Here is a 72,089-nt window from a genome sequence, read left to right on the forward strand (position 1 = left end):
GTAGGGTAGATCAGGAAATGTTGATTTAAATAGAATTTTACTGAAAATGGCACTTTAAATCTGGAATGAGCTGCAGAAAATGACTATGTAAATGACCATCTTTCATTCAAGACCACGCAGCAGGAAGTGGCACCTTTGCTGTGTTTTATTTCTCACTGGAGTTTTAGAAGCTGCATCTTGGAGAAAGCGAGACCTATGTGCTGCTGTCTCACCTCCTGCCCTCTCTCTGGATGGTGACAGAAAAGTTCCTGCACATGCAGTGCAGCCTGTTTATTTCTTAGGTGTTTGGTGCTGTCAGCATCTCTACTTGTATACTTACAATGGAAGGTGATGTGATGGAAGGAAAAAGGGAAAAAAAATTATAATCACGGGGCTTCCCTGGTGGCGCAGTGGTTGAGAGTCCACCTGCCGACGCAGGGGACACGGGTTCGTGCCCCGGTCCGGGAAGATCCCACATGCCGCGGAGCAGCTGGGCCTGTGAGCCATGGCCGCTGAGCCTGTGCTCCGCAACGGGAGAGGCCACAGCAGTGAGAGGCCCGCGTACCGCAAAAAAATAAATAAATAAAAATAAAAAAAATAAAAGAGTGTGAGCTTTGATGGGATGATACAAAGAAGTCTTGTCAGGCCCCATTACGCTGAACTGGAAATGCAGGGACAGTCAGAAGGTTTGTTTTCTGTATGTATTAGTACCCATCAGTGTTGATAGAGGTGGCTCAAACCCCCTCACGGAAACTGATTGTTAAATTTTCAGGAAGTTTTTTAAATTACAGTTACCATATGATCCAGAAATCCCAGTCCTGGGCATGTGTCCAGAGAAAACCATAATTCGAAAAGATACATGCTCCCCAATGTTCATTGCAGCACTATTTACAATAGCTTGGACATGGAAGCAACCTAAATGTCCATCAACAGAGAAATGGACAAAGAAGATGTGATACATATATACAATGGAATATTACTCAGCCATAAAAAAGAACAAAATAATGCCATTTTCAGCAACGTGGATGGACTTAGAAATTGTCAAACTGAGTGAAGAAAGCCAGACAGAGAAAGATAGCTATCATATGATATCACTTATATGAGGAATCTAAAAAAAGGGTACAAAGGAACTTATCTACAAAACAGAGTTACAGATGTAGAAAATAAACTTATGGTTACAAGGGGGTGAGGGATAAATTGGAAGATTGGGATTGACATATATACACAACTATATATAAAACAGATAACTAATTAGGATCTACTATACAGCACAGGGAACTCTACCTAATACTCTGTAATGGCCTCTATGGGAAAAGAATATTAAAAAGAATGGTTATATGTATATGTATAACAGATTCACTTTGCTGTATACCTGAAACTAGCATAACATTGTAAAACAACTATACCCCAACAAAACTTTTTTTAAAAAGTAAAAATTAAAAAAAAAATCTACCAGAGGGGTAGATAATCGAATTAGTAGAACCTGAATTCACCAAAGAACCTGCACGACGTGTTCAACCCTTGGCCAAATATTATAATCAACTGAGAAGTATTTTAAATGAGGAAGCCAGCCTACTCCCAGAGATTCTGATTTAATTGGTTTGGAGTGAGGCCTGGACTTCAATATTCTATAAAAGCTCCCCGGGTCATTCTTAAGGTCAGGACTTAGAACCACTGCACTATTCCCCGGGACTCTAAGCTAGGCAGTCAGTCGGGCTGTGCCCATGTCTGCTTGTGGCTGAGTCCAGACTACAAAAGGTCATTTCTCTCATTCAATTTGCAAACAGAATAAAGTATAATCTTACCGCAAAAAAAAAAAAAGTTTTTTTCCAGGAAGCTTTGAGCTGTTACACATAGCCAGAATTAAAATTAAAATGTATAAGTTTGCAATTAAATAAGTTCTATTAAAACAATGTAATATATATTCAAAACGTATCACTTCCTACTTGTTTTACTATATTTTCTTAACTTCTCTGTTGTTTGATTTATTTCTGTCTGTAGCATCTGTATGGTGGAAACATGATACTCCACGTGCCACTCTTAATTCCTTGTCCACTAACATCATGTTGGTTGCTTGGAATTAGCCACGGTGGAAACACAGCATGGGAACTGGAAAATGCCGTAAATCAGGGCTTGATTGACTTTCTGATTTATTGTTTAGATGGAACGTGATGGAGAAAATGTTAGGAATGTAGGACAAACTTAAAAATATGTAGCGTCTATAACTGCTACATTGTGAATAGCACAAAAAAAGAGAGATCACTCCTCCAGTGTTTGAAACTGTTAAGTGTCAGCCAAGACGTTGCTCACATCATTGATAAACGTGAAATCCCAACAAATGCAGAGCTGAAGGCAGTTTCATTCAATGAATAAACTCTGCACTGGGGAAGGGATCGCTTAACAGTAGGTTCTCCGTCAAATTTAATGACAAATACATTGGAAAAAGAGTTCATGAAGTGGGAAGTAACTGCATTTGTCAAATAATGATTTAATTGCAAACCAGTTTGGCTGTGAATATAAGGACTTCGTCGAAATCAACAAAAGCATACTCTGAGACTCCATTTGGGTATCTGAAATTTATAATAAATAGTATTTCACATTTTATTATTCTCGTTAAATTAGGTGATATAGATATCCTTTATATCAGTAAAATTTACAATAAATATATATGCCTGTGCGAATATATTTTTGCAGAGAGGAGGCTATGAATCATTTTCCAGCTTACCATTAGACATGTATTTTTCTTCTTTTATCCCCGTATACCAATCTATTTCCCTTTCTTCAGCCATAGGTAGTGGACTATATAACTCATTGTCCGAACTAGGATACATTTCTGAGAAGGCTAGTGGCAAGTTAAGAAACGGGCTGAAAATTTGCCTTACCCGTACTTAACGTTCTAATATGTTTAACGCATATATTTGGTTTGCACTTACTCTTGCTAAAGTATTGCATGTAGCCGTTTTGGGGGTATGGTCATCTTTTATCATTTCTATATCCTTCACTGACTTTGCTTTAATCATACTCATCAACTTTTGCCATATGCTTTGTGACTTTAAAGGTTTAAGATGTTATTTCCCCCACTAGGCTCAAAAAGATATTTTCTTCAATTTTTTTCTATTACATTTACAAGTTCATCTTTCACATTTTGGTTTTAAACACATGGAGACTCCACCCATGCAGTCAGGATTAGACAGGGAATGATTTCCATCCTTCTCCATCTACCACTCTGCGTTTTCCCCATTGATTTATGGAACTAAATGCATTGCACATTAAATTTCCAAGTATTTATGTTTTCTCCCTGACTTCTACTCAGTCCTTTCATCTATTTGTTTGTACTCATGCCAATACTAATCTTCTTATTACTGTGGATTGGCGATATATCTTCCTACCTGTCAGAGAAAACTTTTCTTGTTTTATCTTTGTTTGTCAAAAGTATTGCTAGACGCATATGGACTTGGGCAGAGTATGCCAACAACAAGGCAGCAAGAAAGGGGGAGGCCGGGGTCTTTCAAAGTTATTACCTTCTTTTCTCAATGTTTGGTCAATTCTCAAGCCAATGTTGCTGTTTTTATGAACTTCACATTATTCCTCATATGGTCCACAAAGCAATGGACAACATGAGCCCCTAGTGGTTTATAAAGGTCAAAGAGAATGTGTGGGGAAAAAAAAGAAGTCATTGCTTAGTAAGTTAAATGTGGATTTTATACACACCATATACTACACACCACACACACAGACACACACACATATAACTAATTTATACCTAACTATACGTAACGAATTATAATCTAACAATTGATATACATTTTTAACCAATTTATATTTTGAAAGAATTTTCTATACTCTTCTATAACACAACGCTCTTATAATCAGTATGTTTTATTTCTTGTCTAAAGTGTCTCAGCATCTTTTGTTGCTCACCTCCCTGAAATCGAAGACCCAGGTTTCCTCTTTCTTTTCATCCTGTAATAACTTCCAATGAACTAGTTCAGTTCAACTAGTTCAGTTGCCAAATACTGGTGGATGGTTCACCACTCTATCTCTAGAGACCATCTTTCTCTGGGATTCAGACTCATTGATGAAACTATGTAGAATTTCCAGTGGCATCCAGTACAGACACACACTCCTTCTGCATTTGCTGTATCCAGGAAACATATTCCAAGTCTAGAGCTGGACAAGGTAGAATAAAAGCTTGACTACGGCACTGCTTTAACTTTCATGTAAAACTTGTCACAAAGTCCTAGTAATTTTATATCGGTAATGTGTCTCTACCCCTATTACAGAGAACAAGTTACTATTATCTCACTGGAACTATTGGAAACCTCTCCTCGCTGCTCTATCCTCAATCAGCTTTTAATCCCGTATCTACACTGCAGCTGGGATGATCTTTAGAACATACAAACGTGGCCAAATCATTCTTCAGTGATTTGAATTTTTCTTTGGCCCTGCATTATTTGGCAACTGCCTTCTCCTTTTACCTCATTTAATACCCCTATAACCTTTGTTTTGTTGATTGCATGTTTCACATCTCTTTCCATTCCTTGAAAGTAATGTGGTCATTCTACCTTCAAAGACTTTGCACATGCAGCTCCCTTCGCCTGGAAAAGCATCATCCCCAGCCCAGTGAAGTCTTCCATATCCTTTAGATCACAGCTCAATAACCACTTTGTCAGGGAAGCATTCCCTGAACCTAGGAACCAAATAATATCGCCCTGCTATATTTTTTCCCATCTCTCTTCACTTGCTGCAGTGTGTAATCATGGTAAGTGTGAAAGTGGAAGAGACCCTCCCTTTCCAGAGACTGTAAATCCCACACGGACAGAGGTGCATTCTGTTTTCCTCACCTTGGTGTTTCTACTGCGTGACAGGGTTAAGCTTTGATAATAAATATTTGTAAATTTAATAACCACAATCTTTACTGAGGTAGATGAAGAAAAAACAATTATTTTCATGACTAGATATAGAAACACACAGAAAATGAAAATTAAATTACAATACCACTTACACTTACTAAACGAGAAGTAAATAGATGTAAATCTCACATTGTTTTGTTCCTGATCTTAGGAGAAAGAATTGCTTTTCACCACGAAGTATAATGGGGTTTTTTTTGGTTGGTTTTTGGGGTTTTTTTTTTGCAGTATGCGGACCTCTCACTGTTGCGGCCTCTCCCGTTGCGGAGCACAGGCTCCGGACGCGCAGGCTCAGCAGCCATGGCTCACGGGCCCAACCGCTCCGCGGCACGTGGGATCTTCCCGGACCGGGGCACGAACCCGTGTCCCCTGCATCAGCAGGCGGACTCTCAACCACTGCGCCACCAGGGAAGCCCACGAAGTGTAATGTTAACTGTAGAATTTTGGGGTGAGCACTACTTATCCAGTAGAGAAAGTGCTCCTGTACCCTATTTTTTCTGAGAGTTTTCATCCTGAAGGTGTTGAACACATCAGTCTGCAGTTTCTTTGTATGTCCCTATACAATGGTAAATATTACATTCCCATATAATTGGACCTTGCATAGATTTCACTCTTGCTTTCTCTCATTTTCCCTCTGTACCCCATCCCACGGGTCTTTTCTCCTTAGGAAGCACTATCCTTTCTGGCCGCCTTCTCCAGCCTCCTAAAATTTACTCACCACTTTCTCTTTCCTATCTCCTAAGCATGTATTACAATTTCATCTTACACATGGATGGCTTTTCCTCTGTGAAGCCACTCTGACTGAATGCTTGTATTTCAAGAGCAATTTCTACAGATATAAAATATTTTCTACACATGAGAGCATAGTCAACATTATACTTTGATTAGTGTTTATATCTCTATATTCACTTTAAGCTCATAAACGCTAAAACTTTAGTAACTGTAATTTTTCTTCCCAGTTTTAGCTTCACTGGCCATCATGGCACTTGAGCCCTGGTGGACACTCTATATATATTAGTTAAATAAATGATGGAAAAATTTGGAGCATATTTATAAGACTGAGTGGAGATAATTCTATAAATGTGCTTGCAAATATCATTCAAAATGTTAAGAAGTGGAGTGAACAAAATACGGTTTAATAAAGTAACAATTTTAAAAGTAAACTGTCATTTTTTTTTTCGCACATCACTTTGGCTTATGAAACTATGGAGCCTACCTAGCACGGTCTACTTGTCCCATTAGTGATCAAATGTTACTTAGAAAGCATTGTGACTGATTGGTACTATTGCCCTAAGAGTAAAATTCTGTAGAGACTTATGAACAATAACAGGGAGAAAAAAAGGATTGTCCCATTTATTCTTCCATTATGACTATGCCTGTGTAGCCTAAAACTGCCAACTCTCTTGTTTTATTTAAAGCACAAAAGGTACACAGACACAAAAATAAAGGATGAGCTGTGAATTTCCATGACAGAATCTAGTCAAGAATTTCAGAAACTGCAGGGACTAAAAGATGTGGATAAATATTTATAAATGTGAACTCAAAGAACTATAGTCAACAGAATACTCAGGAAGAATTTTCTGCCCAATGTTTTCTTCCTTGTATAGTCAGACTGCTCCTTGAACTTCAGATCTAAGAATGAAAATGACTTTCACTCTAGCATCCTTCCTAGTTTACCTGTACTTTCTGGAAACAGACGTTAAAATATTGCCAAATTGGATTTTCAGCAAGTTTTCTTCCTACTAATGATGTACTCTTTCTTTCAATCCAAGTTCTAGTCTCTTTATATTTCCAGACTTGTATGATAAGTTCAAAGATTAAAAGTATAAATTGACTTTCATTTAAGTATTAATAATATCTGTGTCTTTAATAGAATTGGCAATATCACTAACATTTCCTGACTTAAAACATATCGTATGTGTTTTAAATAATTTATGCAATGTTTTACATTATCCACACATCTCTCATTGCAATGTTATTTGCTATTAATAAACATCATGAGTTAAAACTCTGGGTTTGAGTTAGACACCTAACAGACACACCCAGAGACAGTTTTACCAACTATTTGGACATTTACCATCCCAATAAGTTGACACACAAAATTAACCATCACAGTACATAAACTTTGCCACGTTTTCCTGGTGGAATTTCAGATTTGCTCTGGACCAGTGACTGGTATGTGTCTGCTACTTTCCATATGTTCTCATGTCAGAGATCATTTCAGTTGTCCTGTTTATGTTGGACGACTGTATGCTGGGTGCCTAATGAACAGAGCTGCTTTTAAATTGTGCCACGTGGAGTAAGAAAATAAATGGTGCTTCGTATATGATATGCATACAAGTTTAAATTTTATAAACTGAGCTAATTGCTAGAAAACATTTGTCTGATCTGTCAGTGTATCTTTCACTGCTTCAGTGTTGTCATTAGGAGCAACTGTCACTTTTATATATAGTACTTTAGACATACTAGGGCTGTTTATGGTATTTTCTACACGTTGCTTTCCTACAAAATAAATTCCCAATGTCAGGTTGAAAGAAAATACTTGTGTGTGTGTGTATATATATATATATATATATATATATATATATACACATATGTATACATATATATACATGTATATATACATATATATACACATATATATAGATATATACATATATATATATATATATATATATCATAATGACCTAGAAAGAGAAGTCAGCATTGTTAATTTCTTAAAGACCCTCCCCAATGGGCTGATGGAGTTGAAATCCCTTTGTTCTTGCTTTACCCCCTTCTTTCTAACTCCAGACCTGTCCTACACCAGGAGACTCCTTGGGTACATACCTATGGACACCGCAGCCAACAATCTGTACGTGTACTTCTTCATAAACACTGTTGTCACTTGGCTACCCTTTGGATCTAGGGAGGGACATGCTGACGGGACAGGAGATTCTCAATAGGGTAGATGAGGGAAGGGCCATGTAGGATATATCCTCAAGGCCATGTGTATAGGGAATTCAAAGGTCCTAGTAACTCAAGTGTGGACTAGAAGGGAGAGCATAGGTTCCAGGCATGCACATCCCTTGACTACATGATCTCTTGTCCTTAGAGAAAAGTTACAGCCAGAGGAAGGTCAGAACATGTTCCTCAAAAGAGCAAGATCCAGTGCAATGGCCCTTTTGAAAAGATCTAAGGGGATCTCTGATAAGCAAGTTGTCTTTCATTCAGATTTTTTTAAAAGGCTGTATCATGACATAATTTGGATTACAGAATCCTGGAATTCAAGTCTTTTGTCACCTTTGCATGAAATTCTTGGAAAGACTTGGGGACTTCATACTGTGTGCAGATGAAAGCAAATGTTCATGACAAAGAAGGTAGGCTATAGACAACTGCATTATTGATACCAATTATTTGCCCCTCCTTGTAATACTATTATATATCATCCCCTCTGCTTGTCATGTGACTTGTCTGATCATCTGGTAGGAAAAGCACATTACACAGCCTCTTTGATTTGGGACCTGGCGATGTGATGTTCCTTGGCCATATCCTAAACGCAGGACAGCCCCTTCAGCCAATGATCTACAAACAGAAAACATTCGAGGCCAAGCTGGGTAAGCACAGAAGACGCAAACAGAGCGGCAGCCGACTTGCAGCCTCTGATAATATGAGCAAGAAATAAATACTTGCTTTTGAGAGCCATTTAGACAATGGGTTTGCTATTAGCCACTGCTTTCTAATATACCATATTACACAAGGGGAAACAGTTCAAAAAACACAATGAGCTTAAGTGTTATGAAACTGAATTGAAACTATTAATATAGATTCACAATTTTAAAAACTTTCACTGAAATGGCCTACAAACAAATATTACCCCAGTAGCAATGATAACTTCAATAACTCAGATTACAGCTTCTAATATTCCCCTGTGTTAAGAACTTGAGTCTGAATAAACTGTTGAATTCTGGTCTGCAGCATGGAAAGAACAAGATGAGCCTGGGACAAGGTGGTGCAAAACAGTAGGAAGGAGTTTGCACGTTCATCTTGCCTTACTGGGAGGAAATGGGTTGGGGAGGATGTGGACAAAAGGACCTGTGTCTCGTTGGTGGGAATGTAAAGTGGTACAACCATTTGGGAAAACAGTATAGAGTTTTCTCAAAAAATTAAAAATAGCACTACCTCGTGATCCAGCAGTGCCACTTCTGCTCATATAACCAAAGGAAATGAAATCATGATTGCCAAGAGTTATCTGTGATCCCAAGTTCATCGCAACATTATTCACAATAGACGAGATATGAAAACAGCCTAAGTGTCCACAGAGAGAAGAATGGATAAAGAAAATGTGGTGTATATATTTTTATACATTGGAATATTACTCAGCATTAAAAAAGGGAAATCCTGCCCTTTATGACATCGTGGATGAATCTGGAAGGCTTTATGCCAAGGGAAATAAGTCAGGCACAGAAAGACAAATACTTCATGATCTCAATTAGATGTGCAATCTAAAACAATTTGAATGCATAAAAGCAGAGGGTAGAATACCAGTTTCTAGGAGCTGGAGATTGGGGTTAATGGCGGGATGTTGTTCTAAGGACACAAAGTTTCAGTTATGCAGGATGAATAAGTTCTGGAGATCTAAGGTACATCATGGTGACTACAGTTAATAATACTGTGTTGTATACTTGAAATTTGCAAAGAGAGTAGATCTTAAGTGTTCTTATCACACATACACACAACAAAATGCCAATTATATGAGGTGCTAAATATGTTAAACAGCATGACTGTTAATCGTTTCGCAATTAATACATATGTCAAACCATCATGTTGTGCATCTTAAATACATACAATTGTTATTTGTCAACTATACCTTAATAAAGCTGGAAAAAATACACGGGATAAGTTGTGTAGTAAAAAAAAAAAAAGGCTGGTGCCAAAAATATAAATCTTTGATAAATTAAGAGACAAAAATTAAATAAAATATAAGTGTAGAGTAGATAAACCATCTGTTAAGAACACATTTAAGTCGATTAGGAAACTGTGAAAAAGAATGGGTATTGGGGCTCCCCTGGTGGCGCAGTGGTCGAGAGTCCGCCTGCCGATGCAGGGGACGCGGGTTCGTGCCCCGGTCCGGGAAGATCCCACGTGCCGCGGAGCGGCTGGGCCCGTGAGCCATGGCCGCTGAGCCTGCGCGTCCGGAGCCTGTGCTCCGCAACGGGAGAGGCCGCAACAGTGAGAGGCCCGCGTACCGCAAAAACAACAACAACAAAAAAGAATGGGTATTGGATGAAAATGTACTGAAGTGAAAAGGTAGATAATAGTGCCTAGAAAGAAGAGCACATTAATAAGGAAGATGAACAGTATCATTTCTTTTTTTTTTTATCTTTTTACAGTATGGATTGATTGTTTTATTTGGTTTTATGTGTGCTCATTTGATCACACAAAGTATGAATCTTTTGCTTATACAAAGTATCTATTATAGAATACTTTGTATAATAATTTGGTTTTAACAACAGTAGATGCTAGATGTGAGAGACAGGACGACTTCATTGTTTCTTGTTTCGCCTATTTGTTTTACTCTTATTTTCTGAGATGATACAAAGTCATTAGAACAAAATAAATGAGTTGGTCCAAGTAAAATATTTTGCTCAGGGAAGGGTTAAGTTTAGAACCTTGATTTCCACTGCTGGTTGCCTGTCCTTTTCCCTATAACTCCACTCCAGTTTATGTTTCATTTAAACTCCCAAGGAAATAATTAACATATTTTAACATGGGAAGGAGCATGCATTTATTTAATTTGCAACATAAAAGGGGTGCATCAGTAACACTTAGTCTGAAAAGAAAACAATTGGCTGCCGGCTGCTGAAATTGAGAAATATCAATTAGGATTGACTAAAGTAACCTCTCTTATGGGTTTAGTTTGTTTTCTAGAATGATTACATTACAAAAATCACTGTGTTCTGTTTCCCAGGGAGGTCTCTATTTCACAACAAAGCTTTCTTCTTCTAGGGCTGTAGTTTATTCTCCAAACAGCCTCAAGAAAATTAAATATACTAGGAATTCCTATAATGACCATAGGATGGAATAAAAATACAATCAATGAAACCAAATTAAATTTCTGTTTGCAAACAACTTGGCTCACAGACTGGACATTTGTTCATTGGTTGGCGAAATTCTGCTTCCATCTGCATCTCTTTCAGTTGAGTGTCTCTGCGTAAGGTTTATGCTTAATGACAGACCAGCTGATGACCTTTTTATGCATAACAATAAGGCCTCAGTTGAATATCTTATTGTTAACCATTACTCACACAATAGCTTTCGTTGTGGATGAAAAATATTTAATCCATTCACATATCTATTATAGTTTCTTCGCTACAGCATCTCAGATGTGGAATAGCTAATTAGGCTTTCTGAGTATTTCCTGCTCTCTGAAATTTCTCAAGGGCCTCTGTTTTCAAGTTTTTACTTCATATTAGAATTTGATAATATTTCCACCCTAAGCAACCAATTAAGCTCTACCACTTTTATGGGCCTATTGATTTACTCAAGAAAACAATGGCAACAACAATAAAGTGTTAAATCCTTCATTCTCCCAGATGTCTAAACAAATAAAACATTTTCTTACATTGGTCAATGAAAGAGTTTCCTCTACTTAGGGTCACTGTGACATTTTAGAAAAACTACTGGTTTTCTTTATATGACTGTTAATGTGCTTTTCCCTGCGTTCAAATTTTACTAGAAAATTTGTGATTGAGGGAACACTAGTCTTAGCACACATGCATTCTGTGACCTGGATATATTGAGAACCCCCTTTTGACTCTTAGATACTCTGAACTTTATCTGAGTAAAATCAGAATATCTTCCTCATAAACACCCATATTTTATGCTACATACTACGTATTGGACTGCCTTCCCCTTCTACTTCAGTATTTATAAAAGACTTTATTCTGAAATTCGGAGAACAAATCTAGACCCTGGTTTTCTATATTAAATCGAGCTTGCTCTTGGCTTGGTGCTCTCAGTCTAATTCAGGATTGCTTCCTGGGCTTGTGAGCTGTGCAATCACACAGGGCCCCATACTCAAAAGGGCCCCTGACTTGGTATAATGTTCTGCTATCCCCATCTTAAAATTCTTAATAATTTTTGAACAAGGACCTCTCGGAGCTCCATGATTTAGCTGGCCTTGGTCTAACCCCTTATAATTCCTTACTCATTAAAGAAGTCATTTGATTATACCTTTCAGTACCTTTTTATCTCAGTCACTCTGGTCCATCTTTTCTCTCCATAGGTACAGTATGTCTAATTTTGTCACATCAAATCTACTAATTCTGATGTTAAGGTGAGAATTTGGGTAACATGCGCATGCTTACACACTGAGTAACGCAGAACAAAATGGAGACTTTTTTCTTATCCAGAGCAGGTACCTTGTCAGAAGATGCCATTTGCCTCCGAAGAGAATAGATCTCATCCGATGCTAAACTGGGAAAGATGGTTATTTTGCATGCTCTTTCTGTTCTTATCTTTCGATAGTCCTTAGACTACAAATCACGGGCTACAACATGTATCTGTAATCCCTCTTAAGATTCTGGGAGCCATAAGGCTTCTCAATATTAAGCTAGATCTGTAAGTGACCTCGGTATTCAAATGGCATAATAGTGGTGGCAGTGATGATGGTACGGTGGTGGTGACAGAATAACAGCGGTCTGGATGGTGGTTTCTGGGGCTAGCGCATGTCAAATATCGTCTAGATTTCAAAGACTCAGCCCAAATACTACACTAACATTGGAGTCCGGTGTTATTTTAAACCAAATAATCATCTCCCGTTGGGATTCATGTAATATTGTTTTCTGTGGCTCTATTATAAATCCATATTATACCATATACCGTGTCCTATATTATTTTATAGACTAAGGTTGAAGGCTTCACAGATTATTCAGTAAACACTGGGATACATACACAGCACATGAATGAAAACATCCTCGCTGATGGTCATTACTGAATTACTGAAATAGGTTTCCATACCTCATCAAAGTCTCCAAGAAGGAGGTATTAGCCATGGGGAAAGAACTAAAAAGAGTCGTGTAAGTTAATTAGCACCAGAATTCCAATTTATCATTATTCCAAAGAGAACTAGACCTGTGATACATGAGAAAATTTTCTAGTAGTACCCTCATATAGATAATTAGTGCTGGGAAACAGGCCACGATTTAAGAATGGGCCTAATCTGAAAGGAACCCCTGAAGGCGGAGCAGGAGTTGAGGGATTCATTAGTCCAGTTTACTGTTATTGAAACCATTCTGATCATTTATCTGATCCAGGCTCTCCCCAAGACCTCAACTCCACAACTGAAAATTTACAAAAGAAATGAAGAAAAGTTTTAGGCTTCCTATAAAGGTTTTTGAAATTTCATTTCATTGTAACTCAGTGAAACTTCGGTAGTTCGTTTTACTTTTAATTAAAGTGCATTATTACGATTAACGCAGTAATAATTTAAAAAGCTATTATCTATTAATTGTAGATTCCACTGAATTCATTTAATTCAATTCATTTAATAGAACTTGTTGGGATATGAGTATGTAAGATAGGGACATAGTCTTTTTAGAGTAATTTCAATAATTAGGTAAATGGATGGGTGGATGGGTGGCTGCAAAGAAAGATGGTTAGATATACACACAAATGTTCAACTGTTGTGTTAAATAAAAATAACTATATCTAATGTAAATTATAATCAATTTATTTCACTTATTCACATATTCAGTAAGCCATATTAGTGATTTTTTTCTAATAAAATATTGGGGAATAAATGATATATTTAACTCCTTAAACTTAATAATTTCATAACATAAGAGCTCAAGTCTCTTATGAATAAACACAGGAATCATAAATGACTTTAATACATTGGGTGACCATCATATTGCACATAACAAGTGAATTCAATTGCATTGGAGTCTTGGTTACATTCATTAAAGTTGCATTTTGCAACTTTTCTTTGCCAGTATTAAATGCAAAGTACTTTATCAACAACATGTAATGTGCAAGATTAAAGGAGGACAAGTTTGCTCCTCAGGGTGCTGGCAGTGCTGTAGAAGGATCATATACATAAAGAAACACATCATGTTGAAGAAAGCGGTTAATAAACTATAAGATACACATTTTGCTCAGATGCACAGAGATCTTGGTGTTGGTTCGCTAAATAACACGTTAAATGTGCATGCACACCAGTGTATAAAAGAATCACAGCATTCGAGGCATGACTGAAATCCCAAAACCCTGTGCTCTGTGAACCTACCAGTCTTGCTGTGCCAGCATAACTGTTAGGACACATACAGCGTGTCTTCAAGTTTGTACCCCTATGACAGAGGACATTTTGACGGGCATCCTTCTTAAAATGTATTGAATAAATTTTGATAATTGACATGATGAATATATAAAGGTCAAGAGTTGTAAAATATTTCTACTGACTAGGAATCTAGAGAATCTAGGCCTGAGTTTATATTATATTTATGAACTACGAATGCAATTATCCCATTTGAAAAATGTTACCTACTTTACTACCTCTTTGCAGATTTTAGACAGTCTTTTGATATTAATTATCTAATTCAGTTAAAAAGCTACAACTGTCTTGCTGAATCTTACACTATTTTGTACTAAATAAATTTTATTTTTTAGTGTTTTTTTGTTGCGGTATGCGGGCCTCTCACTGCTGTGGCCTCTCCCGTTGCGGAGCACAGGCTCTGGACACGCAGGCTCAGCAGCCATGGCTCATGGGCCCAGCCGCTCCGCAGCTATGTGGGATCTTCCCGGATTCCCGAACCGGGGCATGAACCCGTGTCCCCTGCATCAGCAGGCGGACTCTCAACCACTGCGCCACCAGGGAAGCCCTATTTTTTTAGTGTTTTAAAACACCAATTTTTTTTACTGGAAGGAAGAAACAGATTATTTAAACACTATGTAAAATGGAAAATGCCATCTAGAATTTGAATCAAAAGACATGACACTTGTTAGAGTGACAGACACAGTCAAAACTCCAGCAATTTCCTTCTGGGAGAAGAAATGAGTTCTCTCTCATTTTTGCATGCACATAATTTCTTTACAAATGATTATGCCAGTTAGACATGTAAACCTCCTATCAAAGCTACTGAATGATAATGATTTCTAATTGTTCTAGTTTTCCCTAAGTTGGAGCATTGATATTTTTTTACAATGACAACAATGAAGAGGCACAAGAGTATGACACTTGTGTTGCTATCTCTTTGTGTTGCCCAAGGGAGGACTGCTCATTTATCATGATTGATAATTAAGATGAGATATAAATAAATAAGTTGCTTAAATTTACATCACAAGAAAGGAAGAGTAGTATGGAGAATGTTATGTTTGAGAATGTAAAATTTCCTGTTTGATGTTAAATAATGGTTGAAAGAATATGAAATAGATTTAAAAAGTAAAAAGGAAGTAGAAAAATAAATTTTCCTTATAACAGAAACTTAAACCAGAATTGAAAAGTGAATACTAAACCAACATATAAATATGCATTTCTTTTGATTCACACCACGCGACAAAGGCATATTCTGTAGTATATTGTTTGCTATATATTTTCTTTGAAGTCTGTCTTATTTTATCAAGGAATAGAAATGTGACTATGAGGTATAAAATTTCATGAAGCTAAGATATGTGGTTCAGAATAATTCAAGTTGTAACTTAAGCGATAATGATATTGAAAGACAAGAGCTTTTCCACCTTGTTTTGTATAATTTTATTAAGTGCCGTTGAAAATGAATTTATGTCACATTGTTCAGGAAATAATTATCGTGAAGCATTAGAATTTAAAGGAAATGCTTTGCTAAACATTTTAAAATGTAACCTTTCCTTGTAATGTCAAAGTAAAATCAAAACTTCCATTTTAAAGGAGTCACACCATCTACAGAAGAAAACTGCACTCCAAAGCCATTTAGAATAAGTCTATTCCTTTAATATTTTGAGTAAGTGATCTAATAATTTCTGGCACTTCACAACAAATGCTAAAAAAGTTACCTTAAAAAACCCTAGGGCTTCCCTGGTGGCGCAGTGGTTGAGAGTCCGCCTGACGATGCAGCGGACACGGGTTCGTGCCCCGGTCCGGGAAGATCTCACATGCCGCGGAGCGGCTGGGCCCGTGAGCCATGGCCGCTGAGCCTGCGCGTGCGGAGCCTGTGCTCCGCAACGGGAGAGGCCACAGCAGTGAGAAGCCCTCGTACCACAAAACAAAAACCCAAACGACAACAAAAAAACCACCCTATTTTATAAGCAATATTTGTAAAGTTACATAGCTAATCAATGGAAGGAAGGAAGGAAGCTAACAGAGATCTCATTCACAGCGGATACTAAAATATTTTTTGTAGTTATTCTTACATTTCGTTATGTTCAGTTTTTCCAATAATAAATTTTTATCATCATTGTCTACCTGCAATTTAAAATAATACACCTGTTTTGTCTCTCAACAACCCTGTGAATTAGGTAGGATATGAGAAGTTAAGTTACTTGCTAATGCCTATACAACTAATTGAACAAAATCAAGAGATTTGTTCCTTTGACAGTAAATAACAGCAAACTCAAAGGTCTGATGTGATTTTTTCAAATTGTTTTCTCATCAAAATATAATTCTTCTATTATTTCTCAAGTACCAAAGAATATTTTGTCTGAAAAACGTAATGCAATCATGCAGAATGTTTAACTCAGTCCAGCATATGTTTCACACAGACTCTAAGATATTAATTTTGTATTTTAGAACAACATATTGACAAAAAGATGTGAATTCTAATAAATAAAAGAACTGAAAAGGTTAAAATATTCTTGTTCTCTGTTGGACTCTTCTGGTTTGGGGCCATTTATAGAAAAGTCTCCCTTAAATATAACCGAACATAGTATGTTAAGGAAAATACAGGGAGAAGGCTGATTTCGATCTATCCAACCGAATATTTGCAAAAGAACATACCAAGAGTGAATATGGATGGAGATATTTTTAATGGCAAGATGTGTTTTTGAGATGATGCCATTTGGGAGAATTAGGACAGGAGACTAGTTAAAAAAGTCAATTATTACTTGCGTTAAAAAAAGCATCATGAGTGAGGAAGAATTAACTCTATTTCTCCTTAATGTAAAACGTCACAAAAATCACACATCTTTAATAGCCCAGTTCAAATAGATAAATTAATATTACTATATAATAACAAGATCACAAGCCATAGATTATGTTACTTGTAATCTTAGGCTAATACCTTCAAAGCTGAATCCACAAAATAAATATGTGTTAGGTAATAAAACACTTTTATTTTCAATATTGTTAAATACTAAATTCCACCCTTGAAATCACTTCAGTTAAGGTGTTGAGTTTTAGATCTGTGTCTATTGTTTATAACCAATTCATAGATGTAGAAGCAGATAGATGAATCACACTATATTATTACTACTGGTAAACTGGAGAATTTGACCCTGTCTACATTCAGTCTTCCTACTACTTTCCTCCACTATTAAATTCATCTACTCTGTTTACAGGAGAAATGACTACGAATGCAAGAATAACCTATCAAAAGGGAAAATAAGGAAGCAGAGAGATAGGAAAAGAGAAGGAAAGAGAACAGAGGGACACACATTCAGTTCCCATCCTGGGCCTCAGATAAGTAAAGTCATCGTACATCACAAGGGAAGAAGAAGGGAAGGGAATTAGAGATTGTTTCTCAATAACGTGTTAGAATGATTACTTTACAGCCAAGGTTTGAAATCTGAAGGCAAGAGAATGGTATCCCCACTGAAGAGGATATAAAAACTACACACTCGGCAAGGGTCAAGGGAAAAATAACTAAATCAAATGATAATCCTTTAATTCAAATTTCATGACCAAAACATGTCTAAACACCAAGTGTCCTACCTTCTATATTTTGTAGATACTATAATGAGAAGGTGGAAAGTAACATTATAAAATATTGGTGACTGATCAGCCAAAGTCAGAGGGTATTCAAACAGGAAGCAATGCACTTAGGTAAAGCTTTTCTTTATATATATAAATAAATCTATAGCCATTAACCTTAATTCTAAACTGAATAACTTTCCATACTGATTTATTATTTTTTACTGAAGTATAACTGACATATAACATTATATTAATTTCAGGTGTACAACATAATGATTTGATATTTGTATATACCACAATAATCTAGTTAACATCTATCATTATTCATTTGTTTCCTCAGATTACTGTATTATATTGTATTTTTTCAACATTTTCCCCAATTTTGAAAATTATTTTGTACTTGTACAGGCAGGCCTCATTTTATTGCACTTCACTTTATTGTAGTTCACAAATATTGCATTTTTTTACAAATTGAAGGTCTGTGGCAACCCTGTGTCAAGCAAGTCTATTGGCACCATTTTTTCCAACAACATTTGCCCAATCCTTGTATCTGTGTCACACGTTGGTAATTCTCACGACATTTCAAGCCATATTTACTATGGTGATCTGCGATCAGTGGTCTCTGATGTTACTTTTCTAATTGTTTGGGGGTGCCACAAATCACTCCCACGGGAGACGGTGAACTTAATTGATAAATATTGTGTGTGTTCTGACTGCTCCAACAACCTGTCTTTTCCCAGTCTCTCCACATCTCCTCTGGACTCCCTATTCCCTGAGACACAACAATATTGAGATTAGCCCAATTAATAACCCTACAATGGCCCCTAAGTGAAAGACACATTTGCACATCTCTCATTTTAAATCAAAAGCTAGAAATGATTAAGCTTATTGAGGAAGGCATGTCTGAAGCTGAGATCAGCCGAAAGCTAGGCCCCTTATGCCAAATATTTAGCCACATTGTGGATGCAAAGGAAAAGTTCTTAAAGGAAATCAAGTGTGACTCCAGTGAACACACAAATGATAAGACAGGAAAACAGCATATTGCCAATATAGAGAAAGTTTTAGTGGTCTGGATGGAAGCCACAACATTTCCTTAAGCTAAAGTCTGATCCAGAGCAAGGTCCTAACTCTCTTCAATTCAGTGAAGGTTGAGAGAAGTTAGGAAGCTGCAGAAGAAATGTTTGAAGCCAGCAGAGGAACCAGTAGGTTCATGAGGTTTAAGGAAAGAAACCGTCGCCATAACATCGAAGTGCAAGGTAAGGCAGCAAGTGATGAGGTGGAAGCTGCAGCAAGTTATCTAGAAGATATAGTTAATTCATGAAGGTGGCTACACTAAACAACAGATTTTCAATGTAGATGAAATAGCCTTCTCTTGGAAGAAGACACCATCTAGGACTTTCATAGCTAGAGAGGAGAAGTCAATGCCTGGCTTCAGAGCTTCAAAGGATAGGCTGACTCTCTTGTTAGGGACTAATGCAGCTGGTGACTTTACGTTGAACCCAGGGCTCATTTCCTATTTCAAAAACTCCTAGAGCCCTTAAACATTATGCTAAATCTACTCTGCCTGTGCTCTATCAATGGAAAAGCAAAGCCTGAATGACAGCACATCTATTTACAACATGGTTTACTGAATATTTTCAGCCCAATGTTGAGACCTACTGCTTAGGAAACGGATTCTTTTCAAAATATTACTGCTCAATAACAATGCATCTGGTCTCCCAAGAGCTCTGATGGAGATGGACAGTGAGATTAATGTTGAAAACAAGCCTGTTAACAGCATCCATTCTGCAGCCCACAGATCAAGGAGTAATTTTGACTTTCAAGAAATACATTTCTTGGGGCTTCCCTGGTGGCGCAGTGGTTGAGAGTCCGCCTGCCGATGCAGGGGACACGGGCTCGTGTCCCGGTCCGGGAGGATCCCATGTGCCGCGGAGCGGCTGGGCCCGTGAGCCATGGCCGCTGAGCCTGCGCTCCGCAACGGGAGAGGCCACAGCAGTGAGAGGCCCGCGTACCGCAAAAAAAAAAAAAAAAAAAAAAAAAAAAGGAAATACATTTCTTAAGGCTATAGCTGCCGTAAGTGTTGATTCATCTTATGGATGTGGGCAAAGTAAATTGAAAATCTTCTGGAAAGGATTTATAATTCTAGATGCCATTAAGAACTATCATGATTCATGGGAAGAGGTCAACATATCAACACAAACAGGAGTTTGGAAGAAGTTGATTCCAACCCTCATGGATGACTCTGAGGGGTTCAAGACTTCAGCAGAGGAAGAAACTGCAGATGTGGTGGAAACAGCAAGAGAATGAATACTGGAAGTGGAGCCTGAAGATGGGACTGAGTTGCGGCAATCTCACGATAAAACTTGAATGGATAAGAAATTGCATCTTATGCATAAGCAAAGAAAGTGGTTTCGTCAGGTGGAATCTATTCCTGGTGAAGATACTGTGCAGACTGTTAAAATGACAACAAAGGGTTTAGAATATTACATAAATGTAGTGAATAAAGCAGCAGCAGGGTTTGAGAGGATTGGCTCCGATCTTGAAAGAAGTTCTACCACGGATTTCAAACATCACATTGTTCATGAAAGGTAGAGTCAATCGATGTGGCAAACTTCATCGTTGTCTTGTTTAAAGAAAAAGCCACGGCCACCCTGACCTTTAGCAGCCCCCCCCGCCCTGATCAGTCAGCAGCCACCAACGGCAGTCAAGGCAGGACACTCCACCAGCAAAAAGATTATGACTTGCTAAAGGCTAAGTTGATGATTAGCATTTTTTTTTTAGCAATAAAGTATTTTTTAAATTAAGGGATGTACACTCTTTTAGACACAAGGCTATTAAACACTTAATGCACTGTAGTGTTAATATTCACTTTTACATGTACTGGGAACCAAAAAAAAAAAAAAAGTGTGACTTGCTTTACTGTGACATTTGCTTTATTGTGGTGGTCTGGAACTGAACAGGCAGTATTTCAGAGGTATGGCTGTAATATCCTCATTCTCTGTTGCATCTAAAGTATCTAAAAGGGGAACAGGGCATCTAAAAGAAAAAGCCAGACAGCATTTCCTCCAAAGCACAGATCTTCAAATTTTCACAAATAATTTAATTCATAGATCTTCCAGGGAAAAGCAGCAATGTAAATTTAAAAATAAAAACAAAGTGGATATTATCCTTTTGTCTTCCAGGTGATATTCATGCTCCCTATTCAAATCAGTGGTGTTCGACCAGAGTAGGTTTTGTCCCCAAGAGGAATTTTGGCAACATCTGAAGACATCTGCAGTTGTCACAACTGGTAAAGGTGTTGCTACTGGCATCTAGAGGCCAGGGATACTGCTAAACATCTTACAACACACATGACAGCACCTGCAACAATGAATTACTCAGCTCAAAATGTCAACAGAATCGGGGCTGAGAAACCCAGATCTGGATGAGGCTGTCCTGTCAGTTCAAGCACTGGGTTAATTGTAATTTACTAAAATAATTGATGAATATCATCTGTCTTTCGTGGCGTGCTTGGAGTTCTCAAAATAAAACACAATATTTGCTAAATGGACACAAAAGAATCATATCCTACAAAAGCATTATCATATAAAAGTTCTTATAACATGGATTTAATAAATGAGGATGTAACAATGGAAACTTCTGTTACTGTGACCCCTATCTTAAAAATGACAGCTTGGGGCTTCCCTGGTGGCGCAGTGGTTAAGAGTCCGCCTGCCAATGCAGGGGACACGGGTTCGTGCCCCAGTCCAGGAGGATCCCACATGCCCCGGAGCAGCTGGGCCCGTGAGCCATGGCCGATGAGCCTGTGCGTCCGGAGCCTGTGCTCCGCAATGGGAGAGGCCACAACAGTGAGAGGCCCGCGTACGGCAAAAAAAAAAAAAAAAAAAAAAAAAATGACAGCTTGATTGTTAACCAGGATTACAACAGACAATGCTAGATGGCTATTAAAAAATAGCTACAAACAGAAATTATGTGTCAGATTTTAATGGTTATGTTTGTACAATGTTTAATTCAGTGTTGGGGGCAAAATATAACCTCTAAGATAAAAAATTATTTGTAATCAATCCACCTGGTTTTGCAAACATAAAGCAATTTCAAATATAGGCAAATGTAAACCAATTTGTATGCTTTTTCCTCATATAAATATACTTTTAATATTGTAAGGATATATTTTGCAAACTAATTTGTAAAAAATTATTTCATACAATTTTTAAAATACATGATAGCAAAAATTTCCGTCAGTAGCTGAACTTGGAAATATGATTTTATATTATGTTCACTCTATGCCCTAGTCAACACGTCACACTTTTCAGCAGGTTCATCAGTATATTTTTTTAAATCTACTTCTCTGAAGACATAGTGAAATTCTAGCAGTGACATTTCAGTGCAGTAGGTCAGCATGGGACAAATCTAACTTAAATGTAGATATAGTTATATATTATTTTATGACCTAGGAGAATAAGCTTAAAACCCAAGTATATTTGAAATTTCAATAATCCAGCTGTCTTGCGTTGTGAGGAAGCGTTATTTTAAAGCAGTTATAATGACTGGTGCCCTGATATCCTGTTTCAAAGCCATCTGAAATAAACTGAGTGTAAATTTAACTCATCATAGTTTTCAAATATTTATTGAAACCTTTGTTCAGAAAAAAATTGCAAGAACTGTCCAGTTCCCATTTTTGTTGGTACTAGACACTCTCACAAGCAAAATGTTATTTAACAAAACGGTGCTTAAAACTACTTTTGTTGCTATTTCCTCTGTAGCATCAAATCCACATTAATGTTTTTATCAGCTTTAAAAGCCATATATCAAAGTAAGTGCAGTATCCTGGAAGAGGCGTAACAGCTCAGTGATGGCCAGAGACTCTGAATTCTGAGGACATTACATCAAATAATGTTGTTATTAGTAAGAGATGATGGCTCTACAAGAATACATCCTGCTTTGATTTATGCCAGCGCTAATTTAAACTGATTTTCTCTTTATTTAACAAAAAATAAGAAAAGTCATTACAGAGCATAGTTGAAATAGTAAGAAAAGTTTACATGTAAACATGATTTCCTCAAGATTTATATACGTCTATTTTGTTCCTTGCTTCAATAGCTGAGTTTGCTTGGATTAGATGTTTTCTAAGAAAGAGTTATATAAAATTATATTTTTAGTATAATTTTAGTTTAGTTTTTAGCATAATTTTATAATGCTGGAGAAAATCTAATGGCACCCGTCCCAACTACTTGCTGAGACATAAAACTTTTACCACACGGCACACCCATCGCTACTTAATAAAGCTCACATAGCTCTGAGAGGAAAATGAGGAATGCCATTAAAAATGACAGAAAGCTTACCATGTGGAAGAAAAAGACTTCAGAGCAAAAAAAACCCCACAACATCACCAAACACACATACACACACACACACACACACACACACACACAACAAAGCTAAGAAACAAACATAAACAAAAAAACACAACAGATATCAACTTTGATAATCAGTTATTCTCAAACCATATCATTATTATAGAATACTTGGGAAAGTTTATTCTTGAAACCAAATGAAAACTTTATTAAAGAGATTATAGAGCTCCATGTTTATATTGTGAGATACATCTCAACAAGAATTGGGCCATTAACAACCTGATTCTCTAGAAATCTTACAGGTAAGTAAATATTTTCACTGACAGCATGAATTGAGCCGTCACAGAAATTCAGCACCTTGTAAAGTATTTGATGCAAAGCTACACTTACTGACAAACAGCGACAACGCTACTGAAAGGTCCATTAAGTACGTGTGGCATCAACTTCCAAAATACACTGTAGGTTTACAATATTTTCAACACTTAACAAGTCTTTAGAGCTGTGGTTTTATAACCTCAGTAACTAAGACTTGTGAAGAAGGTTTTAAAATTTCTTTTGGTAAGAATACCAGATGTAAGCAATAAAATAGCTAATGTATAAATGTCTTTATATATTTAGTTATAAGTAGTCAGATGTCATAATGACAATGTTGTAACAGTCGTTTTAGTCACAGAAATATCTGATTCCAAACTGTCGAAATTTAATAGAATATAAGCACATTAAGAATAGAGTACTGTAACAGCAAAATCACACAATGTCTGCAAAAACATCCGTAAAATGTTTTTGATGACAAGACTGTAGTTTCTCTGATAAGCAGCTCACACTCTGTCACCGTTAAAAATTGTTGATTATTTTCGTATAGAAGATATAGTATGGAAAGCCATGGAATGCAGAGTAGAAAAGTATATTATAATTTAGAAAAGCACACGTAAATTATAAAGAAAAACCCCCAATTTAGCAATTTATCTGTTCTTTTTTTTTTGCACTGATTATTTTGTGCAGGCTGATTTTAGCTGCCACATTTACTTGATGATTAATGTAGAAGGGAGACAGAGCATTTGTGAAATCCGATAGCGCTGCTATAGGGCAAAAGAGTGGAGATGGTTGGTCAGTACCTAGTTCAAAAATATTTTCAAGGCAGCAAGGAAAAGTATCCCTATCTCCTTTGTTTCTCATAACATCACCCAAAATTATTAAAATATATGCTCTAAAAATTGACAAAGAGAAATTCGAAAAAGACTTTTGACGAATATTCACATAGAAAACCAAAATCTTCCAGATGCTATATCCTTTGTTAAGTATTTCGTACCCTCCATGTAAACTTGCACCGAGAACACACGCAGGGAGTTGGCCTGAATAGTGAAGCAAGCCGCTCTCATGGGCGGAGCAGTGGACAGCGCTGAACAGAAGCCATTTCCCTAAAGCAGTGGTTTTCAGTGACTCCCCCTCCTATGCACCATATTCATTGGCACCACAAGCCTTCTTACCTCTGGAAATTATCACAGACGCAAATTCGCTGACTTGTGTTTGTTGGGACTAGTTAATCTTCTTAAAAGCATTAATAGCTCACTCAGGTCTAGCATCGTGCCCTAAGAGGAGATCAGGTCCCTAAATCTTAAAAAAAAAAAAAAAAAAAAAACACAGGAAAATTGCCTCTTCTCTCTATACTTAGAGACTAATTTAGTTTAGGCATTGTTAGGGAAGAAATTGGATGGAAAGTTTCTTAGGGTGATAGGGCGGTAAGAACACATATGCTATAGATCACGATTAGAAAAAGTAGATAAAAGATCAAGCTGAATATTATTCTCTCACTTAAAAATAATTTTGAAAATATACCACGTGCCCAGTTGTGCACCAGGCATTGTGGGCCAAAGGTCATTGAACATATTCCCCGCCCTCAAGGAGTCTACCCATCAGGTGAACATGATGATCGAGCAGGAAGTTAGAGCAGAATAATAGATGCTAACAGCCCTGTGAATCTGTTTCAACAATTTCATCCCTTTAATCACAAGAGCCCACGCAGACATTCAAGTATCCAATTAAAGTCATTTTAGAATATTATTCTATTATTCATCTTCCAAAAAGATAAATCCTAGAAAAGAGAAAGGAATGATGAGTCTGTTAGATATACGAGATTTTGATATGCCAAAATCAGATGAGAAATAAGAAAACCATAGGAAGAGAGAAAAGTCTCTTTATATGGGCACATCAGCATCAAATTCTGGGAGACCTTGCAAGCAACGCCATTTGTTTCAAAGCAGAAGTTCAGTATGTTCTTAATATGTTATGCATGTAGGCAGTGTTGTTCCTGGATGGACAGAGTAAGACAAATTATGCTCAGTAATCCCAATTACAATAATCTACATTTAATTTGATGAGATCAGTGGCCATAAGGGGGAGGAGAAAAGAAAGAATGAGGGGAAAATTCAAAGAAAGAATCAGCATAATTTGGTGTTGATTATATGTAGCATAGCTAGAGTTATGCCAAAAGTTACGCTGAGCCTGTGAGCCTGGACTGTCTGAGAATGTATGAGCCAAAGACAGAGGCAGAAATGTTTGAAAGAAACCAGGTCCCAGGTTGGGGACTAGGGTGCATGAGCCACTTAATATATACTGTCACTCTCTGGGGAAAATGGAATCTCAAATGGTACCGACTTACCAAAAAAAACAGAACAAATCAACAACTGAGCTAGGAATGAAACCCAAGATCCTAACACCAATAATTATAACTACATCAGAGCCATCCTGCATACAGACAATCCTTAGAACAAACACTGTATTCTATTCTGTAGCTCAGAGAGTCACACAAAATGTCTCTCTTTTTGAGAGTCAAATCAGTGCACCCATGTTCAGGAGATAGGTAATATATTATGGAATCTCCAGGAGCATACATGGTAGCTTCATGTAACTTAACATCAAGTTTCTTCACCCAGGAAAAAAAAAAACAACTTTTTGACAAGTTGTCAAAAGGTTTGTTAAAAATATGCAAGGGCCTCCGTGTAGCTCTGAAGTTCTGGTCATGTCATCTGCGCTATTAAAATTCTAAGCAGCACAACTGCTGAATGTATTCAATTAAACAGGAGTCGTAATGAAGGCCCACAGCCCAGGCCTCTGGGTGTTAGGATCAAAGGGGCAGTTCTAAGACAGTTTATATGAATTTCCAGTCAAAAAACTGGTCTTTCATCATTTGCTAAAATACAAATCCTAGACTCTGGCGAAAAATACTATGAGGTGCTTCAGAAGCATTTTTTCTGTATTTGTTTTAATTCTTGTTGTTTTAGTGAATTTATTTGGAAATTACAATTTAAAATTTATACAGCATGAGTTATTCCTTGCCTGTAAATTTCCATCAGGGAGAAAGGAGGCTAAAAATGTCAGAATCCCCCATATCCTTTTCCAAATTCCAGCTCTAAAAATGTACTGTTTGTATGTTTTAAATATTGTGAGTAGCCAAACTTAAACCCTGCTCAAACACTGACTCCAGGTATGTGTTTCAATTCATTTGCCTATTGTTTAAGGGGCTTGTCTTGTATATTCAGTTTAAAACATTATACATATGGAGAGAATATCAATCTAAAAATGTATTGAGAGAGAGGGAGAGAGAGGGAGGGGGTGGGGGGGAGAGAGAGAGAGAGAGAGAGACACACAGGGGGGGGGGGGGGAGAGAGGGAGAGAGAGAAAGAGGGAGAGAAAGAAAGAAAGAAGAAAGAGAGAAAGAAAGGGACAAAGAAAGAAAGAAAGAAAAACAAAGAAAGAAAGAAAGGGAGAAATCTCAAGAAGTAGGTGTCTTGATTTATGTTACTACTAATAAGTGTGAAAATGGTAAGGTATTTATTTGCACTGAGACTCTCTCAAAGATTTTATAAATTTTTTTAAACTATAAGAGGTACAGAAATCGCTTTCATTGTAAATTTGTCTAAATTGTACGTTTAAAGTGGAGTGATATTTTCAGAGTAACTGATATAATCTCAATATATATAAGCCTTTAAAGGCTTCATGTTGGGTGAGTATATTCTTATTATAAGGAAGATGGCATAATAACACATTCTTTGAATGTTTCCAGATGATAACGTTTCTAATATGAAGCCAACTCATTTTGTTTGCTATCTTCTTATTCAGGTTATTCAAAGCAGCAGGGTGAGAGAAAGCAGAGAACTAGTTCCTCATTTTGAATAAATCACAGAAGCACCTCAATTAGCCACCTGCATTCCTTCAGTATTTTTCCAGCATCTCATCAAGAAAATATTATTTACTGTTATGATTAATAAAAAAGGTCTGCAAAGTATTTGCTGTTTAATGGGAAAATAATGGGCAACATTAAGGAAGGGAAACACTATACATATGCATGGTCTTTGTGACATGACGATTTATTCAGAGCCTGGCTCTGCCACTATGAGAAGTAAACAATCAGAAAATGGAAACGAAATTCCTCTACAAATCATCTTTCATCTGAGAACTTTGTTTGACCCTAAAGCTAACCTTATTTAAATGGTTACAGATTCCTGGACCAGTCATCAACTAATATTGGAAGACTGAGTCAGTGCGGATTCTAGATGTGAATGAATTAGCTATGAATGGGTCCAAATGGAGTTTTTAAATTTTTTGTGCGTGTTTGTTTTGCTTTCTTTGTATTCAGTATATAGAGTGACACTTCATCACCCTCTGCTCTTCACCTTGTCTACTTTCCCTGTGTTAATGTTAGTTTATTGACCAAACCTCTTATCTGCCCTTTAGACTTGATGATTTGAGAATGTCAGCTCCATCTTCCTCCATAACCTCACACACCACTTTTCTCCTGTTTCTCCTGCTACACTACTCCCAGCTTGACTACAGTGAATTTGCATACGTGATTGTTCTACACACACACCCCAGTCCACAACAGGGTCTTTGTGATTACTCTCCCTCATGCTAGAAATACCCTCCATACGAATGTCAATGCAGATCACCCTCTTACTGCAATTTTGAATATGGTCAAATATCAAACTTATTCTCTCCAAATGTCCAATCAGCACGATTAAAATTGAACACTTCTCCAAATTTGTTCCCCTAGGAGACTTCGCCAGATCCCCCACTTATCTCTGTTTTCTCACACAATGTATACACCCTGCAGGAAATCCTGCTAGCTCCATCTTCAGAAAACATCTCCAGAGCTTAAACACTCTGTACCACTGGCATGGCTACCAGGTTAATCTGAGTCGCCATCCCTTCTCAAATAGATTTCTGCAGTTATCTGCTTACAGTTGTCCTTTTTTTTTTTTTTTAACGTTTTTTAAAAAAATTTATTTATTTTTTTGGCTGCATTGGGTCTTCGTTGCTGTGCGCGGGCTTTCTCTAGTTGCGAAGAGCGGGGGCTACTCTTCGCTGCGGTGCACGCGCTTCTCATTGCGGTGGCCTCTCGTGTTGCGGAGCACGGGCTCTAGAGCGCAGGCTCAGTAGTTGTGGCGCACGGGCCCAGTCGCTCCGCGGCATGCGGGATCCTCCCGGACCAGGGCTCGAACCCCTGTCCCCTACACTGGCAGGCAGACTCCCAACCACTGTTCCACCAGGGAAGCCCACAGTTGTCCATTTTTAAATGCTCACTCACTTACAGTTTACTTTAGAGAAGAAGTTAAGTAATTCCTTAAAATAAGTGACAATTATGGCCCTTTCCACCTCCAAACCCTGCAATGCCTGCCTATTTCACGCAAAGTAAAAGCCAACATACCCCAGTGTCCTATGATGCCTATGTGATCTGAAAATACTCACACCAAAATACTGTCCTTCTAAATCACTGAGCTCTAGCTAGGCTGGCCTTCTTTCTTTTCAATTTTTTTTTTATTTGCGGTACGTGGGCCTCTCAGTGTTGCGGCCACTCCCGTTGCGGAGCACAGGCTCCGGACGCGCAGGCTCAGCGGCCATGGCTCACGGGCCCAGCCGCTCCGCGGCATGTGGGATCTTCCCGGACCGGGGCACGAACCCGCGTCCCCTGCATCGGCAGGCGGACTCTCAGCCACTGCGCCACCAGGGAAGCCCTAGGATGGCCTTCTTGCTCTTCACTTATTACACCAATTACCCTCTTATATTCCCACTAGCTATTTTCTCTGTCTTCTGCATGAAAAGCTCATCTTCTTTATGCCCACAGGGTGGACTTTTTAAGACTCTTCCAGTCATTGCTCAAGTGTCCCCTTATCAAAGAAGCTTATATATGACTTATACCAAACATTCAAGAAACAGCTAATTCCCATTTTTTGAAGATTTTTCCAGAAAAGAGAAAGAGAATGACAGTTGGCCAGATTATTTAATGGGACAGGTGTAACCATATTTCTAAAACCCAAAAACTAATACATTAAAGAAAATTATAGGTTCACTTCATGTATGAAGGTAAACATAAAAATTCCACAAATAGTATCCCATAGCATATTTTAACTGTGAATTAAAAATATACATTAAGTTTATTTCAGGGATGCAAAGGATGGTTCAACATAAGAATATCTATTAATGCATTTTACCATGTTAAAAGGCGAAAAGGAGAAAACAGTGTGCAAAACCAGGGGTACAGAAAAATGCATTTGATAAGATACAGCACGCATATAAGGAAGCCAAAAGTCTACCTGTTGTGAAGCTAAGCATTAAGTAAAGGAAGGCAAAGCATTGGACAGATATTAACACAGCAAGGCGACAGAAATTAAAGGAGTGAGGTATCAGTGCAAGAGCAGACAAATAAAACTATGTAACAACATGAAGAGATAAAACTCAGGCTAATATACCCAACATGGAAGCATACAATATGGTAGAGACGCTATGGGAAATAAGAGATAATATGAGAAAATATGGGAAAATGGTGTATTGTTTACTGATGATTTTGGATATTGGGTCTTGATATAAGAAATAAAATAAGTAGGATCCCTCCTAACACCAGATACAAGGGTGAACACCAATAAATTAAATGCTATATATGAAAGCTAATTAAAAAATGGAATTGAAAAAAATTGGAAAATTGTGTTGATCTGAGAATAGAGAAGAATTTGTTAAACTATACAAGACAAAATAAGTTTGATAGGGTTTATTACCTAAAAATTAAGAATAATGGGTGTAGGGGGCTTCTCTGGTGGCGCAGTGGTTGCGAGTCCGCCTGCCGATGCAGGGGACACGGGTTCGTGCCCCGGTCCGGGAAGATCCCACATGCCGCGGAATGGCTGGGCCCGTGAGCCATGGCCGCTGAGCCTGAGCGTCCGGAGCCTGTGCTCCGCAACGGGAGAGGCCACAACAGTGAGAGGCCCGTGTACCGCAAAAAAAAAAAAAAAAAAAAAAAAGGAAGAATAATGGGTGTATATAAAAATAAGATATGGCACTAGCAATATATTAGGAAGAATTACTAGCAAGAATACATAAGAAATAGCAACTGAACTGGAAAAATGAACAAAGAATATAAGCAAGTAATTACAGAGATGGTAACACACAAAGCCACAAGCATGTCAAACAATGCTTAAAACCAGTAGTGACTGGAAAAAGTAAATTAAAATACAGTGAGTTAATCGTGTTTGCCTAGGGTAGAGATGTGCGGCTACTGTGATCCTCATGAAGAGCTGACAGCAGTAAAAAGTGGGGCACAATTCAAGAAGATAATCAAGTATGTAGATGCATAGACTATGAACCAGATATTCTGCTCCAGAGAATGTATCTTAACAACTTCCCACCCTTGTTTGTAGAGGCACATGTACAAAGATTTTTATTACAGCACTACCTTAGTAGTTGGAAGTTGTAGGCAACCTGGTTATCTTAAAGTAAAAATGATAGGCTGTAGTTGGTGGATGAACATTCTCAGAATAACAGGGGGAAAAAAAACCACTTGGAAATACATATTATAGCATGGTTGTATCTGAAAAAAATATAAATATTGTGAAACAGAAATATAATGAATGTATATAACTCATGGTTTATAAAATTAAAATTGAAAGATGGAAATTGAAAAACATGAATAAAGTGCACATTTAGAAAGAGCATAAACAAACAAAATAACACATAAGTGCAATAAAATCATGGCAGGATATTAGTGATGAAAGGGCTGTTGGGGTATTATTGTGATTTAGGGGGAAATAAAAGTTAACATGAAAATCAAATGAGAGAGGAGACTTGCAGGGACCAGTAACTTTAATGGGCCATCAGCTGAAGGGTATGATAATCTTAACGCTTCATCAGAGCTGAAAGATTAAAAAGAGATGAGCTATGTTAGTCCTCCAGTCTTCTGAGAAGCAGAAACAAAGATGGAATTACCTGCCCTATGATTTCATTAGGAGAAACACCTGTGACAGGAAATGGAGCGGGAACAGGGAGAAAGAAGGTGAGAGAATCATCAGGCCATGACTGCAGTCTGACCCCAAGAGAAGTAGAGAGGAAAGGGAGAAGTTTTGAATGGAAGTGCCCTAGACTAATGGGCAGTCCAAGAAAGCTTCAGCAAGGCCAGACCACGTAGCCCCGGAAAGAGCCTGCCTTAGTATCCAGCTCAAGCTCAGCCCTAGGCTGTGAGCAGTCTGGGAAATGTGGTCTCCTGCAAGCATAATGATGGATTTCTGAATGTGACAACTGGACCTCTGTGTCTGTTGTGCAGTCTGGTACAGGAGAGAGGAGAACACTTATATTCCTTAAGCCTTCTTGATTCTTATATTTTCCCCTAAATTATCTTAGTAGAAACTGGCACATTTTCGATCACTAATCAGGCAGACAGAGAGTGTTACCTGAGACTCACATACAAAATCATACCTGATATATGGGATCATTCCCCACTAGTGCTAAGGACGAGGCTTAAACTCTTTCTTCAAGCAATCTTGTAATTTGCAGAATTCCAGGGGAAGACAGAGAAAGATGTGAAAAGTGAATAGAAAGCCCCAGATTTTCCTCTAGAGCACCTCAGCTGCAGTCAAGAAAGCCTCGTTATAAATACTTGCTGGGGAGGAAGAAATTTTCCTCTGCCTTTCTAGGTTCTTCTGGCTGGTTTAAAGAATCAAATTGTCATGAGACAGTAACAAGAGGAAACGAAACAAATTTTAACAACATGTGTATATGGGAGAGATCCAGGAAAACCGAGCAACTCACCCAAACGGCTGAAACCCTCACCTTAAATACCGTCTTCCGCTAAAGACAAAGCAGCATGTGGGGGGGGGGGGGGGTAGTGGTTTAGGACTTCAAACGGAGAAAGGCAATTGACATGGAGACGGAAAAGCAAATATTTGGTAAATGTTTGCTGGGCCTGGCAGAGACAATGGGACACAGAAAGGAATCTTAACAGGCAGACTTTGCTAAGTTTTTCCCTGTCTACACACTTAGCTCACACCACAGTTATCTAGGGTGATAGCTTCCTTCCTGGAACTCCTCTATCTACATTCTTTTAGGCAGTTAGGGGGAAGGTCAAAGTGTTTGGGGCCTTGATTGTTTTTAGCTCAAAATAATCCTCATGCCAAAGAGACATCTAGGGGTAACAAATTTTGTTCCCCTACGTACTCCAAAAGGCATTGTGTACAACAGTTCCATCTCCTTGGTCCTCATACTCAGGCAAACATAGTGACACCTAAGGCCACATTTCCCGGCACAGAAAACAGACCTTTTGCTTGTAAGATGTAAGAAGAATCACAGTGTGCGTCGATGCCACGTGGACCAACACAGGCTCTCTAAGAACGGTTTAGGATGATGGTATGTTTTTTTTATCGTGAAATTCAGTGTTACCCATTGGCCATGCAAGGGTTATCAGTCACTAATTTTGTGGGGTTTTGCCATGAGAAACAGATCATCTACATGACAGAACACAATGAAAGTCAGCAAAACTGAGATCGATGTTGCTGAAAATGACCTAAAGCGACTTCCATTTTTGATTCCACAGATGCCAATTATTGGGGGTGTTTTGGCCAGTGTTTAAGGAGGTCGACAGTGAGTATTTCCTGGGTGCCTGACCAGTCCATTGTAAATAATTATCTACAATGTGTGTGTTCTTACGAAATGATCCAGCTGGAAGAGGAAGTGGTTACCATGGAATAAAAATAATTTGGGAGTGTTTACTGAATCCTCATAGGACCTCACTGAATGCTCACAATAAACATTTTGTAGATAATATTGACATAACTAAGAGAAAGATAATTGAAAAAGATAAAAACAATGGTTGTGAGACTAAACAGTTTGCCTAATTAAAATGAGCAGAACTGCGATTTGAGCTGTATACTGTGGAGTCCAAAGTCTGTAGTATTAATCACCGTGATACAATGCCTTTTAAAACCAAACCCTTTATTTAAGAGATTATAAAATTGGTTTTGAAAGTTTTAATGTTTACGAACACAAACCTAAATAAAGGGCACCCTCACCCTATCAGTATGAGTCTTACGATAAAGTCTCAGAGTCTATTCTGTTAAAGTAATACATACAGCAAATAAATAAATGAACAAAAATAAATGAATGAATGTAAAATACCTATGATTTCATAGAAAGCACATTTCTCCTCCAACAAACCTTCTCTTCCAAGACAAATAACTTTCTGCAATGAGACTACTAGCCTTCCTCTGAGAAAATTGAACTGTAAGTATGGATTTTAATTTGGGAAATTTATATACCAATTAAAACCTGATTATTTTCATTTATTAAGCTTGGTCCCTAGCATACCACTGTGATTTCCCCCCAAATATCCACATTATCTATGTCCACAGGAAGGAACAGACTATTCAAGTTTTTGAACTGTAGCAATCCGTGTAGCATTATTTTAACTGCCACAGAATTTGACTGCCTAATCCAAGGTTTTACACACAATTTGGTGCATTTATTTCACCTGAATGTCAGAACAGACTTCCATGTTAAATTGAAATCACCAGCTTGAAAATGAAATCTTCAATATAACTTACACCTAAAATGTTTTAACAAATGTATATTACAGTCACATAGACATTAAAGTCAGTAACTTGTATGTATAGGAAAATATACAGTAACACACACACACAATTTCTTTTCTGCCGAATTCCCAAATGAAGGGTTAATTTTGATAATTCAACAGTCACTTCTAATCTTGAAAACAATATTTTTAAAAAATATTTCACAACTCAGTAATAGATATTTAATCCAATAAATATCCATGAGTGGCATCTTTATATTAGACACTATACAAAAACACCGGAAGACATAAAAAGTGTGTAATTTAGATCCCGGTCTTGCAATCTTTATAGTGATCTGTAATACCGATTATGCAAAGATGTTTATCTAAATGCAAAATAATATTTTTATGTGGAGTAAAGGAATTATTAATAGATGACACTTATTTTAGATAAGGCTTGAAAGATGCTGAAAATGTGACAGCTTACGAGATCCCCTTAAATTAGATTTTTCAGAGGTTCTTTGGTATTAAAACACTATTAATTTGATTATTCCTTCTGACTTTCCAAACAATAAAAAACTGTTTTGTGGTGGACGACTGTTATCCTATATTTAATCTACATACACACACACACACACACACACACACACACACACCCCACACACAAACACACATGCTTGGAGGTCTTTATGTGGCCTCTTCTAACTTAGGGATCCAGCATCACCCATTCTATCCCAGAGAAGAAGAGTTTCAAAAATGCTGAGTGAGAAGACAACTCTTTTGCTTTTTTAAATATTACTACATTACCACCTGTTAAATATAACGATCAGATAAGTGTAGCAGATAAACAAACATTGAGTAACTAGAATTCAAATTTCCTATGCATCTAAGCAAATGTTTATGCCTATACGAATGCCTAATATAAACTTTTGATAGAATGGACCTATAACATGAAGACATTTGTAAATATAACTAAGCTTTTGAAAATGTTCTGAATCTACTTCTACTGTCTTAATATATCCCATATGAAAAATAAGAACAGCAAAACAACTTGATAATGAGCATTAATAATCAATTCATTATCTATCTTTGTTTAGACATAAAGCAGACCCAAGCCAAGACTTACAAACTATCTACGTTAGGCAATTTTTCTACTTTACTAGAATATGACAATCTCTGGGAATTAGTCCTATTCTTTTATGTGGCCTTGATGTAGTCTAATAAAGAAGTAGTAATTACTCCCAAAGCTTGTATTAAACTTGACTTAATTGCCCACAATTATTTAGTTATTTGGCGTATGCTGATTCTGACCTTTAAATAATGCTGTCTGAAAGAAATAATATAAAATGCATTCGGCACATAAAAATTATACATCTTTCACTTTATGTTGGTAATTTCTTTTTATATAGACCTTGATAAAGAATTGTTTAAAAGATATTTACTGGTTATCATTAGACTCACGATTTCTCTTCTTAACACTAAAAGCATCTACAGAATTTAACTTGAAGAAAGATGATTATTTCAAAAGTACTACTGAGTCATATCAATTAATTATTAATCTTCTTTGTTTTAAAATCAAAGAATATATGAAATACATTTTTAACATGCATGCATTAATATGATTGCATCTTATATGCATCTTATATGCATGCTTGATTTTGAGTTATTTTCTGTATCTTGGTAAGAGCAAAACTTCCAATTACATTTTGAAATACCGTATGATATCACTTACATGTGGAATCTAAAATACGACACAAATGAACTTATCTACAAAACAGAAACAGACTCACAGACATAGAGAACAGACTTGTGGTTGCCAAGGGGGAGGCAGGTGGGGGGAGAATGAATTGGGAGTGTGGGATTAGCAGAGGCAAACTGGTATATATAGGATGCATAAACAACAAGGTCCTCAAGGTCCTACTGTATAGCACAGGGAGCTATATTCAATATCCTGTGATAAACCATCATGGAAAAGAATATGAAAAAGAATATATATATCTATACTATAACTGAGTCACTGCTGTACAGCAGAAATTAACACGATATTGTAAATCAACTATACTTCAATAAAATTTTTAAAAATTTAAAAGAAGTAAATACATTTTCAAGTATAGGTGTTACTAAATGATAGATCTTACAACCCAAACCAGGGTCTTTGCAACTTAAGGTACAGATTTTTCTAGAAGTGTAATTTACTGAGAAATTTGCAACCACAAAAATATTTACAACACCTATATCATTTTGCAGTTGCAGGTTGAATAAAACAAAATTTGATTTACTTTAGCCTATAAAGTTTGAGACTAGTAAATTGATCTTGACATCATTTCCCACTGATCATGGATAGGGACCCAGACTCAGGATCCATCTTCAAGTATATCTCTAGAAGGTTATTCCTAATCTATCACTGCTGACAAACAACAAGTAACTGTCCAAGCTGGGTGTTTTTCCCTTCATAGAAATACTAATTAGCACAAAAAAAGATGCAACGGAAACTCACACATTATACATTTTTAAGAATAATATGACAAGAGACATTAGCAGTTCTACTCTGAAAGGATATATCAGCCTTTCACGGAAAAGGTTTCTGGTGAATCTGTGAGTAAGATGAAGCATGGATCTAAAAGGTGAGTGTCAAGTATCTATTTAAATTTTAAAAATTAGACTCAACAAATTTACCTCATTGTTATCTCTTTTATTAGTTTTTAGAAATATATCTTTGTTATTATTATTAAACATATAATTTCTTCTAAGGAACAATTTAGAAGATGTTTCTCATGTTACTCTGATAAACTGAGCAATACCTTCAGTAAATGAAAGCAAGCTGAGGCAAAAAAATAAATAAATTCAGACGGCAAGTAAGTAAAAGTTTTCGTGAAAATGAAAGGCAGAGCCAGAGCACCATTTGCATACATCAATGCTCTAATGCTACTTTCTGCTATCACCCACAGCTTTTTACATCTCTAATGGAAATTGTAGGAACGGACGAATTATTAACTTGTACAAGCCTTAGCAGAGAATGAAATCTTAGCTGGCTTAGCATATTCTGTGACATTAGTAAACAATCCTTAAAGTAGATTAGAGAGACTTTGTCTGGTTAAGTGCATATATATATTATTTTAATATGTTTTCAGCACCATTTTCCAAGTTAAATTGAATAGTGAAGCGGCCATGTTTTTACTGAACAGAATAAGGAATGGCCATTTTTCATTAAGATTGGGAGAGAAGACATTTCTCCTTAAAAGCATTAGAGATGTAATGTGCTGCGTTTTGAGTTGCATTTTATCAATTTATTTGACTTGGAATACAGTGATACATAAATGTTAGTAGTCACAAAGTGCTTGGCAAGCAGGTGCGGCATGCTCTGCCAAGTGGAGAGCTGACATTTTTACGAGATCTCTCAGCTGGAGTAGCAAAGGAGCATGGGAGGAGTAAAGGAAAAACACCTGTCACCCAGTCATTTTATCTGAAATTGTAACATCTTGAAGGGAAAGAAATTACATGAAAATGAAAAATCTACCATGAATGAGATAGAGGCATTATATCCATGCCTTTGGAATCTATTACCTTCACAGTGAGAGAATTTTTAATGCCTAATATTATTTCTCATCAGAATATATTCAGATAAATGTATGTTTAAGGAGCTAAGATGCATGATATACTATGTATGATAAACTACAACCTAAAATATATGTTCCTTTCCTTCTCTTTCTCCTTTTTTCTTTGTGCTGATGGAAATGCCTTAATGGAGTCACCTTCTCTCAGTCAACGCTTTGACAAGTGCTGACTTGGTCAAGAGAACAATGTTCTATTCCAGAAAAAAGAGACACATTAAGGACTACATGGTACCTGGACTGATCATCTTGTCGTTTCAAATGAGCACCTGAAACGTGGCTCCATCATCTACACCAAGAAAACAAACTGAGAAAGAGACAGCCCCTTATAAAGAGACTAAAGGAGACCTGGTTACAAAAAGCATAGCCTAAATTGGACCGAGTACTCAGAAGTTTTCCAGCAGGACAGATAACATTAGGATCGGAAGGCTACAATGAAATTATATCCTGAGGGAAAATATCACTCTTGAGAAAATAGATTTTGGGATCATACAAGAAAAGGAGTACATTAATTACATATTATAAGTGGGAAAGGGAATAAAATCTCTTTAGTAAAACCAAGAAAACAAGATTGCCAGTAATAATGAAAAATAGATTTGAAATCACTGAATGGAGATGATTCAGGGGGTCAGAACGCTTTCTCTTCTCTGTGGTGACACTTTTCTCTAACCTTATCCCCTGCAATCCGAGGACAAACCAAAAATTACTAAGGACTGACTGAGCTTTAAGTCTAATTACCAAGTTAATGGGCATGGACTTTGTAATTTTATTTTATTCAAAGTCTAATGTAGGACAATTGGTTTTCTGGAAAGTAACATCAGAGAAAAGACAGACATAAAACTTAGGCATGAAAACAATTCTATCAAATTACAAATACATCTATTACTTTAAGATATTGTAGAAGAAAGTACTGGATACCCAGAATGGGATATTCTTTTAAAACTCCTGTTTTCCATTTCTTTTAAGTCTCATACCTCCCTTCAATAGAGTGATTGCACTTGAAACTGAAGAGAGCTTCTTTGATCCACTTTAGATTCCTGTTTCCAAGTCAAAAAAGAAACCTCAGCAAAGGAAAAACAGCGAAAAGAGGAACCATGGGGAGAGAGGCGAAGAGAATAGCTTTAGAAGCAGAAGGAGCATCTCTAAGCATCATTTAGAAGATTTGGGCAGAGATGCAATAAAGGAGAGAGGCAGCTAAACTAGAGATATGATTACTTAATTTCCACCAACAAGCCTGGAATTATCAGCTGAGCTTTGACAAAATGATCTCTTGGAACAGTTATGCACACATCTTTATAAAAGATGGAAAATCCTTTCCCCACACTTCATCATAATAAGCAAAAGAGGAAAACCTTCATCAGTGAAGGGATGTACACAGATGACAAGAAGCTAAGTGGCTGACAAAATATAACTGCTCACCCTGACTTTCACATTTTTAAAAATTAATTAGACACTCATATTAAAAAAATAAAAGCTTGGGGCTTCCCTGGTGGCGCAGTGGTTGAGAGTCCGCCTGCCGATGCAGGGGACGCGGGTTCGTGCCCCTGTCTGGGAGGATCCCACATGCCGCGGAGTAGCTGGGCCCGTGAGCCACGGCCGCTGAGCCTGCGCGTCCGGAGCCTGTACTCCGCAACGGGAGAGGCCACAACAGTGAGAGGCCCGCGTACCGCAACAAATAAATAAATAAATAAAAGTTTACTAAGTTGTTACTCTGGAAGTAATAAAATGCAGGCATAAAAGCCAATTCAACCATTTATCAAAAGACTATTATAAGAGAGGCACAGTTATGGTGGATGTGGGGATATAGCAACGAACAAAATAGATACAGTCCTGCCCAGATGATGTTCTGTAGCAGTGGAGATGTCCTATATATAATAATAATAGTAGTAATAACATGAAGAAGGAGGAAAAGAAGGGAAAGGAAAAGTATAAAGCTACTGGAGAAAAAGGATTGTGGACAGTCTACTAGATATCTTAACACTTCCATTTGTCCAGTCCCAATCCAATATCGTCATAAATACATTCTAATTTTACACATTCTAAAAGCCTCACTACACTGTTAATATCAATTTTGTTAAAATGGTCAATTACTTTTTAACAAAATTTAAATAATAAGACAAAGCATTTTTTTACCTATACATTTGCCATTATTCACATAAACAGATTAAGGTCTGCAGTTAGAAGAAAGCTTGCCAAACATCTGGCCTTATAATTGTGACATGATTCTGGATTATTTGGGTGGGACCAATGTAATGACAAGATTCTTGGGAGAAGATAAAGGTAGAAAAGAGGGATATAGTGAAGCATTATGGGGACCTGACAATGAAGACAGAAACAGGCATAAGCCAAAGAACATGGGAAATGTCTAGAAGCAGGACCAGGAAAGACACACATTCTCCTCCAGTCTCCAGAAAGGAATGCAGCTCTGCTGCCACTGTGATTATAGCTCATTAGACTCACATTGGCCTTCTAACATATTGAACTGTAAGATAAAAAATTTGCATTGTTTTAAGCCATTAATTCTGTGGAAATGTGTTCCACCAGCCACAGCAAACTAATGCCCCCTCTGCCCTTACACTGGGAAACTCTGGGGCAGCCAACTAGGTCTTGTCATCTTTATTTTCTGCTTCTCAGGGATAGCTATCCTTTGTTGCCTAAGGTCCAATGTGTTGTAGATGGCTGCTTTATTTATTTTATACATTAAAAAAAAATGTTCTAGGTTGTTCCAGGCAGAAGAGTAAATCCAGTCTCTATTACTCCATCTTGGCCAGAAGCATAATTCATCAATATTTCTTAATGATAAAAAAATATTAGTGAACTCAAAGCTCTTTTCTTTCCAGTAGAGCAATTAACTTATAAAAGATTAATCAAGTTAGTCAACCTCATTTTACTTTCATGATTCTTCCCAAATGATATCGGCTGCAATATTCTAGATAATTTAAGGTGGATAACTTCGTTAGAAGAAATACTTGTCCCATAAAGTACTGTTCAGTCATTACCTCCTGCATGAAGATGGGAAAAAATATGTTGCATAGTCCAATGCCAGTGGATGTCAACCAAGAGAGGCGAGGAAAAAGTAACGCTTGTCTCCCAGGAGAATGGCAACGAGCTAATTACCTAAATTAATTTGTGGAGATCTACAAAATCTGGCCTTTTTTTCAGAGGGCTGGGGAACCTGATTGAGTCAGAAGAGAGTCACTTTAGCCAAGACTCTGAGACTGATGTCTGAATTGAAAATGCCTTTCTCTCTGTTACAAAGATAAATAGACCCAACAATAAACCAGTCACACTATTCCTCTAGCATGTTCTCTCCCTAAAAATCTACATATGTAGAGAGAGTACAGAGTTTTCTCTACCGACTTTAAGCAGAGAAGTGGGGCAAGGGGTGAGGGCGTAAGCACACAATTCACATATGTTCAGGCCTCAGGCTCAAATAACCAAATATCTTGGACTCCAAGAAAAACAAATTGATCTCAGCAACCAGGCAGCTCCCCCAAATACTTCCTCCCTGAATACTGCCAATGTTGGTTCCATGAATTTTATTTTTTTCCATGATTTACTTTCAGAAAAATTACCTATCTGCATTTTTTGCATTAATAAGGTCCTGTTTTCCACAAGCCTCAACTAAACATGCCACAAGGAGGATCCCATGTGCCACAACTAAGACCTGGTGTAGCCAAGATAAATAAATATAAATTGGGTAATGTCTTCAATTAAATTTCAGCTAAATTGTCAGAGTTTAGAACAGATTACCCCCTTTAATTAGACTTTGAAGACGTGTGTGCCTGTGATCTTATTTTTCCCTTTCAGGAGTCAGGCATACTGGCCGATGATATACTCACAGGGTGGCAGGAGAGGCTGGGGAGATGGGGAAAGCCAAATTGCATTTTCTCCATTTTGTTATTCTTTACGAATTCAGGAGCCTAGGAACGGTGTCCCGAGGAGGGCGGGGGAGAAGCCTATTGCCCCATAGCCGAGATATGGTGATTCTTGATTTCCAGTCCTCGTCCCAGGAGCCCCTGCAGCCAGAGAAATTCCCCACGCACTGGCTCTGACTGCAGCCCTGCATGGTGCACACCGGCTCCTGCGCTGAGACTGTGCCTTGTTTACTGTCTGCTGTGCAGAGGCCCTGGGGCAGGAAGGAGCCCTAAGGGGGTTCCTAAGGGTAACTCCTGGAGGCACGGGGGGCTGCTGCCTTGTAAAAACCTAGGGTGTGGGGCTTCCCTGGTGGCGCAGTGGTTGAGAGTCCACCTGCCGATGCAGGGGACACGGGTTCGTGCCCCGATCCGGGAAGATCCCACATGCCGCGGAGTGGCTGGGCCCGTGAGCCATTGCCGCTGAGCCTGCGCATCCGGAGCCTGTGCTCCGCAACGGGAGACGCCACAGCAGGGAGAGGCCACAGCAGTGAGAGGCCCGTGTACTGCAAAAAAAAAAAAAAAAAAAAACCTAAAGCGTGCATCGTTTTTCCTGTTCTCATTGGTGACAAGACAGACAAAGCTCCAGCCGGGTCACTGTGGAGGACAGGGAATAAAAACACTAGCTGGGCAGACTCTCTCCTCAAAACCGTCTCCTTGGTGTGGCCCTGAATCTCCTCTGCCCCAACCTGCCATGACCTTCCCACGCGAGTCACTTTCTGTTTATCCCCCTAGGGTTTCTCCACATGCCATCTCGTTCCCTCTCACTTCCAGGGCTGCAGCTTGGGAAGCACAAGCCCCTCCCTTCCGGCTCCCGAACCCACCACCCTCTCCGCATCCCCGTCCCGGACGTCCAATCAGCTCTCAGGTCTGACACCGGGACCACAGTCACCTTGTGTTACCTCCACCCCGCCCACTGTCCACACTGAAGCCAGAGGGATTGCTTGCAAAGATAAAATAAAATGTGACTAAATTAGCCACCCACTGAAAAGGAATTGTAATCCCAGCATGTCCACCCTTCCTGATCAGGGTGTTCACAACCTGGCCCTGCAGCCTCTGGAGCCCAAGAACCCTGCACTTTTCCCACCACTCTCTCTTCTCCCCAATGATTGTCTTGCATTTCTCTAAATATCCTGTTCTCCACCGTGAACTGGGAAACTGATGTTTGTTTTCTCTCCTAGAGTGATTTTTATCATTTTTCTTGAATTTTAGTTTATTTAAATCCAATCAGACCTCTTTTTTTTTTTAATAGACGCATAGTTGACTTACAATGTTGTGTTAGTTTCAGGTGTACAGAAAAGTGATTCAGTTATATGTATGTATATGTATATATACACACATGCCTCACACACATTTTATGTATATATTCTTTTTCAGATTCTTTTCCCTTCTAGGTTATTATAAAATACTGAGTATAGTTCTCTGTGCTATACAGTAGGTCCCTGTTGGTTATAGAGCCCTCTCTTGTATGCTTCCAAAAACCTTTCTGTTTTAAAATTTACATTTACTGTCACTCACCTTTGTTTCCACTCAGCAGAAAATATGACTATTTTCACTCACTTTGTGTCTAGTAGTTAGCATGTTATCTGTATATAGTAAATATTCCAGACATATTTTTAAGTGATGGAATACATACTAAAATTAAACTGTGTGTATCCTCAAATAAAGTATTGGGTTGGCCAAAAAGTTCATTCAGATTTCTCTGTAACATCTTACAAAAAATGTGAACAAACTTTTTGGCCAACCCAATACTTTAAATGATTCATAGATAGTGTTTCTTCCACACTGGTTCTGAAATACAGAGTTTGGGATATGCATTTCATCATGCTGACCTTTCACTTGACCCTTCATTACACAGTCTGCCATTTGCTCTTTTGGACATATTTTTAAAGGCATCCTTCCTTCTTTCTTGGATGTAGGAAAACTAAGATTTGATTTCACATGGAAAATTATGTGACTTTTTGTTTGTAGGAAACACAATATGTTTCCCTAATGACATATGAACATTTCTTCCCAGTGGTGAAAGCATGATAACAGTACGAAAATTTTACTGTAAAAATATTTGTCATGTCTGTAAATCATGTGTTGAGATGAGAGAGGCTGATTATGAGGACAATTCACCAGCACTGGAGATACAAAGAGAGACTAAATATATGTCAGTCTATGTAGCAGAAACAGAAGCCAACTCAAGGTCTCAGTTGACTGTTCCCATTAAGATTAAAAATGCTGCATATAGGGCTTCCCTGGTGGCGCAGTGGTTGAGAGTCCGCTTGCCGATGCAGGGGACGCGGGTTCCTGCCCCGGTCCGGGAAGATCCCACATGCCGCGGAGCGGCTGGGCCCGTGAGCCATGGCCGCTGAGCCTGAGCGTCCGGAGCCTGTGCTCCGCAACGGGAGAGGCCACAACAGTGAGAGGCCCGCGTACCGCAAAAAGAAATAAAAAAAAAATGCCGTATATATACTGCTCAAAGTATTCCTATTGATACGTGTCCCTCAAGCTTTTGACTTAAATCTTTCCGATTCGTCTGATCCCATGTCAGTTCCACGCCCCACAGGAGCCTTTCCTGAGTGCCTGTTCATTGCGCTATATTGGATGGGGTGGTGCATATTGTCTGTACTAGTTATTTAACGCTTAACAGATGCCACACCATGTTTCTTTTTTTTTCTTTTATGAATATGCCCTATCTCACAAACTAATCATAAAATATGTGAGCTCAGAGACCAACACTTATTTTCCTTTGCCAGATACATACAATCCAGTCTGGAACATAGAAAGTATCATTAGCCTAAAGAAACGAGAATACAAACCTTTTACATTTGACCAACTCGGACTTAAAATCCAACTCTGCCGCTTTGGTTGTATGAGCTTGAAAAAATTATTTAACCACCCTGACATAGTTTCTTTATCTATATACATCACCAGGTGAGACTAGAGAAGAAAATATGTAAACCATTGCCATAGAGTTAATGCTCAATAAATTACACCACCTTCCTTTCCAGAGTTGAATATATAGAGCAGAGGTGAAAAATTCTTAAAAAGTAGACTTTTTCCCAAAGAGCAAAACCATGACATTTTCAGGCCCCTGTGTGCTATGATTCCTGACAAAACTTTTCTCACAGAAATCAATACTTATTAGGTTATATTGTATGTTCTAGTGATGCAAAAAAAAAAAAAGTGTTACCTTCATAAAGTTGTTTTAAACAAGGTATACTGCAAGAGTAGATTTTTTTCTTACATAAATTTGTGAAATTTACTTTCTTCTTTAGAGCATTTAATTGTCTGCAAAGAAAAGAAATAAGCCTTAGCCTTTCGGATATTCAGTGTAACCTTTTCTGCTTGAAAATGTCTTGAAAGGCACAGCCTCTTCTGCAGCAGGTGTGGTTTTAATGATGCTTTGATGCCATATGTCAAATCTCATCACTTGCTGTGAGGAGTGACATTTCTCTTGAAAGCCCCTAGCAATGGCAATGCAAGTTGCTGGTGGGCATCTCACACAATACAAACAGCTCCTGAAGCCAGCGCATTTCTTTTCAGCCTTCTGCAAGATTGCACAGAAGCTGTAACCATTTCCACTACATTATCTTTAAGGAAGATAGTTTATATATTCACAGAACTTGGGTGGGATACCTCTTCTTAGCCATTACTTTATGAAACTGCTTTAAAACCTGGTCATTGCACTCATTCACTTTTTGAATGTTCATTCTACATATTTTTGTAAATTATCATGCGGGTTTAATAAAATAGTAAAACATATAAACCTTAAACCATATTTAAGAAATTTAAGATTTCCCAATTATACCTTGTTTCTGTTACCAAAACACACATTTTCCACATTTTTACTTATCAAATCTTTGGAAATCATAGTTTAAAATAGTTTAAAATTCTATCTATCAAAGTTCCATGTTTAGTGGGTGACAGATAGAGGAAATATTTGAAAGAAATATTCTCTTTTTAGATTACTAATGCAACTTTACCGAAACATGTTGAAAGATCATTTGAGTTCACTACTTTTCCACTTTGCTTGCCAAACTGGGCTGGAACCGGGAATCCTGAGAACGTTTTATGAATCAGAGCACACAAGTCCCCAGCCAAGTACTTTCCTCCCAAATACTCTCAAGAAATCTCCTCAGAATGGCATTCCCCCTTAATTGAGTTTCTCTGTTTATGGAAAGTTGTTGCCATTAAGAATTCACCTGACACAATGTGGCATGCTTTTAATCTGCAAAGGGGTCATCAGGGAATCCATGATCTTAGTGGGTTTCTTTTTAACAACTGTTAGATGAAATATTATTAAAAGAGGTTATAGAAAGCCATTCATTTATGCAGATTCAAAAAAATTTATTATTTATTGTTTCACTTGTAAGAATCTATAATGAAGCAGAGTGTATTATTCAGTACACATTATACTTTAATTTCCTGTATTTCTTTATAAAAACCTTGAAATGTAGAAAATTTGCAAGTATACAGTGAATGCGCATATGGGGCACTACCTAACTTCTGCAAGAACCAGTTTGTGCAGTCCTGTTTATTGCATGTATACCTACCCAATCCTGTATCCATTTATTAATGCTTCTTATTTTTAAGATACTCATACTTTACCTCTCCATCCTGTATGTTATAAACTAGAGTTTCATTTATTTTTATGCTTAGTTAACACTTATGGAATTGGAATTCCTTGGGAATTCTGTAACTTCAATTTGTTCAACATATTTCCACTTAATATATTAACCTTGACCCCAAAATCCTAAGTGAAAAATAGCAAATCAAATGCAACAATATATTCATTTTCCAAGAATAGTGCTACTTGTTGAATGTACTTCATCTCAGGTAGGTAAGGATAAGATGATATTAGGAAAACAAATGACAGTATTGTCGTTGGCATAGCTTCGTGGCCATAGAAATGGTTAACTATTTCTATGCACCTTTGCAAGTACACTAAGAATCAATTAAATTTTATTCTATCTGGCAAATATTAATCTTAGCATATTTTTCTTTCCCTCAGCCTCATGGGCTTAGAGAAAAGATAGATTCTGGGTCATTATATGACCCATCCTGTGACCTATGACCAGGATGCCTGCCTCCCTGCTCCATGAGTGGTAAGGGAAAAATACGAACACCCTGTTTATGAACGTTAGGGAAAATAGTGACAGGGAGTGTTTCATCCTCTCCCAGCCTTTAACTTCATCCACGAGGCAAAAATAGACCAGAATCTCAGAAAATTTTTCTGCCAAAATCTCTTTTAAAAACTGAGGTTGAGGGCTTCCCTGGTGGCGCAGTGGTTGAGAGTCCGCCTGCCGATGCAGGGGACACGGGTTCGTGCCCCGGTCCGGGAAGATCCCACATGCCGCGGAGCAGCTGGGCCCGTGAGCCATGGCCGCTGAGCCTGCGCGTCCGGAGCCTGTGCTCCGCAACGGGAGAGGCCGCAACAGTGAGAGGCCCGCGTACCACAAAAAAAAACAAAAAACAAAAAAAAAACTGAGGTTGTGTGCTTATGTATTCTCTCCCTGCCCGCTCCCTTCCTTACATGTTCCTCACCCAACACACAGCACTCAAACCTTAAAGAGAGAAAAGTCTCTTTCCTTAAATACACAAACCCTCTCTCTCCCTCGCCCTCTCTCATCATTACTTAATTATTTTTGGTGCAGAATAAAAAAAGGAAAAGAAAACCAACATGGAGTTTGTGGACATCTATTTCATTCCTTTGTTTATCACAGGAAAATAATTCGTAGAACAGTTCTGCAGCTCTTCCTGTGGCTACTTCTTAATAGATGCTTTGTTTTCTTTTCTCCATGTCCTAACTGCAGCCAGCAATCATGTACCGGCAGGCCCCCTCATAGACTATCTTCATCGGGTTTTGTGCTCTGTTTGGGTCATTGCTTTGTACCAGTAAACAGTCAAGCTTTCAAAAATCACCCGGCAGGGAAAAGGAGCAAAGAACAAGCCTGGTGTTCCCGGCAGGGTACAGAGCCACTGGCAGAAGGTGTGCCCTAAGGCAGAACCCAGAGGAAAGCAGACAGGAGCCACAGTCACCCTGGTCAACCCTTTTGAATGAGTGAGCCTATCAATAATTCAGGCTTACCATCTTTTTTTTAAAAAAATGCTTTCTTTGTCTTCTTTGAAAAATGTTTCTGGCATCCCTCTGAAAGGGAGGGGCACACATGCCCACTATATACTAAAAAGCAAACAAACAACACAGGGAAATGATGGATTAAAGAGAATGCACTCTTCGTGAAGTAGAAGGAGGAAAAGAAACATCGCCAAAGTTTCACCTTGCCATTGAAATGAAATCAGAGATAAAACAAGAAAAAAATAAAACAACAACACCTCAGAGGAGACTGTGAAATACAGACCCTTTTTTTAAATTTGAAAAGCCAGCGTAATTTTTACTTTTATGCATGCTTTAGGCCATAAATTGATATGGTTTTATCTATGACTTTAAACATTCATGATTCAATTTTGAAGAAATTGAGTAGTATCTATAAAATGATACTTACTCACCACTATTCTATTTTTATAGCATTTTGATACCAAATCTAAAGTAAAACACTTCTTCCTTAATTCCCTAATTTTGGATGTCTCTGTGAGAAAGTGACATTTATTCCTGACATTGATTTGAAAAATAGGACTAAAGTCACAAAATGCATACCATAGAGCACAGAGGTCTAGATAACATAGTGCTATATAAGGGAAGGAAGCATTCGTGATTGGAAAAATATGAAATAAACACCTTCCTTTTGTACATAATATTTTTTGTACAATTTTTTGTACAATATTTTGTACACCTTTTGTACATAATATTTTGCAGATTCATGATTTCCACCTTTTTCATTGTTAGAATTTTAATACCATAAATTTTCTTGCAACTATCAAGATCATCATGTGGTTTTCCTTTTTTTGTTAATCTAGTGAATTACGTTGATTTTGAAACTTTAAAAAATTTTAAATATTTACAAAAGTAAAAATAACAGTTCAGTGTATCCCCATATATCTATCAGGTTCACCAATTACCAACACGTAGCCAATATTATTTTATCTATACTCCCCCCACCCCTTCCAGTGACTATTTTGAAGTACCACCCAATTCCAGTTTTACACCTGAACAAATTAATAGCAGTGAGATCTAATATTATACAAATCTGCTATTCAGTTTCCCTCAGTTTTCCCCAATATATTTCCTCCACTAAATATATACTTACTTATCTATGATGATTGATTCATTTGAATTGTAATCCAAACACATCCCTTAGTCTATACCCACCCTCACATTTTTATTTTGCTTAATTTAGTTCATGAAGGCACTAGATCAACTTTACACATTTTGGATTTTGCTGATTGCTTCCTCAGTGGTACTTTACATGTTTTTCTGACCCACATATTTATTGTAAAGTACAATTTATATCTAGAGTCTTGATCAGATTCAGTGTCTTAATTTGGCAAGAATAATTAGTGGTCGCTGTTTTTTAAGCCCTGATATAATACATTGTAAACATAGAATGTTGGGTTGTCCCTGTTTTTTGATATGAAGATTAACCAGTATTTTCAGGCATTTGGAGACTAACACATCCATTATAAAATTCACTCTCATTTTTTCTTTTATTACCCATTGATTTTAACAGACATTTGTGATCATTTCCTTGAAATATTATTTAGTTGGGCATTATAAAATAGTGAAGTTACAATTCTGACATTTTTCATGGACTATTTGGTAGGTCTGGGGTAAAGGTCATGCAGAAACGACAAAGTACTTTCCTTTGTGATTTTCAGATAGTGACTTCTTTTCATAGAATCTTCTAAAGCTGAACAATTTGTACTAATGCAAAAGTATGACCTCATGCATCATATATTGGCCATGTTTAAACAAATTGCAGGCATTTCTATTTTCGATGTTCTAATTACCCCAACTTTGTTCAGTGGCATCCTACAATGTATACAGTGCTATCTCCTTTCTTTCTTCTTTGAGGTCTCATCATATTTTTATTATGTTAAAATCTTATTTATTATTAAATATTTTGTTTTATCTCATAACCAGCTGTTGTAGCAGCCAGAGAATCCAGAATCACTATCTAGTACTCATAGCCAATGAGGAAATTGAAATACCATTAGTACTATTGCTTATTCAATTAATTTGTTATCTTTACAATTCCCTGTCTTCGATTTAGTTTGAGTGTAATTATGTTATTCCTCTATTTTCTTGAGATGGAATCTAAGATCATTAATGTTTAGCATTTCTCCTTTTATATGATTTTAAAGCTAAATATTTTCCTCTAGGGACTGCTTTAGCATCATCCTACAAATATGATATTTTATTATTTTTAAATTAACAAATATTCTAATTACCATTACATTTTCTTCTCTGGCTTATTACTTAAAGTGTGTTTTTAAAATCTCTAAAAATTTAAGATTGTATTTTTATTATTAATTTCTAACTTACCTCTACTATGGTCAGAGGATATTTTCTGTATAATTCAATCGTTTGAATTTTGTTGAAACTTGCTTCATGAGACCAGCATATTAACAGGTTTTCTTTATAACCCTTAGGTTCTCAAAAAGGGTCTATATATTGTGCTGTTCTTTGTGGTGTTTTACGTATGTCAAAAATGTCATTTGAGTTGTTTCCTTGCTCTGTAATTCTTTTCATGTTCAGTCAGTTTTGAGAGAAGTATGCTTACATGTATGTAGATGATTTAGGATTTGACTCTCATTTTTATTTTATTATACTGAGTGGAAATGTTATTAATTTCATATAGATAGATAATGCTATTGCTTCCCTGTGAATTGAAATTTTTATCATAATGAACTCTCTCTCTTATCATTAGTAATCCTACCTGCCATTAAATATTATTTGGTACTCGTAGAGTGATATCAGGTATATTCTAGTCCTTATATGCGTGTTAATTTTTTCCAGCCATGGGCAAACTGTCCAAAAATTTATACGTTATGTGTCTCTTATAAGCAGCATGTAGTTTTTTTTTTTATACTCAAGCCTGACAATCTTGCTTTTATTTCTAGAGCTATTCCAATGACACGTAATATAGTTACTCAGATTTTTAAAAATTCCATGTTACTCTTTGCAATTATTCCAGATATGTTATTATCTTTTTTTTAACCTCCTGTCATGGCTTCCTTTATGATCTGACTGTGTGTTTTTTATTGTTCTATTTCCCTGGCATAGCTAAACATTTAAGATTGTTTTAATGGTTACCCAAGATTACAACATACTTCATTAATAGTCAAAGACTAATATAAAGTTTTACTTTTATCTGTCCCTGTCCAGTAAAAAGACTTTAGAACTCTTTATATATATTTACCTCTGTGATAATAATACCCATGCTGTTATAGCCATATATTATGTGAAATGGGTCTCTGAGAAAGGGCGTCTAGAATTTCCTTTAATATGAGAATGTTCTTGATGAATTATATACATGTTATATCAGGTTTTTATCAAAAAATATATATCAGACATCTCTATTTGTCCTCAGTAAGAGAGTTGCTCCAGGTTCCTATATATACTATTAATAGAAGTAAAGGTCTAACATGTCCTATTAATATAAATTTCTGAGTGAATGAGTGAAATCACAAAATTCTCAAACTATCTCCAAATTCCTTCACTATCATTAAAATCAGTATTTGTCAATTTTCCTTAAGAATGTCTTGGTAACCTCAAAATAACATACAAGATAATATATCCATTTGTCTCTGATAATTCAGATTCCTCTTGCGTGTTTTTTGTTACTTTCTTCCACTGGTCCTTCATAGATTACATTTAAAATGCTTAAGCTTTTGTATTGACACCTCTATTTCAGCTTCTGGCTAAATGCTCTCTGAGAAGCTTGAAAAGAAAACACTCTTCCTCCACTGTCATGTTTTCTTTCCCTTTAGGAAAACATTGATTTACCACCCCAGCGTTCCTTATAGAAGCATGCTTCTGTTTTGGTCTACTTCCTTGTTGATATACGTGCTAGTGTCACCGAAAATTCCAGCACTTTTCTGGGAATAGCTGGCAGCTGCCAGAGCAGACAGCAGGGAGGCTGGCTGGAGTCTAGAATCTGATTCCTAAAAATGCATTAAAAGTAGGTATCACAGAACAAGTGACAATTTTTCATCACAGGAAAATCCCAACTTCCTATCCAAATTAGTGAACATATTATATTTTGTTTCTGTCAGTAGAAAACATCCTGTGAGTAAATAAAATCTGTTGAATGTTAAATTTCTAAGTATAATTCTGATACGTCACCATGTGATAAGAATTTTAGCACAAAAGGGAGGCACAGATTTTGACTTCTTGTAACTATTCTTGGAATTCTCAAACCTTTTCTGTATTGTCATCAACAGCTCGCATCTATTAGTATCTACTTTAAAATATCCCAAAAGAAAAAGAATAATCCTTTAAGCATTACTGTAAACATGGGTCTATTCTTAGGTAGTTGAACTCCCACTGCAAATTTCCTTTTAAAATATCAACTACTGTAACCTTCCATGTAAAGCTGTGTGCACAAGTGTGTGTACACTTTTCCACTGAAGTTCTCTTGAGAAATCACTTTTAGATCATTAAGGAAAAGTCAACATTCTAACCTGCGGTCACTATTTCATATAAATTCAGTTTATTCCCATTGTTCTAGACATATTTCCCAATAACCTCTTTTTTGATTTTTGTCATATATCAGTGTCTGATAACTTGCAGAACTTGCAAGAGCTGTAGCTGTTTTCCCTCAAAATCAATTCAGTTCAATTCAACTCGATATTTACTGAGTGCCTGCTTGAAAGCGTAAGTCAGCTCATGTCGTTCCTCTGTTCAAAACACATCAATATTTCTCATTTCACTCAGAGGCAACAACAAAACCATGGTATGGGCCCACGAGACCCTCTGCTACGTGCCACCTTCCCTCTGTGCCCAGCCCCTCACTAACTATATCCCAGTGTAACTGAACTCCTTGCCATCATTCCAACGTACAAGCCCCCCACCTAAAGTCTGCAGTTTTTGATTCCTATTCCCTATATTTAATGTCTGCATGACTAGCCTTCTTGCTTCTATCAAGCAATTTACCAGATATCACCTTCTAAGTAAGGCCAACCCTGAGCATGGTGTGTAGAAGTGCAACAAGGAAGACCCTCCCTCCTAGGCACTGGCAATATGTGAATGAAGGGAATAGCTCTGGATGGCTGCTTTCTCAGAACTCAGATAGGGAGGTGGGGTGACCTGGGTGGACAACAAAGAACAAGTACTGTAAAAAAGTAAATCTTACAGAATGTTAAAATGGGACTACTCAATGGGAATGAAATATAGAACAGGTGAGGGAGGATTCAGGGCCCTGGAAGCAGGAGCAGGGAGGGGCCACAGGTTTCCATTTTAGATAATTGATTGGGGAATGAAACAACCGTATCATTTCTTTCATATTTATAATGTCAGTAGATAATCTGATACTATTAGTAACATGTTAAAGGTACAAGTTCTGCAATTCTATTTCAGTAAAAATGTGTCTCAATTAAATCACAATACTAAAAAAGCATTAAGTTATGAATCATATTATGATGTGTACTCTTTATTAATTTTTCTTATTTTAACTCTATTGTATCATGTAATTCTTTGGAGAATTAAAAGGTTTTATTTATTTTACTATTGAATTAAATTTTGAAGGGAAATACGGGGTTGCCTAAGGAATAGCATAAGGGGAGAAGACAAGGAAGAAGTTGTGCTAATTAGTTACCAAGAGATGCACAGCTGAATGCTTCAATGAGCATGGGACTAGTTTGGTCCGTTAAATGTAGTTTGAGATAAATAACATTCTGGACCTAGTCATATATTCTTATTTCTGTATCTTACAATGTTTTAACCAGAATAACCCGCCTCTTCTGAAGGACAACTCTGAAATACTTCCTGCTCCCTTGAATAGAACACCCCTTACAAACCCCACCCTCCTCCAAATCTGCCTGATGGACTAGAAAAGACAATATTTGTGGAAATATCACAAATGAAAAAGACTATATATGTTTCAGCAAAGTCTTAAGACCTTTTGTAACATAAAAGAAAAGTATTGGCTCTGTCAAAATATTTGTGGAACCACAATTGCACTCAAATGTCAATTTGACACAAAGAAGAGAGTATAACCGCTAAGGGAGAAAAATGCTGACTTGGACAGCTATAAAATCCATCTAATTACCAACAGAGATTTTCAGCCAGGGAATACAGACGAATTTTCACCTTCAGGCCAGTACAATTGCGGATATGCTATTTTGATAAGCTTTACAGAGTTTTAAAATGGCTAATTGGAGGCATACTGGAATCTCCCCCAAGAATAGCCAAGGATAACTAAGGGGGTCACAAAAACAAAAGATTTTGCTTCACCAGATGCCAGAGTGCTCTAATCTACAATAATTAACACCGTGAGGAATTGGAACCAGGATAAACAAAGAGTCAAACGGAGCAAAAGACCTTAGAACAAGGCACACATGGGCATAGTCATGTTTTATGGTACAAAGCAATGTGGAAAGGAGGGCCTTTTCACTAAATGGTGCTTGATCAGCTGCATGTCCATACTCAAAAGAAGGAGAAAAAGGAGAAATGGAAAAAAAAGAATACTATATCATGCTCTCTATAAAAATTATTTCCAGATAGATCATCAATTTAACTATGAAAAATATAACAATCATGGGTTCTTGGGGATAACACAGGATAATTTGAGAAATAGGGGGAATTTCGAAGCATTAGAGATGTTTTAAGAATTAAGTGACCAAACCTGTGCATGAGACCCTGGTAACAGTGCCTGGACACGCAACTGCTTCATCAAAGCTCAATACGGCCTCTGAGGCACTCACCGTATGGAGTCACATGGTCCATCCAAGAATGGACACTTTCATTCTCTCCAGGAAAAATGGGGACTGGGCTTTTGATTTCTGTACTTCAACAGTAACTGTTCCATTCTTTGATATTTTACCCCACACAAACCATCCATGCTTATTTAAAAGAAATAAATTTTCTGAAAGTTTTTAAAAGAAAATGAAAATCACTTGAAATCTCTCCTTAGTTAATGGTCCCCTTTCACATATATTGTTAATGCACACCTACAAGTGTACACATAGATAGATTGATAGGAAGGAGATATAGATATCAAACGTAATTTCCAAATTATTTGTAACTATGCTACAGATCTATCCAGCAGAGATCTTCAATGCAGCTTAAAAGTCAGTTACAATATTTAACTTTGGTCTGATAGATCCTCAGTTCTCCCACACCTCTAGTGAACACTTGGCTTCCCTTCAAGATTCAGCACCTGAAAGTCCACCAACCACATGCCTCATGCACCCACTTGAGTCCCCAAGTTCCCTCTGAGCAGAATGGGTCAAGGTCTCAGGTCTGGAGACAGTGAGACTGGCGGAGGTGCTGGCACCACAGTGAGCAATGCTAAGTGGCCCCATAAACTGGCACCACCACGGCTCAGTGTTCCCTGCAGTCACACGTGATTGGGTGCCTGATGGAAACTGGATTCTGGACTCTAAGAAAGCTGGCAGGGAAAAGTGAAGAAAGTGAGTGGGTGCTACAGGTCCTTCTGGTAGGGTGGCCACTCCTGTATTTGGAGGTTGCCATGGAAGCCAGAGAATTCTTCTCCCTATTAAATTCCATTCTCCATTGAAGACGTCTAGGCGGCTAACAGCTAGAGATAGCCCACCAGACACAAGCATTCATGTTAAGTTAATGTGGACACTGTTCTCAGCCAGGCTGCAGTTAAACTACCTTATTTGAGAACTAGGAAAGCAGGCTATCATGGTCTTTATCTTGCATATGAAGAAATAAAAGCGCACAAAGGTTACTCAAAGCTAGGGGCAGAGGTGCAGCTTGGCAAGAGAGTTTGCTCTGTCTCACATTTCACCATGTATGTGCTTAATGATTTATCCAGTTAAATGCAGATTTCCATTACTGTTTGTGAATAAGGTTGATAATGTACGTAATCAACGTAAAAGTTACATCAAAGGTCAAACTGTTTCAATACAATTGCTAGGTTAACAAAAGATGAGAGAAGCACCGCTGATTTTGAGGAAAATTTGATGGGACCAGTGACGACTGATTTACTATTGAATCATTAAAAGAGTGAGCACAGTTTCATGTATCAAATTGTATCCCAATGCAGGGAAGCATTTAATTAGGGACATTTATCTCGAATAAATATGTAAACAATTTATTTTTAAAATCTACAAGTGATTTAGAGATTACTAGAATGACTTGATGAATGATTTGCACTAACATTACTTGATAAGCAGTTTTGTCATAAAGTTCTTTTAATTTAATAAAAATGCATACATTTCATTTTGATATATTTACATAAATCTACATTCCTTTGTTTTTATATTTTGAACATCACTAGATGTATCCTCATGTATTCAGCTATTCCGCTATGATGGGTATTAATTTCATTCTATTTGCTACTATAAATACATGGTTCTTTAAGTACCTGTGCTGATATTTGTGTGGAGAAGATTCCCAGGAGTAGAATTGTTGGGTTGAAGTAAATACACTTTTAATTGTAATGTGTATTATTGAAGAGCTATTTGCAAAGTGTAGCAATTTACATTTCCAAGCTAATGTATCAGAGCCCCATGTCGCTGACATTTCCCCTTGGCAATATTATCCTTTTTCAGTAATTTCTAGGCAGATAAGTGGGAAGTAATATCTCATTATTATTTTCATTTACGTTTTCCTGACTACTTGGGAGTTTGAGGATTATTCGAGGGCTTATTTCAAGATTCAACTCTCAGGATTCAGCCACTCCCTGCATTTCTGTAGCCCTCCACAACATTTCCCATCACTCTCCCTTAAAAACAAGCCACTTATGGTATCCTCTGCCATTTCTTCCCCAACCTGTCTATGGCAAGCATTTTTAATCGGTTCTAGAGTTAGTCCTCGTGACTAGTTTAAGCTTCCAAGAAGAATCTAGGAAAAGTATTCTCATGTGACTTCCATCAACCTCTCCCTCTTCCTTCCTTCCTTTCTTCCACTCTGTCCTTTTTATCTGCTTCTATTTTTCTTCAGCCTCTTAAGTCTAGAAATGTTAATAAGCTTTTCAGACTGGATAGCCCATATTCCATATACAAAGTCTTTACTCATTTTAGTTGCTGTAATTTAAAGAATAAACCTCTTTCTCTTATGTGAAACTCCCCACCATCATGCAGCACAGAGGGGTAAAAGTCTTCTGAGTAACAGGATGATCAGCAAGGTCAAGCAAAATCTGGACCAAATCTGACTCATGGAGAGAGAGAGCCATGAAGAATTCTTTTGTGACCTTAGCAGCGACAGAATATAACTGGCATGGAACTGGCAGAGCAAAAGCTGCTGGCAGTAGAAAGAGGTAATTTAGACATTTTCAAGAAGTTTATCTGTAACACTCTGGAAGAGGAATTAGCATGGTAGACTGAAACATGGAAATGAAGTAGTGAAGTGGAGAAACTCAGAGCGGATGTATAGAACTTGCAGAAAAGTGCTCATTTCAACCTGAATGACTGGGATCAATCTCAACAAATTTAAGCTAAGAAACATTTTTTAAAAACCCTAAGAAATATTTTGACAAAAATAAGTTGTAATGTGGGTAACGTGTAAAAGAAAAAAAATCATTTAAGCAAATGTCGAACTTAAAAGCACAGCCCAGGAGGAAGTATATTCTGTCTGAAGGAAACTATTGTCCTTTTAGTTCATCAGACTACCTGAAAGCCATGAAACAGGTATTTGGGACATACGGGATCTAGTGACACGTTCTCAAAGCAACCTCTGATTTTATTTTGACTTAATTTGACTTCTTGCAGGAACAGAGACAGAGCCGGTACATGAAGGTCCAGTAAATATTGAAAAGAGCAATACTTCTATGCTGAACACACATTTACACTTCAGTTTTTTAATTATTCCTATAATTATATGTGAATAACATAAGCCTGCACCATAAGCTAACCATACTGAAGACCTGTTATTAAGATGATCCAGCTGGGGAGCCATTACAGACCCATCATATAACCCCTCCCACATCAGCATCATTCTTCAGGGATCAGGTTAAAACAAATGTCCTTTAAATTATTACAATTTCACGCATACACCCCGTAAAATTGAAAACATTTCCATATTTAACCTGACAAAGTATTATTGTTCTTCAATGCAGACATTAATTTGTGACTCTCCTGGAAACATTAATTAGGATGATATGTTTGATAAGGACCCAATACTCACGTAGTCAGACAATTAAAGAACTGTGCATAATTAGTTCATTCAGTATTTTTTGTTGTTGTTAAATATTTACTATGTGATGAGAGGAATGCACAATAGGTATGAAATTGACAAGGTCCTTAAGCTCAAGTCTCAGACAGCGAATATACAAATGGACAACGGGCAGGTCGTACATGACAAACAGACCCGTGACCACAACTTCAGCAGCAACCAGCCTGGCAAACCAAACCACAACTTTGGCAGCACCTGTCCTGGAAAGATCAGGACTTGGTCAGGGTTTGATTAATGATGGCCAGCTTCCCTATTTTGACCCCCTTTCTTCCCCCTCCCTGCCTCCCCTGCTTCCAACTGACGACCAACCAGAGAAAGCAAAACATGCGCCCCAGATCAGTCACCCAGGATACCCTGCATCTAGTTAGCTGCCTCCAACTTCCCTTCCCCCATGTCCAGATCTTCCAATCAGAGAACCTGATCAGGTCATCAAAGATGTGACGGCATGGGTCTATTTCAGAAGCGTCATGCCCCTCTTCTGTGCTTCCATGAGCGTCTGAATTTCTATTTCAAATGTGATTCCTGGTCCAGACTTCATGTTTCTCAAGGACAAGGAACTTGCCCTACTTATTTCTGAATTCTCAATACCTGTCTCCAAGTATGGCCTCACACATATTTACTAAAAAAAGTTGAAATGAACTGAAGGGCCGGACAGGTGTACACAGAAGGAAGGAGATCAGATGAGAAATAAGTTTTGTAAATATTTTAATGACAAATTCCAGTGGCTCAGGGGCTCTCTCTAGAAAATGAGGCTTAAAGGTTTCCTCTAAAATAGAAAACAAAATAAATCAGAATTTTAGAGAAAATTAATTCGTTAATAACTTGGCAAGAGAAGAGACTAAAAAGTGGGAGGAGGCTAGGAGAAAGATAACAATCCTCCAGGTGTGAAATAAGGAAGGCACTGGTAAGAGAAAGGGAAACAGTTTCTGAGAGGTTTCCATGGAAGAACCAACAGAAATGAAAACACATCGCTTTGCAAAATGCAAGGAGATTATTTGTTGAAAAGAATTCACAGAGTTTTTGTATAACTCAGGCAACTTTATCTCTTGATTCTCTAGGGAAATTTTAAAACTCCATTTGCTTTAGGGGACCCAGTTCATAGTCCCTTGAAGATGCCTTTCAAATGCAATATTTGAGATATACTAAATTTTCCAGTTTTAAATCTGGAAGTTTAATGGGAAAAGTGGAGTTGAAGAAACCAAATACGTATAATTTTCACAAGTGGCAAAAGCTTGTAACTTCTACATATTAGCTAAGCTTGAAAAGGAGAAGGTGAAAACCTAGAAGAAGTGTCACTGCTATACCTTTATATCCTAAGGCAGAGGTTAGATATTAGGGACCTTTGAGATCCAATTCTTGCCACTTTATAAATTCTCTATATTTCATTGCTATATTGACAAATGTGGTAAAGAATAAAACACTTACATCCACAATACTGTTTGTTTAATAGAGCCAGTGCCTCTACCCAGCATAGCTCAGGAGGAAAACAGTATCTTTTTAAACAGGATACGATCTATGTATAGATATTTCTGCTGTTCTTATAACCTCTTTAAATTCTTCAGGGAAGAAGAAGCTAAGAATTCATTATCAGTGATAATTAATCCAAATAGGAGATGATTTAGCTACGTACAGGGAAAAATGCATTCAAGCAAAGCTCATGACCTGGGTAATTTAGAAAGTTACCTTTGATAAGATATAGCTGGCTGCTTTGGTTTCTATCAGCATAGAAAGAGGTCGATTGCAAACTTAAATTGTTACTGAACTGATTCTTTTGAAAGATTTAATATTGATTTAGCCTGAAGTAGCTGCTACTCTGAACACTGTTTTATTAAAACAGAATGCTTCTCGTGTCAGACCCAATAATTTTAATAAAAATTTTAGTCTCCCTAATCGTGTGTGTGTGTACACATCTATTTGAAAATTGGCAGTTCCATCAAATACAAAAGGGGCAATAATATACTAGGAAAGTCCCTCTGGTCAGAATAACACCTTATTAAATAAGATGCATTAAATATCAATGATAAATTATATAAAATATATTTTTAAAAGCCCAATTCATTTTATAAGATTTTTTTTCCAAGTTAAATTAAATGGCATAATATTTTATTCTAAGACTCTTACAGAAATAACTTCACGATTCTATATTAGACAGAAAAGGAGAAACAGAATTGGAGATATCTAGAAAGGAAATATTATGGACTTTAGCTGGTGATTTTATATACTGTATTATCCATATTATAATATGTCAAAGCACCAAGAAATAACAAACCTGGAAAGTGGGGTTTAAATGGTTAAAAAAAATAAGTGCAGGCAGTCCTAAATGGTCAGTAGTTTCTAGTTCAAAAGATCCTTCGGTTGTTTAGTATTTAGATCACGTTTTCATCCAGACATAGTTTTTACAAATGGTAGAGATATTTCCAGGCCGGTCCATTTAACCTATAATGTAGTTTAAAAGCATGAATTTTATTAGTCTGACTTTGGACCCTGGAAGCAGGTGGCATATAAAAGAGTACAGTACAGGGAGACACAAAAGCAATAGAGAAGCTTCCTTTCTCTTTCACTTAATTTGATTTTTTCTTCCTGTTCATAGTACGGGCCTAAAGTCACATTTCGATTCACACTTTTTTGGTATTTTCTCTTTTCTAGATTCCTTACAGTATTTATAAAAGTGTCATCCTCAACAGCATATTATAGCAACATGGTCAGGTTTCCCACACCATTCAATGGTGCCCCAGTACAAAGTTAATTACGGTACGTAGTGTATCCTTTAAGGCATCGGGAAGGAAGGGAAGAGAGAAACAAAAGTATATAACGTTCACTGAAGAGCTACCAGCAGTGCTAAGAACATATGTAACTTCCCCCAAATCCTCAAATACAGGTAACGTTTTTCTAGGTTTACTGAAACTGTTAGAATGTTCAGTAATTTTTTTGTGATGAAAGAAGATGTTAGAAACTAGAAAGGAAATTGAGTCTTATGACATTGAGTCTTATGACTCAAGACTCAATGTTTCTTTAACTGTAAATACATAGTTACAAATATATGAATACATATATGGGTGCATGCATGCATGTGTATGTGATATGTGGTCCGCTTCCAGTGTTAGAGGAAGACGAGGCAGAGGTGACTGTCTGTATGGGGCAATTTTAGTCACATCCTGCCTTTCGAAAGCACGAAGTCCCAGTTATGTATCTCACACAGTTCCCAAAAGGAAACCTGTCAATCCGGGTTAGAAAGCTCATTACAGAAGTCGAAGTATGTGGCCATCTTTCTGGGGCAGCTGAGCAAAAGCTTGAAAAAGGGTGCCCCAGCTGGCTTCCAACAATCAACGCTGGAGCCTGTCACTGTGGTAGATGGCCTCTGTGCACTGGGAAACCTAACACATTTTATTCACGCACCTTCAAAGAGCATCAAGTACCAAAAAAGGCCCAGGGCACCTTTAGCTAGGGTTGTGTTTTCTGTGAAAGCAGTTTTATGTCCAGAAAATTCCACGGGGAACATGCACCACAGGCATCACATCCGGCCCAGAGCTTTATTTGCTTGTGTACAATGTGCCCTGTGCTCCCATCTCCCTCCCTGTTCTCCGCTCATCCTATTCAGGGAAGTGAAACCTCCCTTCTCCTATATAAGGGGTCAAAAAGAACCGATTTGACATCAGGAAACCCACGGTTTTATTCCACCTCTGCCACTATCCAGCGGTGGTGTCATGTATCAGACAACTTCCTTCATTTTCTGCCCTTGACATGCCTATGAAGTACGTCAGTCCTTGGAGTGAAACAGAATTGAGAGTCAGTTCTAAGAGCTGCAGCAGAAAATCTGTGAAGGATGCAGTGTTCCATGAGGAGCTGGCTGATTGGCAGAATTCTACCAAGCTAGCTTTTCAGCCGGCCATCCTGTAACAACCTCCTCAAATATGTCCTGCCAGCCTCTATTCTAACGGAACACCACGAGCTTCAAGGTAAGGAGGCAGAGCCCACACTTGGGCAGATAATTCACTGAAAGTCAATCTGGCACCTGCTCTGTTACCTTTGTTTTCAAATCTACCTTTTACCTCATTACTTTATTTTCATGATGCTACATTTTGCTTAGACAAGAAATTCAAAAATTCAAATTAAATATGAAGATCAGTCTCCCTTCCACCCTAGACTCTAAAACCCTGAATTCCTATACTAAGATCTTATCCATCCGGTATTGTTTTTAATCTCCCTCTCTATCTTATAAGTACGTAAACATTGTTTTACATCTTGACTTCAAATAATAGCGATTCATAGCAATCTCACCATATCTGAATCGATAAGTTTATCTTATTCTTCTGAATGGCTGTGTTGTACTTCATTAGACTGGTTTATCATAATTATCTACCTGCCAAACCACGGAGAGAATTTTACATTGTCTCCAATCATTTACTATGATTATGCCACAAGGACTCATGTACACATGCATCCATACATCAGCTGGGATAATGTCCACCAACAGAATTTCTGGATCAAAATTTAAGTGTATTTTCATTATTCCCTCCAAATGATGCCAGCTAGGACCTATGAAAAGTTTTCTCCCCGGGGTAAGATGTGGCACATTGCAGATAAATACGGTCACACAAGTCGGGTGAAGGCAGTACAATACTGTTTAGTGTCACTGGATCTGGTCAATGTATTTAAGTCCCCCAGTTTTAATTCGGTGGTGAACAAACTTGCAGACATTTAAATCCCCTTCCCTGAGTCTCCACACCTGTTAAATAGATACTTGTAAAAACGCTTGTCTAGTAGGTTCTTTAATGAGTGTTTAATGAGGTCATCTTTGCCAAAAATGTTTAGAACACTGTCTAGTACATAATGAGCCCGCGATAAATGCTCACAGCTACCTCCACCGTACCATCATCACCACTCAGTATTCATCTGTACCCGCACCCCAACTGTCTGTCCGCCTAACAGCTTTGTTTGAGTGATGAATGAACGCTTACATTGCCGAGTAATATTTTTCATTTAGAATCCAGATGCTGAGCACGTTTTCTTTTAAGTGGCATATCCACGGTGTGCAAATCCTGAGAGCATATGGCTCCTAATTAGGCGAGATCATAATGGAGAATGACTGTTTAAGAGGTCAGTGAGCCCCCCTCTAGAGGTTACCCTACTTCATAAACACAGCAAGTGACCAACTCCGTAAGACATGACTTAAGACTAAGCTAGGTATAGGAGGCGTACCACTAGTGACAGTATTTAACATGCTGGCATTGCTCCTTAGCTACACTTGTAGAATTGCCACGAAGATTCCATCACTGACAACAGAGTGAAATATTGATATAGTAATTAGTTTGCTGTGCCATATGTTCTGATTTTTGCACACAGTTATTATGCAGAACAGATTCCTGGGAAGATGAGTAGGAGAGCAGGAATAACAGCGAGTTGCCAAGTTGTTGTTAGAAAGAACCAGAGCCTTCCCCAGCGTGACCCAAAGAGACGCAAGTTAATTTCCTACTGCACCTGTCACCTTGGATTTAGTGAGATAGATGTTGAAAGAATATATGGACCTGGCAGGGAAGAGGCGAGCGGAACAGGCTTTTCTCTTCCCTTTGCTTTCTCTCCTTCCTTTCCACCCTTATCCCCAGCTTGCTTGATAGTTTTGTGACTGATAATGAACACCAGCCGTCTACAACGAAGGGCCTTGCTTTTGTCCTCAGCAGTGATGTGAAAGCAGAGTCATAAATCATCCCTGCGTATGTTTTATAGCAATGATTCTGGTCTTTGTAAATATTTGAAGACATAATTATGCAATAGGTTGTCAAATATCTTGAATTACTGAAGTTGTTGCTTTTACAATGCCCTTCCTTCTAGAGCTCCTGGCTGACCTGAAGGCGATCAGGAACTGAAGAATTCCCTTCACCCCCACCCCCCCGGATTCTAATGCCTTGCCCAGGAGGAATAATACAGAAATTTAACCAAGAAATTAAGTAGCAGTTCGGCACAAGAAGGGAGATGGTATTTAAGGAAAGGGGGGACAAAACACTTTATTTTTGCTTTGGCAAGAACCTCATATATTAAAACTTGCTATATTGATCAGTATGAGGGACCCGTTTGAAGCATTATAATTTTTTTGTTGAAAACCAGATGACAGATTACACTCTCTGCAGGTTGACTCTTTTTCTCTAAGAAGTGTCGAATCGCAAGGAGGCGTCTTATCTGGAAACTGCAGCACCAGTGCCATTCCATTTATGACATAAAGTCACCCAGTGGCCCGCCCTCCTTCACAGGAGGTCCAGAACAAAACACTTGTCTTAAGTTTATAAATATGTATGTGGGTTATTGTGTTTTCTAAATATATTTATACTATTAAATATTAATACGCGGTTACTATTACTAAGGATTTGTTCCCGAGCAGCTAAGCTCTTTTTGGAGGGTGGGCAGGAGTGTGGGTGTGGGTGGAGATGAAGGTGGAGGAGGTGAGGCCAGGCTGAGGGAGAGGGACCAGTACCTGGATTACAGCTGACTGCTGCTCTGGGGAGCCCTTTGGGATTCTTGAGTTTGCTTCTTTTACCCTTTTCCGCAGAGGCAGGGCTTCCTCTCAGAAAGCACGTATCTATGCTGCTGAAAATATAAGACAACCTCTGCCCCCCCACCCCCCAGCGAATTAAAGAATATGCTGCCCAGAAAGAGCAGTTTTCTGCCACCTGGAGGCAAGCAGGGTTGAAGGAAAAGAGTAACCGAGACCCACTGTGTTTTAGTCTGCGGTTGGATGGAGATTTTTTTAATCTTTTTTTTTAAAAATCAATTTACTCATCTTTTTCTTAGGTCTGCCATCTAGCTGCTTGGTGACGGTTTCTTCAGCTGACAATGGGTACGATGAAACCGATATGAATTAGTTTCTTATTGCTGCATAACCATCACCACAAACTCAATAGCTTAAAACAACATACATTTCCTACTTAGCGGTTTGCATGGGTCAGGAATCTAAGCTGGCTTAGCTGGGCTCGCATCTCACTAAGGTGCATCCAAGTCGCAGCCATGGCTGGGAGGATGAGAGGCTCAGCTGTGGTAGGATTCACATCCAAGTTCCCTCAGGTTGTTGGCGGAAGTTATCTCCATGTGATGTAAGATACATGGCAGTTTACTTCTTCAAAACCAGAGAGGAAAAGAAAATAGGTCTGCTCACAACAGCATCTTACTTCCCTCCCATCACTTTACCCTATTCTATTGACGAGAAGCAAGTCACAGGTTCTACCCACACCTGAGAAGACAGTGTGAACACAGGGAGGCCATATTGAAGTCTGTACGCCTATAGAGTGACATACATGCCTACTAGGGTTGTGATGGAGAGCTGGACAGATGTCATATATGAAATAATTGTTCAGTATAAGATTATAAGGGAGCACAGGTGGCGGGAAAGAGGACTTTAATTCTCCCCTTGAAAAGAGAAGCATTTAATGATGAATGTTATCATTATTTAATGTAAACTACCTGAAGAAAGTGATAAATTGACTTGAAAATTCGGTAACAGCCTGATATTTGTATATCACACCTCAACCCATTCCTATGTTGAAGTTTTAACCCCCAACATGTTGCTATGTGAAGGCAGGGCCTTTGGGAAGTAATTAGGTTTAGATGAGGTCAGAAGAGTGGGGCCCCCAGCATGCAGTTAGTGTCCTTATAAGAAGAGGAAGACAGAGCAGGGCTCTCTTGCTCTCTGCCATGTGGAGATACATTAAGAAAGTTTCCTTCTCTGAGTCAAGAAAAGGGCTCTCACTAGGAAACAAATCTACCAGCACCTTGATTTAGGACTTCCCAGCCTCCAGAACTGTGAGAAATAAACATCTGTCTTTTAAGCCATCCAATCTATGGTATTTTGTTACGGCAGCCCGAGCTCACTAACACAGAGCCTGTGTTTTTTTCTTCTGTATTATCAAATTCGGGTTAAAAATCTCTTCACTGTTTGTATATAGATTGATGAACTGAATTTTAGCTATTACATAATATAAAGCAGTAGATCTGAACCATGAATCATTTTCCCTAAAACTTTTTTAAAATTAAAAAAGGCAGTTATGCTTTATAGAGCAATTTATGTTCAATGCATTTTCCCTGCACATATCAAGAATGTGAAAGTAAATGAGGGACTTAATCTCCCTCCAGAAAGCCACATGCAGTGCTCTCTAAAAAGGCACGTGTGTGCTGCACAGGAAAATATCTCATCTGCACAGTCCTGTCAGCTGCAGACTGAAAAGGCAAAGAAGTGGAAAACAGTGCATGAGTAACTGGAATCACAGGAAAAGGAATCAAGGCAATAAGCCTCCTGAACAGGATTTTCTGGTGCTTTTCACACAAGCCCAAGTGGGAATGGCTCCGAAAAAGCATTTCTTTTCAGGATATATAACTCAAGCGGAGTCGATAATTATTTGGGAAATCTAGCTTTAAGGGATGGTTTATGCATTAAAATGTAAAATAACAAGTGACTTATACTGCCAGTGAGTAGGCTTCAATGTGTGTGTCTATCCATTTATTTATTTTCTCTACTTGAATGAAATGAATGCTGACTGCAAATCAAGCTGCATGAAAGGTTTAGAGGGCTGGATGGAAATGCACACGGCGTGGTTTATAAGATCAAGGTGCTAAGATCTGTTTAGACATTCACATAAACATTGGTTTTGGCCTCACTTTCTGTCGGAAAGCGAGAGAGACAATCCACAGCAAACATGGAGGATAGGAGTTTGGGATATTTTCTGTGCATAGAACATCTTTTGCTTTCGTGATGATTTCCAAACCACTAGGGGACATTAATGGGCAAGGCTCTCATTTGTTCCCTTGGAAAATTACCTGTCATTGGGAGTGTTGGTCAGCCTGACGACTAAAGATCCCTGGGGAACAGAGCAAAAGTTTCACTCAAGAAAATATGGAAAGTATGCCTAGCACCGTTTTTACACAACAGGTGTCACAAACACACACTGTGCTAACATATGATTTTCATTGGCCTTGTTCTTCCTCTCTCCAAGATATTTTTTTCCTTTATTATATGTAGCACAAACTTGCAAACTTGTCTAAAAACCACAGATATCCACTACATCTCAGGGAAAAAGGAAACTGATATTCCTTCGCCAGAGAAAGGAAGGTTACCTTCAAATCAGAGGTAGTGTGGTTAATAGGGAATGCCCTGAACAGAAACTCAGAAGATCTGCTTTCGAGTCCTGGCCCTGCCTCTTTCTGATGGAGGGGGTTTGCCTGTATCTGTCATTCTTAATTGTTATTGGTCAGAGTCCTTTCAGAATCTGATTACAAATATAGAAATTTTACTCAAAAGACCATAAGTGTCAAAAATGGGTTGTACTTGTCAGAGTTTACAGATATAGTATCTTAAAAATCCCCTCACAGAAGTTTAGAGGATCCCAAAAGTTGAGGTTAAGAATTTAGACAACCTGGAATCTGCAAAACTTTCTCTGTCGTGGTCCCTGCAGCATGAATCCCTTCCCTTTGAAAACAGAACAATTTTAAACAAATGGAAGACAGGGAACCAGATCCTTGGTTTTAGCCATGGTTTGCCCCTTAGGCGAAAATATTTCTGGAACCGGTGAGGTTTTAGACAGCATCCTTCTCCACAAGAGAACTCCCAAGATATGATCTGGCATTTAAGCATCCATGCCAACGTGTGGTTAGATGAACAGTGCCAAAAGAATGCCACTATTATTTATTCCTCCCCGGAAACTAACAATCATTTTAACAACAAAAGTGTTTTCATGGTATCGTGTTGGTCAAAGAAAGAGCTTTAGGCAAGGTAAAAATAGTTTTCACTGAATAATAATCTGAATAATTAAATAAGAGAAGTCATTTAAACTTTATGCTCAGTAAATTCTCAGAACTGTTAATGAGCTAAATGCCAGTCTTATTGGTTTGGCTTAAATTAACACAAATAACGACTTCTTAAAAAAAAATCTGGGAAGGCTTCGCGGCCAGAGCCTCTTCAAATTTAATGGATCCAAACCAAAATAATTACAGTCCAAAACGTTTAATACATCATCCAAAAAATGGGTGCAAGTAGAGTGAGATTATAAATGACAAATAAAATGTACTTTATAATAGTTGCCATACTGTATAACTTATAGTTTTCTTAACCAAATGATTTTTTCTGATAGCTTCCTTAATCAAGTACATTTTCTCTGACAGATGTTCAACATATTTATATCATTTTCCTAAGTATGAAATTATCTCTATATATAACTCCAAGCAAAATAAATTGATTCCTATAATTTTCATGGGCATTTTAGCAGGAACGAAATCTCTAGATGACAAGTGACACCAGTTGATGCCCAAGCCTTTTCTGAAAGTCTTCCACATCATTATTCCTCATGATTGCCAGACAGCTGTCACAGTTGCTTTAAATGTGAACGAACATCTTAATACGTTCAGACATTGAGCCTATGGTGAATCATACTCTACCAATATTCTATCACTGGAAGAAAGAAAAATTGGAACATCGGAAAATTGAAATCTTCTCAAACCACAGGCCATTATTAAGTGTCTTAATGCATTAAAATTTTAGATTCTTTAAATAATGGGCCCTCCTTTAACAGTCATTCTAATCAATTATTATATTGTAAAAACATAATTGTCCGGTATATGAAACCGATTTTTACTAATATTATGTTACTGAATATAAAATACCAGTTGATGTTGAGACGTTTTTCCTACTATAATGAGATTATAACTTATATAAAAACTTCTCCATCTCCAATGTGGATGAGACAATAAAGGAACATTCCCTCGGTATAGAGCAGACTAGGGTTATGGTCAGATTCAAATTAATTCAAGTTGGTAAACTAGTCTTACTTTGACTAAAGAGATGGATGCTATATCCTCTTGAAATGATTGGCACTCCTGGTGCCGACCAAATGTCGATTCCCCTTTCTTTCTGAGTAACAGATTCCCAGTTTTATTTTGGGCAGCATTGTCTCTGGATAAAATGCTTCCAGAATCACTTGTACCTAAGAAGACGTTCTGGCTGCTAAAAAGTAACTGAAAGTCACAGAAGAGCTTCGAAAATCTTGCCAACACGTTTGTGTTTGTTTCTTTGTGTGTGTGTGTGTGTGTGTGTGTTTAATTTTTGCCTTTTCACCTTGAGATAGAGGATGAAAGTCACAAGCAGATTATAGAAAAGTAAAAATATAGATGGATCCTGGGATGGTGATAACAGAGGCTGCTGAAGTTGATAAGCTGCTTTGAGGGAAAGTGGGAAAGACAGATTCCTTTTTGGCTGAGCCACTGTAGATGGTTTCTGTTATGTGTTGCAGTCTAGGCAAACACCAAGAGTTTCCCAGCAGATGCGGCAGTGCCCCAGAGCTTTTGGTTAAGGTTTGCTTTTTATCTCCACATTAAGTGCTTTGTGCCTCTGTGACTTCCCCAAACTGGACAGGCTCAGCCCATCTCTGCTACCTGAGCTTGAAGACACAGGCAGAACCTTATTTTGTGCAGACTTCTTCAAGGAAGCCCACAAGATTGCTGAGATCCCAATGAGCCGACCAGACAGATCGCCACCTTATCCCAAGGGAGGTGTTGCCCAGGGTTAAGCTGGAAAAAACCCTGGACAGGAGGTGAGATCATAGCCTCCAGTGCCTGTGACTTGTATCCTGAACTGTATGTGCTGTTTACACATGTCCCACAATTTCATGAGAAACACGTTTGAAACATCAATTCCTTCCGTGTTTTGAGAGGATAGCTAGACCTTTAATCACTTGTCTGCAGTCTGCATGGGAGCAGTTTCTCTCTGTCCTCCAGGAAAACCTTCCATCTGAGCTCCAAACACAACATTTAGAGGGGCTTCACTATATTTGGGAAAATAGACAAGTTTTATAGTACTATGGAGGCATGTTACCTTTTAGCTGAAATATAAGATTCATCATACTCTAGGGAAAAGAAAAGAATCATTTTTGTAATCTTGTAAGAGATAAATTCACCTTTCAGTAAACTTCTATTCTTCCTTCAACACAAATATTTAAGAATTATGTGTTTATATTATGATTTTTAAAACCCTTGGCAAACCTATAATGATCAAAGATAGCTTAGTTTTTAAAAATAAAATATATAGATACGTATATAGCATACATATCTTTTATTCTTTTTAATTTTTATAGATTGCAAAATGTATAGGTAGAAGTGGGGAAATAAAAATGTCTCTTAGGTACTGCAGATCATGGATTAGAGCCTGGTATTTATATATATATACATATATAATTTATCATTAATCAATTCATTTATTAATATTTTATTATTAAAATAAAAAAATTAAGTTGGAAAATACGAACATTGAGTAGAAATCCATTTTTCCTATAGAAGTTTCTAACAGAATTCTTTCATTCATAAGTGTTAGCCATATATTCTTTATCTAATAGAGGGCATACTTTCTACTTCAGATACATCCATAGGCTAAACTTCATTTTCTCAAATTTTCCTCATTGTTTTTTGCTTTGTTCAAAACAGCTATCTGCACCTAACATAATGAATTTAAAGGGAGTTTCTAATCATACTTATTCATAGCTCATATTTCCAGAAAGTTACACAATACATCAGTGGCATATTTCTTTTCTGTTTTTTCCTAAAGTGACAATGCCTTTCGAGGAATGCTTACCAAAGTAGTAATAATAAGTCACTCCACATTATGACTTAGCACTTATAATAGTAGGCAAACTCTAAAAGCAACTGGATAAATAGTAGAAGTATGCTTTTTAGCTGTTGAAATAAGGTATGCAGTAGGGAAGGAACGTTCAGAACACACAGCTTAACTGCTACCTAATGTTAAATACATTTTCTCAGGTGACTCTGAAGAATGCAGGGCCAAGTAAATTATTGTTTGCATCTGTAGTAATATCAATCCCCAGCTACATGAGAACATCCTTCTATGTTTAAATAAGTAGAAACAAGTACCAGTGGGAAGATTTTTAAAGTATGCATTGCTAATAAAATGGCTTCAGATAACTTTTCCCCCAGATAAGCTCTGCCATTTCTAATATCAGAAATGAATTTACCTGTGTTTATTATTCAGCAACGGAACCCATTATAAACGTACAAAAATTATTGTCTCTCTAGATTTATCTGTCAATAGCAAAGCAGGAATATATTTTACAGTTTATTCTATGGACTGACGAACATCTATACAGAGCCCCCCAGATTGCTAATTTTCCTAAACTGTGCACGGTTAACATCAAGCTTTCCATGATCCTTACATTTTTTTCCAATGTGATTGACAGCTTTATAAGTTTCATACATCACAAAAGCCATAATTTCCAAGCAAAATTAACAGCTTTTAAAGCAGCAAACACAACCTTAAATGAAACAAATAATATTCTTGAGATGAAAATTTAAGAACTAAAAAAGCTTTATTATTACAAAGTGTATCATTTCTTAAAAAATATACTGCTATGTATTCTCTGAGTAAATAAGAGGTTATTAATGTGGGACTCCCTTATCTGAAGCACAAATTTAGACTGATTTTTTGTTGTTGTTAAAAGAAATGTTCATCAAGTGCTGTGTTTCAAAAATACCTCTGTACATAGACATTTCCAGTACTTATATTTAACATAACACATCACAGACATTTGGAAAGTAAACATATTGGTAATTAATAAAAGTATTGTTCATACATGCTCTGATGTTGTTAGAAAACTTGCCAAATGAAATATGTCAGTCTGGATGAATTAAACGCTACTTTCCGAAATTACCCTACTGTACGTAATAGTGAAGTGAAAACTAACTACAAAAGAGTTTTAGTTAAACTTTCGTACAATTTATGATGTCAGAAAACAGAACCTCAAAGGCACAATTTAATCGTGAGGCAAGAGAATTTAAGACAGGGCACCGGTACGAAGTATAGGGTTGACATATGTTCACAGAGTCACCACCTCCATCCTCAATCAAATCCCACCGCATCCTCATTTGTCCCCCAAGGCAGAAAGACACACCAGCACACACACACACCAACACATACACACACTCATTCTCAAATGCACACAGCAGTTTTTCCCCCTTTGCATCATGTAACTGTTTTCCTTAATAGTGAAAACTACAAAAGTCAATATATTAGTCACTTAAGCTGCAATCTCAATTGACTGAATTACCATCCTCCTGGATACAGCAGCTCAGTGCTTATGATTTTCAAATACAAGTTGACTCTCCATTTAAACGAAGTCTCACCAATCACAGCGTGATTTTTAGAGTATAAAATATGATCTCTGTGAGGAATTCCCACTACGAAGGCTACTGATAGAGTCTCCCTAATTTTTAAGAGACAATTTGTTCATTTCCTCATATAACCAAATATGTGCTGGGCAGTGTGCTACGCCCCCAGGATAGAAAACTCAAAATGATAAGGGTCCCGCTCTCAAGAAGCTCAGAAAAACGGGGGAGAAAGCA

This window comes from Monodon monoceros, unplaced genomic scaffold (assembly GCF_005190385.1).
Source record: "Monodon monoceros isolate NGI ecotype Baffin Bay Population unplaced genomic scaffold, NGI_Narwhal_1 Super_Scaffold_1, whole genome shotgun sequence".
Taxonomy (NCBI): domain Eukaryota; kingdom Metazoa; phylum Chordata; class Mammalia; order Artiodactyla; family Monodontidae; genus Monodon; species Monodon monoceros.